At 41.6% G+C, this 72,089-nt stretch overlaps 5 protein-coding genes, 1 long non-coding RNA gene and 1 pseudogene across 12 annotated transcripts; 4 read left to right on the top strand and 3 right to left on the bottom strand.

Moving 5' to 3' along the window:
- Positions 1–18,744: 18,744 nt before the first annotated feature.
- LOC123990346 lies at positions 18,745–23,531 on the bottom strand (annotated as a pseudogene).
- Positions 23,532–28,508: 4,977 nt separating this feature from the next.
- Positions 28,509–44,084, bottom strand: LOC123990725. Of its 7 annotated transcripts, none has more exons than XR_006830700.1 (12): positions 43,703–44,083; positions 43,081–43,258; positions 42,823–42,982; positions 41,233–42,045; positions 34,222–34,283; positions 33,986–34,125; positions 33,827–33,886; positions 33,110–33,165; positions 32,877–32,976; positions 30,949–31,038; positions 30,119–30,242; positions 28,509–28,563 (listed from the first exon to the last, which is right to left on the bottom strand). It is a non-coding gene; the product is annotated as an uncharacterized LOC123990725 (long non-coding RNA). The 7 variants fall into 7 exon arrangements; XR_006830699.1 differs by lacking the exon at positions 28,509–28,563 and adding an exon at positions 28,571–29,107 and having other exon boundaries at positions 43,703–44,082; XR_006830701.1 differs by lacking the exon at positions 28,509–28,563 and having other exon boundaries at positions 28,571–30,242; positions 43,632–44,083.
- Positions 44,085–49,528: 5,444 nt separating this feature from the next.
- On the top strand, positions 49,529–51,424 carry LOC123991609 (gap junction Cx32.2 protein-like). Its single transcript, XM_046293235.1, has 2 exons — positions 49,529–49,649; positions 50,233–51,424. The coding sequence occupies exon 2, from the start codon at positions 50,256–50,258 to the stop codon at positions 51,132–51,134; it is 879 nt and encodes a 292-aa protein (XP_046149191.1). The 5' UTR covers positions 49,529–49,649; positions 50,233–50,255; the 3' UTR covers positions 51,135–51,424.
- A 1,256-nt stretch (positions 51,425–52,680) lies between these two features.
- Positions 52,681–56,248, top strand: LOC123991608 (gap junction Cx32.2 protein-like). Its single transcript, XM_046293234.1, has 2 exons — positions 52,681–52,778; positions 54,182–56,248. The coding sequence occupies exon 2, from the start codon at positions 54,196–54,198 to the stop codon at positions 54,982–54,984; it is 789 nt and encodes a 262-aa protein (XP_046149190.1). The 5' UTR covers positions 52,681–52,778; positions 54,182–54,195; the 3' UTR covers positions 54,985–56,248.
- Positions 56,249–57,029: 781 nt separating this feature from the next.
- Positions 57,030–58,664, bottom strand: LOC123991607 (gap junction Cx32.2 protein-like). Its single transcript, XM_046293233.1, has 2 exons — positions 58,509–58,664; positions 57,030–58,037 (listed from the first exon to the last, which is right to left on the bottom strand). The coding sequence occupies exon 2, from the start codon at positions 58,022–58,024 to the stop codon at positions 57,269–57,271; it is 756 nt and encodes a 251-aa protein (XP_046149189.1). The 5' UTR covers positions 58,025–58,037; positions 58,509–58,664; the 3' UTR covers positions 57,030–57,268.
- Positions 58,665–59,280: 616 nt separating this feature from the next.
- On the top strand, positions 59,281–60,677 carry LOC123991606 (gap junction Cx32.2 protein-like). The gene is made up of 2 exons (XM_046293232.1): positions 59,281–59,354; positions 59,574–60,677. The coding sequence occupies exon 2, from the start codon at positions 59,594–59,596 to the stop codon at positions 60,437–60,439; it is 846 nt and encodes a 281-aa protein (XP_046149188.1). The 5' UTR covers positions 59,281–59,354; positions 59,574–59,593; the 3' UTR covers positions 60,440–60,677.
- Positions 60,678–61,335: 658 nt separating this feature from the next.
- On the top strand, positions 61,336–66,972 carry LOC123990724 (gap junction alpha-1 protein). The gene is made up of 2 exons (XM_046291535.1): positions 61,336–61,490; positions 63,939–66,972. The coding sequence occupies exon 2, from the start codon at positions 63,955–63,957 to the stop codon at positions 65,104–65,106; it is 1,152 nt and encodes a 383-aa protein (XP_046147491.1). The 5' UTR covers positions 61,336–61,490; positions 63,939–63,954; the 3' UTR covers positions 65,107–66,972.
- The last annotated feature ends 5,117 nt before the right edge of the window (positions 66,973–72,089 follow it).

Genomic DNA, 72,089 nt, shown 5'->3' with positions numbered 1-72,089 from the left:
TGGAACTACCTGGACTGGTCTGAGAAACACTGGCACAACCAGTGCAGACACATCTGGAAAAACATCTACCCACACTAAGAATGTAAACCAGAAAATGACACAGATGAAGGGATGATATTAAGGGTTATGAATGTTTTAATCTAATCCACATGACTTGGAGAAATAAGTACTGAGGCTTTGAGACAGTGGTGTTGTGGAGCATGCTGAGTGGTTGTATGACGTCTATCATGTGCTTTACTTGCTGGCGCTACAAAATTAACTGGAGAGCTTGACTCTAACCATAATTAACTGTCTTGTTTCTCAACCCAAGATACTGAACCACACAGAGGACAATCATTATTTTCAATGCATAATGTATTGTAATCAAGCTCCTATCTTGCCTAAATTAAAACAATGACAACTTCTAATTTGTTTTTGTAAGAACAGATTCATCCTTAAAATCAACACCCTTTATAGGTCTTTCTAACTGTCTAACGGTCTACTCAATAACAGTATTTTGAAGGGAAAGAAGTGACATTCAACTTGAACTATTCAGTCAGACAGAGCTAAGGCCAGTCCCAGACTGTTCTGCTAGCTCCTCCACCCACTCACTCCACACTGCAATTTACTCTGTATGTTTACCACAGGAGGCTGGTGAAGGGAGGATGGCTCATAGTAATGACTGGAATTAAGTGAATTGAATCAAGGAAACCATGTGTTTGATGTGTCGAAACCATTCACTTTATTTCATTACAGCCATTACTATGAGCCTGTCCTCCTGAATTAAGGTGCCACCAGCTGCCTGTGATGTTTACAGTCTCTGAATATCTCTCCTAGCAACCCCAGATGATGTGGCATAGCTGCAGGTGCACAATAATATATTGCCATTCCTGATGGAGGTGACCTCATCTGAAGGTCAGTTTCATTAGTGATTCCTGCTTTGTCATGTTATCAAAACACATTATGTCATAATTTCATTCATGGCAAGAACATACTGGATTGATATATAGAGGTGTGATTGGGAAGGTGGATGCAATAGTTTGCACCCAAGGACTTTAAATCTATACTGTAAACTCTTTAGCTTAAGATACTCAGTCCCTGTTGACACATACGAGATGACAGTCGGCCTGGAAGACTGAGCCAAAAGAAGATGAGATCAAAAATAAGACTTTCAAGGTGAACTCTTTGTTTGGACATGAACGTTTAAGTGTGGCAAGCAGCCGAACAGCAGAGGGATTCTGCAACCTCAGTTCTGAGCTTCTTTATAGAGAATATGTGTGGCTGTGACCTTGTAGAAAACGTATTACACTGTTTCATGAAAAATCATTTCTATTCCATTTCAATGGTTGAAACCAAGGTCAAAATAGTAATTAAGGGTATCCATTTGATTATAATATAATCCTGTGAAAACAGTGGAAAGTGAAAGAACATAGGGTGATATTGTACCTGGGAGGGGCTAAAACCGGACATCCTGAAGTGGCATATCAGGCTTCAGCAGCATCTCTACATAGTGTGTTATACATAAGTAGACTGGATAGATGCCAGACTGAGCAATCTCCATGTGGAGGTGAACCTAAAAGGCAAATGAAATCAAAAATGTACAGAGCAGAGAACTTTAACTACAAAAGCCCAGCTCTGTTGGTTAATAGGTAAACCTGTGAAAATTCAGACAGACACCTGCTTTGTCTGATTTTCACTCCTCATTTTCCTCAAAACAACAGAATTGTCAGAGCCTGAATGCTTTCGAGGAATGCAGTATGTGTGTATGTTCACTGGGAACACAGTCAATTTGCTACTACTACTTAATTACTTGTCCCTGTTTTCTGAGGTATTGACAGGATCAATCGCATCAAATTTACAGAGGATTTATTCCACCGCTGTTTAGAAATTCTCCTTCATTGGCAACATGGTGTGCATACTCCCATCTGTCTGCATACACCTGATTTGCATGCACTGCTGCTCGGATGGCAGAGCTATGAAGAACTATAATCATTTGTGCAAACTCGTCCACGGTAGCATTACCATTTTCAAGACATATTCTTGCCCCTGAAACTCTATTAACTTCAGAGTATTCACCAGCATCTGCAGAGAGAGATTGCCGTTTCCACATTTTATGGGGACAATGGTAATGACTATGCCACCATAATCTCATCATATTCACCATTTCCATCAAGAAAACATGAGGCATTAAGAATCCCTAGTCTGCAAAGATACAAACGATAACATAACTCAAAACGTGTATGATTGTTGCATAAATTGGGGCGAGAATATTTAGTATTAAAATGCAACTCATCTTACCAATGCACAGCCATACAAACGACAGTATTTCATAATAATCCAATTGCAGCAGGATTCAGTCGAAGGTCCCACCAACTGAAAGAAATGTTTATCTCCTTACATACTTTTCACATCCTCTTTCTTGATTACTCCTTAAGCTGCATGCAAATGGAAGGCAGAGAGAGACCGAGGAGAGACAGCAGAGACAACTAAGTCCTATTCGTCAGACGGGAGGCCTCTTGCTATTCAGTCCCTTCCTGGGAGAGCGAGGGGTGGGCAGCTGGACTCATCGATCCGTGGAGCCTAGCGGGCAAGAGGAAGGCCGATGTGAGCAGGGTTATAAGTTTTTTATTCAACTAGGCAAGTCAGTTAAGAACAAATTCTTATTTACAATGATGACCTACCAAAAGGCAAAAGGCCTCCTGCGGGGACGGGGGCTGGGAATAAAAATGTAAAATTAAATAAAAATTTAGGACAAAACACATCCACGACAAGGGCGACACCACAACACTACATAAAGAGAGACCTAAGACAACATAGCATGGCAGCAATACATGACAGTGCAGCATGGTAGCAACACAACATGACAACAACATGGTAGCAACACAACATGGCAGTAGCACAACATGGTAGCAGCACAAAACATTGTACAAACATTATTGGGCAACAGCACAAAGGGCAAAAAGGTAGAGACGACAATACATCACGCGAAGCAGCCACAACTGTCTGTAAGAGTGTCCATGATTGAGTCTTTGAATGAGAGATGGAGATAAAAATGTCCAGTTTGAGTGTTTATTGCAGCTCGTTCCAGTCGCTAGCTGCAGCGAACTAACTGAAAAGAGGAGCGACCCAGGGATGTGTGCACTTTGGGGACCTTTAACAGAATGTGACTGGCAGAACCGGTGTTGGATGTGGAGGATGAAGGCTGCAGTAGATATCTCAGATAGGGGGGAGTGAGGCCTAAGAGGGTTTTATAAATAAGCATCAACCAGTGGGTATAGCGACGGGTATACAGATTTACAGTTTACAGAGGAGCATAGAGTGCAGTGATGTGTCCTATAAGGAGCATTGGTAGCAAATCTGATGGCCGAATGGTAAAGAACATCTAGCCACTCGAGAGGTTTAAGCATGTCCCTGTTTAGGTCACCTAGCAGGACAAATTCAGACTTAGTGTAAGAGGCCAGGAGAGAGTTTAGGGCAGGTACAGTACAGGCCGGTGCAGATGGAGGACGATGACACCCAGCAACAGTCAAAAAAGAGCTATTTGAAAGTTTAATGCGTAAAACCAGCAAATCAAATTGTTTGGGGACAGACTTGGTGAAGACAACCGAGCACGGAAGGTTTTCCTTGGTAAAGATTGCTATACCCACCACATTTGAAAGATCTGTTTTGAAGAAAAAGGTTTTAACCAGAAAGGTTAACATCAGGGTTCAAAACACTCTTCCTCAACCACATCTCAGTAATGACCAATACATCTGGATTGGAGCTGTGAACCCACACTTTCAACTGATCCATTTTAGGTAATAAACTTCTAGTATTAATGTGCAGAAATCAGGCCTATAAGAGAGCAGAAATCAGTGAAGCAGATATCAGAGAACAAGTCAAAATTGGGGTTAGCAACACTAGATGGGCCAGGGTGCACATGCACATTTCCAGATACCATCAGCAGTAATACAATCAGGGCACGGCAGAGGACAAGGAGAGCTCTGCTGTGTTGATTTATGACATTTGAATGTGAATTAAATGGCAACAAGCAGAAAATGCCAGGGGATGTTCTCTGAACAGCAGGGGGGGGGCTTCAAAGGTCTCTGGATTTAGGTGGGGTAGGCTGTGAGAATCTCCTGACATTTTTGGGCTCAAAGGATTTGACACCTCTCACTTCAGACCTCAGTGCTAATTGAAGTTGTATCTGTTCTGTCGTAGCAAGCTTGGTAGCCTTAACTTAGCATTCAGTCCTTATAAAGTAAAATATATCATTGTAATGCATTTTTCTTCTTGGCTCTCAAAATAGCTTCAGACTAAACATTACTCACTCAGTTCCAGGTAGGATGGTGTTTCAGGTTTATGTTGTTTGTTTGCCAGAGTATATGCTGTATAGCTTGGAAATAGGAATCTTTGGTAGTAGGAATCTTTCCAGGTAATTTTGTCGAAAATCAGATTGTAGGTTTGGAGTTTTGATTTGGAGTGAAGGTTATGTTGTGGAGGGTAGTATCCTGCATATGTCTTTGCCTAAAAATCCAAGTTTATCTAACTCTAAATCTATCTTTTTGAAAAAACATGCAGAAAATTGTGTCTCTCTCTTTCCATTTCTCCAGCCATGAGTCAAACCAGTCGTGGCAGGGTTAGGCTCCCTGCAGAGTGTCTGGTGGGGTTTGTCAAGGAGAAGCTCTAACGAAGTGCAACATCTGGCCCTGTCTGACTGCCCCCCCTCTCTAATGTTAGGGAGAGGTCCACTACAACAACCACAGCATCTTACCTAGTGCACCACAGGTCAGTCTCAGTAGGCAGCAGGAGAGAGGGGTTACAGATTGAGGGGGCTGAGGCTGGACCCATTGGGCCTTCTCAATGTGATTGACAGGCACGTACTGCAGGGGAGTGGAAGCGGCCAGTCATGATGCTAAACAGAGAAGTATGAATCAGAATTTAAAACAGAGCATAACCATGAGAGGTTCTTACCAGGGAATAAAGAGAGGAGTCTCGGCAGAACTACAGGTGTCACTCTGTTAAGGAAAAGGTCAGTTTCTAAAAGCCTGAGTGTTCATGATGAGTCCTTGAAAAAAGACATATCTCTTCTACCTCTGAGGGAGAATAATAGAGTTATCACTTTACTGACCCTGGAATTGTCTGTGGAGGCTAAGTCAGTCCCTTTGTGATTCGTGCGGGTGTCAAACATAGATAGCTGATAAGGATACAAAGCTCCGATGTGAGTTTAGCTCTCTGTTGAGAGAGGAGCTCTTGGCAAAGCTTCACCAAAAGACAAAGGTCCTGCTCAAACTCATTGCTCAATAACTTCAGATATCTCCCATACCTTCAAACAAACACAAACTGACACAAATTCAACAGGGCTCTACTGATCTTATGATGGCCGATGTCACAAAGACTTCACAAAGTACGTTAGAAAATATTCCGGATTCTAGATCACACTTGACTCATTTATTCAACAAATGATGAGGTGTGCAATCAGAACAATTAGGGAAAATGGAAGGATATAATTAGCACAAATGAGCCTTGTTTTAATGCTCTTCTGTTCATTAGCATATTGCCAAAGACAGTATGACATATCTTAAAGGAGTTCATAGAAAGTTGACCTATTGTTCTAGAATGTCTCTGTAATACCGCTGATCACCGTATAATTCTGTGATCATTTTAGTTATGTTTATTGGTCGCTGAGTACTCTCTCTGAGAAAATGGCTGGTGCTTACTAGGGGGATTGAAACAAAGCTGCAAGGTTCAGTTAGACTTTGAGGATGCAGACGGCGTACCTGAGAGAGGCCTGAATCCCCAGCTGGTCCACAGATGACAGGCTGCCAGCCTTTACGCCGCTCTCCGATGCTATAAAACAGGCAATAAAGGGACGGGAAATTACCAGGGGTTTACACAATCGTGCTCCCTAGCCATGAATAAACATTTAAATTCAATGACTGCGGCAAAGCAAAGAGAACGTGGCTTTGCCAAAGCTCGCTCATCTGGCGAAATGACACGAACCCTAATCACACCTCTATGTGATACACTGCAGAAACGATCAGACGAGCGATCTGTATTCATCATAGAAACCAATGCATGCTTTAATTGAGAAAATGACCTTGATGAGAGTGAAGTAAACCCAGACTGACTGCTGCAGTTCTGTGGAAACTACTCTCCCCTCCGTATTAATGTCAGCGAACCCCACTTCCTGATTGCAATTACATTCTAATGGAGATGAATGACTTCTCTCTCCTGTCTGCCATTGTTGCCTCTTGATAGATGAGCCTGTGAGAAATGCATGGGAGAGATGTGGAGGAGCTCACAGGGTTAAGGCTCCAGAAAATGGCTCTGCTCCGCACAATGGCAGCCCCTGAACTTGAGCAAATCTCTGAGCCTATTGTTGATGTCAATCACAAGCCATGACAAGAGAGGGAAAGAGAGTCAAACCACACTGGCTATGACAGCTGCTCCCCTGATGGACCATTTTGTGAGAGGAATAACTTGACAGAGGAAAGGAGAAAACAGGGCATGGGAGCGTGTGTGACTGAGGGGGAGATGGAGAGTTTTTTTCCCTTTCTCTATGATTCACCGTCCATTGTGAGCTACAGCCCAAGAGTACAGCTCCGTTCTGATGAGCATATCTCACACAGAGACTCCAGTGTTCGTTTGGCCTGAGTTAAGCAAGCGAAGCGGGGAAGGAATACATTCTGAACATATATGGTATTGATCCAGACAGTCAGGACTAAAACACCTACAGGTCTCAATTAAACACGGACTGACCTCTACACCTACAGTATGTTACCAAGTCAACCATGTATTATTTCTCATTGACTAACAGAATTGTACAGGAACACATAAAGGAACACACATAAGGGAAGGGGTCTCACAGGTTATAAAGGTATACTATTAGCCTCTAGGTTTCAGGGAACCATAAAACTAAGCTCCACAAAAACATGAAAACAAAGATTTAAAAATCAACACCAATGCCTTAGAAATGCCAGACCATCATTGACTGGACTGAAGTTACTGAAGCAAGCTCCCATCAATAAATAATGGGCAACATTGAGGTCTCGGTGGACCCTGGAAACATTAGTGTGCGTTGATAGCATTATGAGGCCAGTTCGGATGAAAGAGCACCAAAGCACTGAGGATCCGTTGAGCTTCAAGGGAAAGTTAAATACTGTAACTAGTGATGAGATGGAGAGAATGCGCTTACAATTTTCCCGAGTGAGGCCTCCACTGAACAGTAAATAACCTGCCTTTGGATTTCTGGACAAAGTGCCAGATGTCATGATGGAGCACTTTGTACAAGATAAATAATAGATGCAAAATGATTATAACACTGGGGGAAATAACAATATTTGAGTTGCATTTAAAAGGTTTGGTTCTTTTTAAGTGGTGGATGCTGATTTGTCCTGTCATTAGATGTCCACACAGATGAGCGTCTCATCACTAATTAAAACACAGTTAATTATAGATAACAAAGCTGTGAAAGTCACGGGGATGGGAGCGTTTGTTCTATTATTTGCTCTTTACTTGTAATTAATAAAAGTGTCGCCACTGGAATAACTTCAAGACAAAATTCATACAAATTTAAGATGTGATGAATTTTTAAGCAGTTTATGAATAATGAACAACAAGTCTGCATGAAGGACTGGGAGGTCTACTGACATTTCAGTAAGGCACTTTGGGTGGGAGACTGGGAGTGGCTGTCAGGGTAATATCTCCATTGTCATTCCTTTACAAGATAAAAGGGCCCGGCGCAGGACACACACCTTTCCATATCAATTAAATGTAAAGGTCAGAGGGAGATCGTTTTCTGACATGGTATGGAAGCATGTCGACGTCATAGGGCTGCAGCATGTTCCTGCCAGGCCTGTCTTTCCTCTATGTTCCACAGACACGCCCCATGGCAGACAGTCTCTCTCTCTCTCGCCCAGTAGGCCCAGGTAGACCCTGAGGGGCTGGGAGGGAGACAGTAAGCTCCTCAGCTCACCCTATCCTTTGTATTGTGCAGGGGGGAAGAAATGCTCTGACAGCAAAGCAGAGAGGTGCAACACAGCCTTCTCCAGTAGATCAGCCAGGACTGGTGAGGAGACAGTAAACACACAGTAAATCAGCCAGGACTGGTGAGGAGACAGGAAACACACAGTGGATCAGCCAGGACTGGGGCGGAGACAGGAAACACACAGTAAATCCGCCAGGACTGGGGCGGAGACAGGAAACAAACAGTAAATCAGCCAGGACTGGGGCGGAGACAGGAAACACACAGTGGATCAGCCAGGACTGAGGTGGAGACAGGAAACACACAGTGGATCAGCCAGGACTGAGGTGGAGACAGGAAACACACAGTGGATCAGCCAGGACTGAGGTGGAGACAGGAAACACACAGTGGATCAGCCAGGACTGGGGCAGAGACAGGAAACACACAGTAAATCCACCAGGACTGGGGCGGAGACAGGAAACACACAGTGGATCAGCCAGGACTGAGGTGGAGACAGGAAACACACAGTGGATCAGCCAGGACTGGGGCAGAGACAGTAAACACACAGTAAATCAGCCAGGACTGGTGAGGAGACAGGAAACACACAGTGGATCAGCCAGGACTGGGGCGGAGACAGGAAACACACAGTAAATCAGCCAGGACTGGGGCGGAGACAGGAAACACACAGTAAATCCGCCAGGACTGGGGCGGAGACAGGAAACAAACAGTAAATCAGCCAGGACTGGGGCGGAGACAGGAAACACACAGTGGATCAGCCAGGACTGAGGTGGAGACAGGAAACACACAGTGGATCAGCCAGGACTGAGGTGGAGACAGGAAACACACAGTGGATCAGCCAGGACTGAGGTGGAGACAGGAAACACACAGTGGATCAGCCAGGACTGGGGCAGAGACAGGAAACACACGGTAAATCCACCAGGACTGGGGCGGAGACAGGAAACACACAGTGGATCAGCCAGGACTGAGGTGGAGACAGGAAACACACAGTGGATCAGCCAGGACTGGGGCGGAGACAGGAAACACACAGTGGATCAGCCAGGACTGAGGTGGAGACAGGAAACACACAGTGGATCAGCCAGGACTGGGGCGGAGACAGGAAACACACAATAAATCCCCCAGGACTGAGGTGGAGAAAGGAAACACACAGTGGATCAGCCAGGACTGGGGCAGAGACAGGAAACACACAGTAAATCCACCAGGACTGGGGCGGAGACAGGAAACACACAGTGGATCAGCCAGGACTGAGGTGGAGACAGGAAACACACAGTGGGTTTTAGGAACATCACAGAGGCCTTGGAAAAGCCATTTATCTTCAATGCTACATCAGGCAAGTACAAATTGTGCTGCCTTTATTATACACACAGCAGGGAAAATAGTAAGGTAATCAAGCATCTTGTTTATCTATTATATAAAGAAAGGAAGCTCTGTGTAGACATTTTTTCTTATTTCTAAGATACATCAAAAGCCTTCGTCCTGGGTGCTTATTTGTCTCTGAATGAAATAAGCAATCAGGAAGTCTCTTACTCTGTACACCGCAATCCCTTCACAACCAATAACTCAGAATGGAACTCTTTGAAGTGACATTCAGAGGAAGCAATTGAACACACAATCACATGAATAGCAACCAATCAATGACATAAACACCCTCAGAGAGTGCAACAGTACAGTACATGTTACAGTAAATTAAAATCTTATGCGGGTAAATTAGTCATCTTTACCGTTATTTACTGTTACCCAGGCAAAGTGATCATCTATACACTTGCAGTTATAGGCAGAGAGATATTGGTTCTTCATTATCTAGTAGTCTAGCAGCACACCCAATATGGGCCTATCATTTCATCCACTGACAAATGTATCATCCATTTATTCAGGGGAATGTAATGGACTATCAAATGTTAACAAACTCTGGTCCCTGTGTGTAGTTTGAATATAAAACAGATGAGTTATAACCCAACAGCGCTATAATTCTCAAATACAGTGTGGATTGTAGCATATTGGAATGGCAAGAACATTGAAATATGGATTCCCAGGTTTTATTGATAAACTATTCAAAATAAAAAAAATTCTCGCTCTGACCATGTGACCTGATCAGTAATAACCTGAAAAGTAATCTTTAAGTAATCTTTAAAAATGTTTTTATATACATAACATCATAATATATCACCCCCATTTGCTGAGACAATGTTGGACTTGGTGGTCATGACTACAGTATTGTCTCCTGCAGGTATCCATCCAGCTCCCATCCTTCTCTTTGTCCTTGGTGGAGGCCAGGAAGGCACTTATCTCAGAGTCTACAGACAAAACCAAAAGACATCACTCACTCACTGACTACCAAATGCAATCATTCATATCCTACTTTACTTTCAGGAGAGCCTATAGCCTCTATTATGCAATCAGAGCCATCTTTTATTTCAGAAACCCTGACCTTTTAAACAACATTGACATTGTGTCTGAATCTAAAGTACCACCTCACCTCACAGACATTTGTTTAGAATTTCAATTAGCCTCTCTAGCCTTAATCTCTAATGTCAACTAATGCTTGATGTTCCCATTCAGGCATTACATTTCTAAATGTCTTTTTTTTCAAGGCCTCTACTGATTTAAGGGGGTATTGTTTGTATTGAGTGCTTTGAATAGCCCACGTTTATATATTTACACGACAGGCAAAGCAGAACTGTAATGAAAGGAAAGGTTTTAAAGCATTAATTAACCAGGGGAGGATCCTTGGCACCAGGTGGAGATCTTGTGGCTGAATGAACAGCATTGTTCAAGAGACCCTGTCCTTGCCCCCAACTCCACAGCTAATGACAGACATGCTCACCCAAACCCTTCATATGAGAACTTCAAAAAACAAAATCTTGATTCACCTATCGGAAAATTATTGCTGCATAACTAATACCCTTACCATAGTCAGGCAGAAATACACTACATAACCAAAAGTATATGGACACCTGCTTGTCAAACATCTCATTCCAAAATCATGGGAATTAATAAGGAGTTGGTCCCCCTTTGCTGCTATAACAGCCTCCACTCTTCTGGGAAGGCTTTCAAGTAGATGTTGGAACATTGTTGAGCGGACTTGCTTCCATTCAGCCACAAGAGCATTAGTGAGGTCGTGCACTGATGTTAGGCGATTAGGCCTGGCTCGCAGTCAGCCGACACTTGACATTGCACATGGTGATATTAGGCTTGTGTGCAGCTGCACGTCCATAGAATCCCATTTCATAAAGGTCCTGACGAACAGTTATAGTGAGTGTTGCAACTGAGGACAAACACTTTTTACCATTCTGTGAGCTTGTGTGATCTACTTCATGGCTTGTCAGGACCCGGTTACGAACCCGGGTCTCCGGAGTGAGAAACAGTCACTTAACCAACTGAGCCACGAATAGTCGGCAGAACCCAGAAGATGAGGCAGACACAGCAGTACTTGAGACGGTGTATTTAATGAAGTAAAAAGTGAAGTTCTTCAGGAAAACATGTAACTCCACAACCTCAAAAGGAATTCCACAAGAACAAAGGTAATCCTCCAAGACAAAAAGGTAAATCCACAAGGTGGAAGGTATAGCACAAAAAGCCTCAAAACAAGAACAAAAAACAGAATTCCACAAGAGAGTCCACCGGGATCAACAAGGGTACTAGGGCTGGGTGCTAACATACAAACACAGAGCAAAGAACTGAGGAAAACAAAGGGTTTAAATACAATCAGGGGAAACGAGGCACAGGTGCAAATAATAATGGGGATCAAGGGAAAACAAAAGGTCAAAAGGCACAATGGGGGCATCTAGTGACCAAAAACCGGAACAACCCTGGCCAAATCCTGACAGAACCCCCCCCCCTAGGAACGGCTCCTGACGTTCCTACCAGCTCTCTCAGGGTGGAGGGCCCTGAACTGACGAATGAGGTCAGGGTCCAGTATGTCTTTGGCAGGAACCCAGGAGCGCTCCTCGGGACCGTAGCCTTCCCAGTCCACCAGATACTGCCAGGACCGCTGCACCCGGTGGGAATCCAGTATCCGATGGACGGTATAAGCCGGCTGGCCTCCAATGACACGAGGCGGAGGGGGAGGTCTGTCTGCCGGGACAAGGGGAGAAAAAACAACAGGTTTTAATAAGGAAATGTGAAACGTGGGATTAATCTTAAGGGATCTGGGTAAGTGTAGGCGATAAGAAACTGGGTTAACTCTCCTGGCAACCTTAAAGGGACCGATGTATTTTTGGGACAGCTTGCGAGACTCCACCCATAGTGGTAAGTCTCTTGTGGAGAGCCAGACTCTCTGGCCGGGGCGCAGGGTAGGCCCGGGACGGCGACGTCTGTTGGCTTGTTGTTGGTACCTCTGTGAGGAACGCATAAGATTAAGATGGGTCTTCCTCCACATAAACCGACAGCGTCTGACGAACTTCAAGGCTGAAGGCACTCTTACTTCTGCCTCCTGGTCCGGGAACAATGGAGGGGCATAGCCAAACTGATACTCGTGCGGGGACATACCAGTGGTGGAGGAGCACAAGGTGTTGTGCGCGTATTCGGCCCAAACAATGAAGGACGACCATGTGGACGGGTTGTTACGAGTCATACATCGGAGCGTGGTTTCCAGCTCTTGATTCATCCTCTCTGTTTGGCCGTTGGACTCCGGATGGTACCCTGAAGATAGACTGGCAGAAGCCCCCATGAGTTGGCAGAAGGCCTTCCAAAACCTAGAGACGAACTGGGGACCTCTGTCAGAAACCATATCTTGAGGAATGCCGAAGACTCGGAACACATGATTAATTACCAACTCAGCCGTTTCCTTGGCAGAAGGTAACTTAGTCAGAGGGACGAACCTGGCCGCCTTTGAAAACCTGTCGATTATGACTAGAATAGTAGTATTGCCATGGGATGGAGGAAGGCCAGTAATAAAGTCCAACGAGATATGGGACCAGGGTCTGTGGGGAACAGGTAAAGGGTGAAGGAGTCCTTGCGGGCGGAGGTGAGAAGATTTGCCCTGGCAGCACACGGGGCAGGCATTGACGAAAGTGGCAACGTCTTCTCTTATGGTAGGCCACCAGAACTTACGCTGGATGAACTCCAAGGTGCGACCTACGCCCGGGTGACAGGTGAGGCGAGAGGAGTGCCCCCACAGAAGGACCTGAGTCCTCACTGCCTTGGGGACAAACAACCGATTGGCAGGACCTCCTTTCGGGTCCGGTTCGATAGCTTGAGCTCGTCTCACGGTATCCTGAACTTGCCACGAGATCGGAGCCACGATTTTAGCAGCAGGAAGGACAGGCATGTCCGTGTCATCTCGAATGGCAGGAGCGTAGACTCGGGACAGGGCATCCGGTTTGAGATTCTTCGACCCGGGCCGATAGGTGAGGATAAACTGGAATCGATTGAAGAAAAGAGACCATCTAGCTTGTCTAGAGTTCAACCGCTTCGCCTGCTGGATATACTCCAGATTTTTGTGGTCCGTAAGCACTTGAAACGGGTGAGAAGCCCCCTCGAGCCAGTGTCTCCATTCCTTCAATGCCATCTTAACCGCTAGGAGTTCACGATCCCCCACATCGTAGTTCCTCTCAGCCGGGGTAAGCCGGTGTGAGAAGAAAGCGCACGGATGAAGCTTCTTGTCTTCACCCCTCTGAGACAGGACAGCTCCAACGCCAACCTCTGAGGCGTCTACCTCCACCACAAACGGTTCATCCGTAGTCGGTAGTATCAGGATGGGAGCAGAGAGGACGCGCTGCTTGAGTCCTTGGAAGGCCGTCTCAGCTTCTCTTCCCCACAAAAACCTTGCATTGCCACCCTTGGTTAAAGCTGAGAGAGGGGCTGCCACCAAGCTGAAGTTCTTGATGAACTTGCGGTAAAAGTTAGTGAAGCCCAGGAAACGCTGAACTTCCTTAACGGATTTGGGGGTGGGCCAATCCGCTACCGCCCCTACCTTCCTGGGGTCCATTTGGACTCGACCGGGTTCCACTACAAATCCCAGGAATTGTACTCGGGATGAATGGAATTCACATTTTTCCGGCTTAACGTACAGATGGCTGTCTAGGAGGCGTTTGAGTACTTGTCTGACATGCTTTGTGTGTTCTTGAAGAGAGCTCGAAAAGACGAGGATGTCATCCAAGTAAACGAACACAAATATGTTAAGCACATCGTTTATGAGCGCTTGGAACACCGCTGGGGCGTTGGTCAGGCCGAAGGGCATCACCAAGTATTCATAGTGACCAGTAGGCGTGTTGAAAGCGGTCTTCCACTCGTCACCAGGTCTGATCCGCACAAGATAGTATGCGTTCCGCAGGTCAACCTTAGTGAAAACAACTGCTTCTTGGAGCAGCTCGAATGCTGTGGCCTTAAGGGGTAGCGGGTAACGGTTACGGACGGTTATGGCATTGAGTCCCCGGTAGTCGATGCAAGAACGTAATCCACCGTCTTTCTTGGCCACAAAGAAAAACCCTGCTCCCGCCGGGGAGGTGGATGGACGCATGAGGCCTGCTTCCAGAGCGTCCTTGATGTAGGTATCCATAGCAGCTCGTTCGGGTGCAGCAGGCTCTGTGTTTCTGTCAGGACCCGGTTACGAACCCAGGTCTCCGGAGTGAGAAACAGTCACTTAACCAACTGAGCCACGAATAGTCGGCAGAACCCAGAAGATGAGGCAGACACAGCAGTATTTGAGACGGTGTATTTAATGAAGTAAAAAGTGAAGTTCTTCAGGAAAACATGTAACTCCACAACCTCAAAAGGAATTCCACAAGAACAAAGGTAATCCTCCAAGACAAAAAGGTAAATCCAGAAGGTGGAAGGTATAGCACAAAAAGCCTCAAAAGATACTCAAAAACAAACAAACAAGAACAAAAAACAGAATTCCACCAGAGTCCACCGGGATCAACAAGAGTTCACAGAGTACTAGGGCTGGGTGCTAACATACAAACACAGAGCAAAGAACTGAGGAAAACAAAGGGTTTAAATACAATCAGGGGAAACGAGGCACAGGTGCAAATAATAATGGGGATCAAGGGAAAACAAAGGGTCAAAAGGCACAATGGGGGCATCTATTGAGCCAAAATCCGGAACAACCCTGTCCAAATCCTGACATGGCTGAGTCGTTGTTGCTCCTAGACATTTCCCCTTCACAATAACAGCACTTACAGTTGACCGGGGCAGCTCTAGCAGGGCATAAGTTTGACGAACTGACTTGTAGGAAAGGTGGCATCCTATGACGGTGCCACGTTGAAAGTCACTGAGCTCTTCAGTAAGGCCGTTCTACTCCCAATGTTTGTCTATGAAGATCGCATAGCTGTGTGCTCGATTTTATACACCTGCAACTAGTTTCAGGACTTCCTCTTCTTTATGTTAAGCCAAGGGATGCGAGTAGAAGATCACTGACCTTCTGGAGGGCCCTAGGGGGAAGTCTCCTCTCCGATAGTCCTCATCCCCACCAGGATGTGGTTCCTCTCAACAAACAGACCATCAATTATGAAGATGGGGCAGGGGATACAAAAATGGGAGGAGAAATTAGGTGATCTCCAATTCATAAACAAAACTGCCGTGCATGCAGGCACATTTATTACGTGACCAGACAATTCACAGCATTTCAATTCATGACCAGTCACAATATCCATTATGGAGGCATTCAAAAGACACTTTTGGAAATGGTCTTTTGTTTACGCTTTATTTCATTTTACTGTGACAAGGCAAATGATCCATTTCTCATTTTGTCGTGATTAGACTACCGGTGGAACCACATCCTGTCATAACATTATGAGGCACAGGAAAACAAACAGCTTTTCAAATACACTTCACCAGACAATGTATCGGTGATGTTGTCCTTCTGACATTGCAACAACATGTCGTACATGTTGTACTGTGACTTCAGATGCAGGAGGGAGTCTAGGTTGCAGCATCACACACTTAGTAATCTGAAAGTACATGAAAATACATAGATAAACAAATGTCACTTCTCAAGGACATACAATTACAGATCGTACAGGCGTATAAAATTAGTTAACCATTTGATTTAGAGTGCTTGCTCTGAAAACGCATTGGGTCGAGCTGCCTACTGCCTTCAGACCTGTAATGGACAGTATGTTGTATTTTTTCCCAGGTCTTATAAAAGTTATTATTCGTTTCCGCTCGCCTGCCTTATTGCCTTGTATATCAGCGGACTCCACAGAGGGCCAAGCCAGAGTGCTTTGCATAATAGGGAGAAAGAATCTCTAACTGAATTGTGGAAATAGATTTCAGCATTAACGCAGCAGTTGAGAGTAATACATCATGAAAGCGGATGCAGGCGGGATGTGATGGGGACATAACAACGGTGACATAAAACAGGCAGGTGGAAGTGAGCAGTAAAACAGGACAACCCTGCATGTCATTGTTAAGTGACAGATATTTCCCTCCCTAATGGCTAATAATGATGGGATTTACTACCGAGCAGTCTGTTCATATCAGCCTTGTCTCTTTGCTGTGACAGTAACACAAGACCATTTTATAGGGTTTGGGCAGCAACACAACATACTGAAGCTGTAATCAACCTACATTTGCACAGCTGGGACCAAAGCAATCTTGGGACACCTGGAAGCAATTCAAGATAGCATTGTTTCAACACAGACACCAAACTGCAGGAATGCAAGTTATTGTAAACAGGAAAAAATACCAGTCCTAGAACAGAAAGAATTCAACTATTCTAATCATTAACTATAAGTGAAAGATTCCGTAGAAGCCAGTCAGGAGCCAGTAAACATTACACATGTTCGTCCTGCATTCAGGGAGTGAGAAGCTCCATATTTGTCCATACCATTAGAAGGTTCTGATTAGGAGTGCAGCATGAGGGCAATTTATTATCATTACTTTAAACGTGCTGCTGAAATGAACACTGAATAAAACCGCTCAAGAAAATTACACAGCCGCATGGTTTTGTCAACAGGAAGCATTCCTCCTCCAAAACAACAGCCTCTTAATTGATCTATTTAGCATATATGGTGGAGCTGAGCAGGTCTCTCCAAAGAGAGTGTAGCTCAGGCTCTTTCATCTGCAGTCTCCGCCACCGCGCCATCCTCCGCGAGACACCAACACTGACTTGCGCTCCCTTTGACTGAGGCGGCCATCGCTAAGGATTCCCTTTGACTTTGACATGAAGATGAAAATGTGATCTGGTTAAGCAAGGAGAGGTGTGAGTTGTTGCAGTGATGGAGCATCCTGTCAAAGCAAAATTATTCATTTCTGTGATGCTGTGAACTGTCATCACGCCCCCAGTGTCATGGGCACCTCCAGTCATTGAATTTGATGTCCACTGGAAGACAGAATGGCTTTGTGAGTTCTGAAGGCTGTCCATTTTCCACCTCATCCTTCACTGTTTACCATTCAGATCAAAATCTAACCTTTATGGTTTCAACTAGTTTCAGCCGGAATGAACTGTCTCTAGATTCTACAGTTCTTTTGAAGATGTAGCTATTGTGTTCACTTCGGGACATCAGTGCAGAGAAACCCTAACAAACTGTGAACTAACACCCATGGTGGGGTCTTATCTGTTGTAAATGCATTAGTGTTATATTAATGAGTCTTCTCTGTGTCTAAAAGAGGGACTCAGTACAGCAATACTTAACTCAACAAAGAATGCTTTTCAAAGAAAAATATAATAGACACGACTCAATCCTGAGAATAGCTCTTTTCATATAGCGGAATTATTATATCAGGCAGTCCATGTGGTTTAAACATAGCATTAAGCAAAGAGTCAATCTCATATTGATCAATGGGTGAAGGATGTATGAATGCGACACAACAGGCTAATCAGATGGTAAACCACACAATGTATGCACTGCTGTGCCTTTGTGCTCCTGCTCTCCATTCATTCTGAAAGGAAGATCGGAGAACAGAATTCATCTTAACTCAGGCCAAACGTGTGAGATTGCTCATAGATGAACAGTGAACGAATTTTCACATTGAATTCACGGCAATCAGCCTATCAATCAAATCCTGTGGCAAAGAGGAACAAAACAGAGTGAAAAGGATGGAAAGATTGTGATGATGTGAAAGGTAGATAATGAATTCTTACCTAAATACTGATAACGTGCAGTAGTTATTGATTTGGCTGTCTGTAGAAGCACACGTCCTTTTTGCACACAGTGTAAGTATGCCCTCCTATGGTAGAACCTGGGACTGCAACCACACCTTATCTTTCATATTGACTGCATAATCTCAACTAAACATTCTTCTCTTTCACATTTTAAAATATTTTAAACAACCCATGTTATTTATCGGGAGCATCTCCCTTAGGTTGTACTCAGCCTTATTGGGCAGAGGCTGCTGTCCCAAGAGCTCCCACACAGCATGGGGGGAGGACAGCAGGTTGACCATGGACAGGAACGACTGGGGAGCAGGAGGGGTCAGGGCAAATCATTCAGACATAATTTTAGTGTTCTGAAAAGCGAAGGTCATGATTACATTAGTTTGGTTTTATGACAAGGTCTGGGTGCAGCAATTGTTTTTGTTTCTTTCCTACATTCTATCAAATCAAATGTATTTATATAGCCCTTCTTCCATCAGCTGATATGTCAAAGTGCTGTACAGAAACACAGCCTAAAACCCCAAACAGCAAGCAATGCAGGTGTAGAAGCACGTTGGCTAGGAAAAACTCCCTAGAAAGGCCAAAACCTAGGATGAAACCTAGAGAGGAACCAGGCTATGAGGGGTGGCCAAGATGTTCAAATGTTCATAAATGACCAGCATGTTCAAATAATAGTAATCACAGTGAACAAGTCAGGGTTCCATAGCCGTAGGCAGAACAGTTGAAACTGGAGCAGCAGCACGGCCAGGTGGCCTGGGGACAACAAGGAGTCATCATGCCAGGTAGTCCTGAGGCATGGTCCTAGGGCTCAGGTCCTCCGAGAGAGAAAGAAAGAAAGAAAGAGAGAGAGAGAGAGAGAAAGAGAGAATTAGAGAGAGCATACTTAAATTCACAAAGGACACCGGATAAGACAGGAGAAATACTCCAGATATAACAGACTGACCCTAGCCCCCCAACACAAACTACTGCAGCATAGATACTGGAGGCTGAGACAGGAGGGGTCAGGAGACACTGTGGCCCCATCTGATGATACCCCCTGGACAGGGCCAAACAGGCAGGATATAACCCCACCCACTTTGACACAGCACAGCCCCCACACCACTAGAGGGATATCTTCAACCACCAACTTACCACCCCGAGACAAGGCCGAGTATAGCCCACAAAGTTCTCCGCTACGGCACAACCCAAGGGCGGGGCGCCAACCCAGAAAGGAAGACCACGTCAGTGACTCAACCCACTCAAGTGACGCACCCCTCCTAGGGACGGCATGGAAGAGCACCAGTAAGCCAGTGACTCAGCCTCTGTAATAGGGTTAGAGGCAGAGAATCCCAGTGGAGAGAGGGGAACCGGCCAGGCAGAGACAGCAAGGGTGGTTCGTTGCTCCAGTGCCTTTCCGTTCACCTTCACACTCCTGGGCCAGACTACACTCAATTATAGGACCTACTGAAGAGATGAGTCTTCAATAAAGACTTAAAGGTTGAGACCGAGTCTACGACTCTCACATGGGTAGGCAGACCATTCCATAAAAATGGAGCTCTATAGGAGAAAGCCCTGCCTCCAGCTGTTTGCTTAGAAATTCAATTAGGAGGCCTGCGCCTTGTGACCGTAGCGTACGTGTAGGTATGTACGGCAGGACCAAATCGGAAAGATAGGTAGGAGCAAGCCCATGTAATGCTTTGTAGGTTAGCAGTAAAACCTTGAAATCAGCCCTTGCCTTAACAGGAAGCCAGTGTAGAGAGGCTAGCACTGGATTAATATGATACATTTTTTGGTTCTAGTCAGGATTCTAGCAGCCGTATTTAGCACTAACTGAACTTTATTTAGTGCTTTGTCCAGGTAGCCAGAAAGTAGAGCATTGCAGTAGTCTAACCTAGAAGTGACAAAAGCATGGCTGAATTTTTCTGCATCATTTTTGGACAGAAAATGTCAGATTTGTGTTGTTACGTAAATGGAAAAAAGCTGTCCTTGAAACAGTCTTGATATGTTCGTCAAAAGAGAGATCAGCGTAGAGAGTAACGCTGAGGTCCTTCACAGTTTTATTTGAGACGACTGTACAACCATCAAGATTAATTGTCAGATTCAACAGAAGATCTCTTTGTTTCTTGGGACCTAGAACAAGCATCTCTGTTTTGTCCGAGTTTAAAAATAGAAAGTTTGCAGCAATTCATTTCCTTATGTCTGAAACACATTCTATCAATTCAAACGGCTTAAAAATGACTTTGAGTGGGGGAATAAGGAATTCGGACTATAGAAATGTACTCAATCAGTCTCTAGAGATTTATTCTGCATGCAAATAACCTACTTCTTCTCAACAAAAGGATGATAATTACATTCACATCTGCTACAGACAGTGTGTATTGCTGAAGGGGTATCAGAGGACTGACATATTGATAGATCACACTCAAATCGATGCACAGAACACCAACTGTTAGACTTCAGTGCAGTTTTTGACATTATCGATCATAGTCTGCTGCTGGAAAAACATATGTGTTATGGCTTTACCCCCCTGCTATAATGTGGATAAAGAGTTACTTGTCTAACAGAACACAAAGGGTGTCCTTTAATGGAAGTCTCTCAAATATAATCCAGTTAGAATCAGAAATTCCCCAGGGTAGCTGTTTAGGCCCCTTGCTTACACGTCAGCAACTACCGTGACTGAAATGATTGCAACACTCAACAAAGAGCTGCAGTTAGTTTCAGAGTGGGTGGCAAGGAATAAGTTAGCCCTAAATATTTCTAAAACTAAAAACATTGTATTTGGAACAAAACACTCACTAAACCCTAAACCTCAACTAAATATTGTAATAAATCATGTGGAAATTGAGCAAGTTGAGATGACTAAACTGTTGGAGTAAACCTAGATTGTAAACTGTCATTGTCAAAACATATTGATGCAGTAATAGCTAAGATGGGGAGAAGTCTGTCTATAATAAAGCGATGCTCTGCCTTCTTAACAACACTATCAACAAGACAGGTCCTACAGGCCCTAGGAAAATTTGGCCTGTAAGGACTTAGGAAAATTGCAATTGGCTCAGAGAAGGGCAGCACGGCTGGCCCTTGGATGTACACAGAGAGCTAATATTAATAATATACATGTCAATCTCTACTATACATACACATGGATTTAGTACTGTAGATATGTGGTAGTGGTGGAGTAGGAGCCTGAGGGCACACAGTATATTGTGACATCTGTGAATGTATTGTAATGTTTTTAAAGTTGTATAAACTGCCTTAGTTTTGATGGAACCCAGGAAGAGTAGCTGCTACTTTGGCAGCAGCTAATGGGGATCCATAATAAAAACAAATACAAACTGTGAATACATGAGTAGATTACTTCCTGTAGATTAGTGAATACAAAAGACTGGATTTAAATAAAACATGAGAAAACAAGAGCTAGGATATTTATCTGGCAGACACCGTTATTTAATTTAGGGAATAAATCATACCAAAACAGATTGTCATTCTTGCAGGTCTGGTGTCTGTCGTTTTTATCTATGGCTGGGCTGGTTCCTATCTTGTCTGAATATGGTATAGACCAGGGCTAGGCAATCATTTTATCTCGAGGGCCACATCGGGATTTCACGATTTCACGGACGGATTTGTTAGCCCAAATATATTTGCGGTCCAGAAAAAGGACAGTTATTTGAAAACGTATACTGCAGGTCCATTAGAATTTCTATATACTTTTTGTATCTAGTTTTACACGTTCAAGAGTGGCCTGAGGTGTTTTTTTATCCCCAAATAATAATTTCCCAAACCAGATTGAATTGGCAGTATGTTGCCCATTCTTGGTATAGACCTACCATTCACACACAGCCTTTAACCATCCACCATGCAGAGCTAACACAACAAGGGCAATACTCATAACGCCATCTTCAATCAGAGCACTGCTCACTGACATCTGCCAACTCAGATCAGCCATTCATGCAGTTTTGAGCACTCTATTGGTCTCTGTAGTAAGTCCTCTCTGACCTCATAAGGAAGGCTGACTGTGTATGTCAAGGCTGAGTTGTCCTGCTGATTGTCCTCAGGAGGTATCATAAGGAAACCATGAGTGTGGAAGCACACAGAACTGTAAAAAACTAAGAAGATATTTTACCTTCACACAGCTGCTGTCAATGAAGTCCATGCGGGTGGACTTGGGGTGAACGACCCTCACTTCCTCTCTCCCACACTCCAGAACCGACCACAGCTCCACCACTAAGGCCTGCACGAAACCTGCCAGAACATACTGAGCTGTAATTCATGTGTAATGTGCAATAATTGTATTTTCAAACTGCTATCAGTACTGTCATGTAGTAGCTAGTACCTGAGCTGTGTAATGCCACCACACCAGGGGTTGTTGCTGCTACCTGTGTCACCATCACACCGTAGCCAAACTTGTCACATGGTCTTGCCTGGAGGAAAGTGTGATAACAGATTAAAAGTAGGCCATGATTGTTATTAGCCAAAAGCAATTTACAATCTTGCATAATCAAAAGTATGTGTGTGTGATTCCTCATTCTTTGTGTGCAGTATATTTGTTTATTATTAAAATGGGAACACATTAGTTAGGCCAGAGGCATTATTCTATACTCTGGGATATTGAAATGGCACTCAAGTGTATAAATATATTTATGTTAATTGACTTTATGTAAATCTCTAGCTCAAACAATTGATAGAATATGAAGATAAAAGTAAAACAATATTCCAAGTACATTTTCACCACTATTGTGGATTAATCAAAGTAATGGGAATTTACAAAAAAAATAGGACTACAAGCTGAAATGGAAGATTTAAAACATTTAGAAAGGGAAAAAAACTGATTGATTTAATGTGTAAATATCCTTAATTAATTACAAAACAAGAGTGTGATTTAAAAATAGATTAGTTTAATTAGAATACGGAGAAAAATGTATGCAAAACAAGGGGGGTAATTAAAAGCGCATGTAAACAATTCTAGTCATTCTGCCCAGGTTTTCAGTATAAGATGCATACACTGGGCAGTAAGGGTACTTAATGAGAGACTAATACATCTCATTCAGTGTAATAGTACCAGCATATGATATACATACAGTACATAGCTGGGCGTCATAAATACTAAGTACGGAAGTAGACTTAATTTTGCCTATTCATCCCTACCATGGTGTTGATTCTCAATGCACATCACCAGTAAGCAGTAAGAGTTGACTATAACATGGTAATAATACCTGTAGTTTCTTGGTGAAACTGGAGTATGCTGGAGGAGCAGCAGGCCTTTCAGAGTGGCAGAAAAGTTCAGAAGGTTCAGGTTCAGGAAAGTCTCCTCTCAAACCACTCTGTGTGGATTGACAGCAGAAGGAAAGTATAACGGGAAACCTCATTATTTCCCCATCTTATTTATCCTACTTAACAACATGCCAGAAGGGTGACTGAAAATAAAACCACAACATCATTATCATAGATCCACAAGCACCCTTTGCCTCCAGAGGGAGACACTAGCAAAACGAACATATTCTGCAGCTCCTGAGAGGATGTAGAAAGGATGGCTCTGGGAACCGGGGTGGGATCTCTTTCTGACAGGGAGCTCATCTATGATAGGGGGAAAAGAACTTCAGAGTGAGCCTTTGTAATTCTCCCCTGAACCCGTACACCGAACAGCAATAATGAGGAGTTCAGCAGTGATATTAGGGGCTCTGAATCTCATTCCTCCAGCCTTTCTACCTTCCTCCATAGGAGCACAGGGCTCACAGGGATGAGTTATTAGCAGAGTGGAGTAAGTTCTCCTCCATTGCCTACCTGACACACTACATCCCTCACATAATAATGGACTTGGACAATATCCCACTGGGCACAAACAGGTTCAATCAATGTTGTTTTAAAGTCATTTGTAAACGTATTGTGATTTGGAATCTACATGGAAAATACATTTTTTTAAAGTAATTAACTGTCGTTTTGAGGGTGAAATTTCAACCACAGGATCATGTCATCATGGTAACCAAATTTTAACAGACAAACGTTGTATAAAATATTTTGAATTCGTACCTTGAAAATGTCAGATCTTAAATGTTATATCCACTATCAGAAGAATAAAAAAATAGCCTTGGCAGCACCTCCTACTGGAGAATCTATTTGGTCTCCCATCCAGGGTTTTAACCAAGCCCTGTTTAGCTTTTATAATTGCCACTGACTATTACCAATGTGCTATTATGAAAATGACATTGAGAGAGCTCTTAATAACTAAATATATTCACTGTTGCTATCAAACTCATTCCAAAGGGTAGGTTTAACAGAGCAGATCAAACGTAACCATACTTTATCACTCATGTATCATCAATTATACTAAAGTCATCAACAGCTACTGTTTCAATTCAACACAGGGTTCAACAAAGAATAGACAATACAATAGACCTAGGGTTTCAAGCTCTGGTTGAATTAAAATGTGATATTTAGTCATATTGAAGTGTATTCCGTTGTCAATGCAACCAAATATCACCATTTGAAGGAGATATCTTCTACTTGGATAGTTCCATCTGGCTTTAATTATTAATAATGTATATGTTGGAATCACGCCTCCATCTCAACCAGTGGCACAGATTGAAGATACATCTCCTTCAAATGCTGATATTTGGTTGCGTTGACAACCAAGCACAAATCAATATTCCTTTGTAATCCAGTAAACAGCCTACAGATAAGGCCATTTTACAAACTAATGTAACATTCAATTCAACCTTAACATGAGGTAAACATCCATGACCACATTGTGAGGTTACCGTAAATATACACTTCTTATGTAATCATACAAAGCGTGCATGTTGAAGATAGAATACATAGGTCGTCGCAGGTCTGTGGAGATCTTCACAATTGCTGTAATAATCTGTGCAGAATCACAAACGGCATTGATCACTTGCACCATGTACTTTTAATGTAAGTTCAACTGCAATCCAGGTCATTTGGTTCTGCTATTAGATGAACAACAGTGATAACACATTCATCTGTTGTATAAATAAACAAAATATCTTTGTATTCCCATTTGAACCTTGCTGTCCTTCTAAATGGCTGAAATCACAGTGATAACGCTTTTAGGTGACTTTTAGGTAACTAATCCAAACATCTGACATTGTTGTTACATTGGAATTTGGTTGTGCTTTAGATGTTTGAAAGCATAGTGATAACACATTACGAATTCAACTAACTTCTTCCTCATTTTGAGTGGGAGAAATGTAATATAGGTTTTCATCTCATTGATGTTACACCCTGATCTGTTTCACCTGTCTTTGTGCTCATCTCCACCCCCCTCCAGGTGTCGCCCATCTGCCCCATCCCCTGTGTATTTATACCGGTGTTCTCTGCTTGTCTGTTGCCAGTTTGTCTTGTCAAGCCTACCAGCGGTTTTCCCGTACTCCTGTTTTCTAGTTTTCCTGGTTTTGACCATTCTTCATATGTGCCGTTCTGTACCTTGTGACACTGCCCTGGATTACTGACCTCTACCTGCCCTGACCCTGAGCCTGCCTGTTGTTCTGTACCTTGTGACACTGCCCTGGATTACTGACCTCTACCTGCCCTGACCCTGAGCCTGCCTGTTGTTCTGTACCTTTTGGACTCTGCCCTGGATTACTGACCTCTACCTGCCCTGACCCTGAGCCTGCCTGTTGTTCTGTACCTTTTGGACTCTGCTCTGGATTACTGACCTCTACCTGCCCTGACCCTGAGCCTGCCTGTTGTTCTGTACCTTTTGGACTCTGCCATGGATTACTGACCTCTACCTGCCCTGACCCTGAGCCTGCCTGTTGTTCTGTACCTTTTGGACTCTGCTCTGGATTACTGACCTCTACCTGCCCTGACCCTGAGCCTGCCTGTTGTTCTGTACCTTTTGGACTCTGCTCTGGATTACTGACCTCTATCTGCCCTTGACCTGTCTTTTGCCTGCCCCGTTTTTGAAATAAACTTTTGTTACTTCGAACTCTCTGCATCTGGGTCTTATCCTGAGGTCTAATAATTGACCAACATCTCAACCAAATATTACCCAATTATCCACGTTGAAATGACGTGGTGTACCTAGTGGGATGCTTATGTTCAAACATGGATGATGTTTGGTTTGTGAAGATAAACTGTTGTTCTGGGAATTGCAAGGGCAGTTGAGAAGCTCTAATTGAGAAGTGAGACCATGGATGATTGGGGCTTGGGATCAACAAAACACAGCCTATCCATCATAAAGTTAGTTTTTTGGTAAACTCTCAAAAAATGATTCCGAATATTTTAGAAGGGCGACTCAGGTAAAAGGAAATGGATTGCTCTGATGTTTTTCTACACCCAATGAAATAGTTAATGTTTCATTCACATGTTTGAGAGAAGACTAGTAAGGTGGAGTTTGATATTTGAACTTAGGATAAGGATTACGTTGAATTCATATCAGTTCTCTGCTGCCAATGACTGGAACAAACTGCAAAAATCACTGAAGCTGGAAACTCATATCTCCCTCACTAGCTTTAAGCACCAGCTGTCAGAGCAGCTCACAGATCACTGCACCTGTACATAGCCCATCAGTAAATAGCCCATCCAACTACCTCATCCCCATACTGTATTTATTTATTTATCTTGTTCCTTTGCACCCCAGTATCTCTACTTGCACATTCATCTTCTGCACATCTATCACTCCAGTGTTTAATTGGTATATTGTAATTACTTTGCCACCATGGCCTATTTATTGCCTTACCTCCCAATTCTTATCTCACTTGCACACACTGTATATAGACTTTTTCTACTGTAGTATTGAATGTATGTTTGTTTATTCCATGTGTAACTCTGTGTTGTTGTATGTGTCGAACTGCTTTGCTTTATCTTGACCAGGTCGCAGTTGTAAATGAGAACTTGTTCTCAACTAGCCTCCCTGGTTAAATAAAGGTGGAATAAAAAATTATTGCTAATAAATGTACCCTAAAATATTCCTTTCCAACATTTCTTGCTAATGTAACCTTTTATTGGTCGATAACTTGATATAGTAGTATACAGTGGTGTAAAGTACTTAAGTAAAAATACTTTAAAGTAATACTTAAGTAGTTTTTTAGGGTATCTGTACTTCAATATTTATATTTTTGGCAACTTTTACTTTTACTCGACTACATTCCGAAAGAAAATAATGTACTTTCTACTCCATACATTTTCCCTGACACCCAAAAGTACTCATTACATTTTGAATGCTTAGCAGCACAGGAAAATGGTCTAATTCACACACTTAAAGATACAATTCCTGGTCATCCCTACTGCATCTGATCTGAAGGACTCACTAAACACAAATGTTTTGTTGGAGTGTTCCCCTGGCTATCTGTAAATTTAAAAGACAAGAAAATTGTGCCATTTGGTTTTCTTAATATAAGGAATTTGAAATTATTTATACTTCTACTTTTGATACTTAATTATATTTGAGCAATTACATATACAGTGGGGCAAAAAAGTATTTAGTCAGCCACCAATTGTGGCTCTCACTTAAAAAGATGAGAGAGGTCTGTAATTTTCATCATAGGTACACTTCAACTACGACAGACAAAATTATTTTTAAAAAATCCAGAAAATCACATTGTAGGATTTTTTATGAATTTATTTGCAAATTATGGTGGAAAATAAGTATTTGGTCACTACAAACAAGCAAGATTTCTGTCTCTCACAGACCTGTGACTTCCTCTTTAAGAGGCTCCTCTGTTACATGTATTAATGGCACCTGTTTGAACTTGTTATCAGTATAAAAGACACCTGTCCACAACCTCAAACAGTCACACTCCAAACTCCACTATGGCCAAGACCAAAGAGCTGTCAAAGGACACCAGAAACAAAATTGTAGACCTGCACCAGGCTGGGAAGACTGAATCTGCAATAGGTAAGCAGCTTGGTTTGAAGAAATCAACTATGGGAGCAATTATTAGGAAATGGAAGACATACAAGACCACTGATAATCTCCCTCGATCTGGGGCTCCATGCAAGATCTCACCCCGTGGGGTCAAAATGATCACAAGAACGGTGAGCAAAAATCCCAGAACCACACGGGGGGACCTAGTGAATGACCTGCAGAGAGCTGGGACCAAAGTAACAAAGCCTACCATCAGAAACACACTACATGTTCAGGCCCGTCTGAAGTTTGCTAGAGAGCATTTGGATGATCCAGAAGAAGATTGGGAGAATGTCATATGGTCAGATGAAACCAAAATATAACTTTTTGGTAAAAACTCAACTCGTCGTGTTTGGAGTTGTATCCAAAGAACACCATATCTACTGTGAAACATGGGGATGGAAACATCATGCTTTGGGGCTGATTTTCTGCAAAGGGACCAGGACAACTGATCCGTGTAAAGGAAAGAATGAATGAGGCCATGTATCGTGAGATTTTGAGTGAAAACCTCCTTCCATCAGCAAGGGCATTGAAGATGAAACGTGTCTGGGTCTTTCAGCATGACAATGATCCCAAACACACTGCCCGGGCGATGAAGGAGTGGCTTCGTAAGAAGCATTTCAAGGTCCTGGAGTGGCCTAGCCAGTCTCCAGATCTCAACACCATAGAAAATCTTTGGAGGGAGTTGAAAGTCTGTGTTGCCCAGCAACAGCCCCAAAACATCACTGCTCTAGAGGAGATCTGAATGGAGGAATGGGACAAAATACCAGTCAGTCAGATACAATACATGCTGATTTCTGAGAACAGTCCCATAATTTTGGTGCTGTACCACTTCGACAAGCTGGCAAACTAGCTACCGTATGGCCATTCAAACAAGCTTGCACTAGCCTGCTAGCTGGAGCAAATTTGCTCAGCTGATCGAACATGGTTTTCCAAGTAGCCAGTATATCATAGCTTCCGAGAGCGGAGGGATTTTCACAGATTTTCAGAACATTTGTAAATGTTTTGGTGATTTTCTGAACTGGATCCTGATTGGATCCCAAAATTCTAAGGCACTGCATCAGTGCTAGAGGAGTCACTACAGGCCCGGGTCCGATCCCGGGCTGTATCACACTTGCCTAGTTAAATTAAGGTTAAATAAACAAGGAACTAGTGTTAAATGGATGAGCAAAATCTTTATTTTTAGAGAGGAGTTCCATATCCTACAAGACAGATCGGTTAAGGGACGAGCATTGCGTAGGAGTGACATCATCTGCCTGTTATGGTAGGATGGAGTATGGCCTGCCTGGTGACATCAACAGGTTGTAAATTACACAATAGACCAATAAGAAAGAGTTCCAAACCTCTCTGCCAATAAATCAAATCAAATTGTATTTGTTGACATACACGTGTTTAGCAGATGTTATTGTGGGTGTAGCAAAATGCTTGTGCTTCTAGCTCCGACAGTGCAGTAATATCTAACAGTTTCACAACATATACACAAAATACATGGAAATCTAAATAAGGAATGAATTAAGAATATATATACATATATATCAGAGCAGCATTGGAATAAGATACAGTGGCAGAGTATAGAATACAGTATATTCATATGAGATGGGTGATGCAATATTTACAAACAACTCAAATGACTAAGATACCTAGAATACCTTAGAATAGTATAGAGTACAGTTTACACATACAGTAATGCAAGATACAGATATATTATTAAAGTGGCTAGTGTGTCCATTCCCTTAAAGTGGCCAGTGATTCCTAATCTGTCTATAGGCAGCAGCCTCTGATGTGCTGGAGATGTCTGTTTAACAGTCAGTGGTGTAGTCTAGAATACAATACAGTATATACATATGAAATGGGAGATGCAATATGTCAACACAATTTAAAAGTGACTAAGATACCGTAGAATAGTGTGGAGTGCGGTTTATACATATGAGATGAGTAATGTTAGATACGGAACATTATTAAAGTGGCTAGTGATCCATTTCAATAACAGCTAGATTTCAGTTTTCTACTCCTCACTCACTCCCAGACAGTCCTATCAAAACACTTGCTTGAGAAATTGCTCTTGCTAAGAATCACAGTAAGGTACTTAATTGTTACCCAGAAATGATTTTGTATTGAGATATAAAAAAACCCAGCTGCAGTTGACCTTAAACAAGCCAATTTCCTATTTGTGCTCGGTAAGTACACGAGAAAGAACTTCTACATACTTTCTTAGTATACTTAGTATGCTGAAAATGTAATATTCATAATAATAAATAAGCACCTTGTGTACTGAATCAAATCAGTTTTAACTTACCCTTCACTCTCGGCAGAAACTAGATTTCTTTCATATAAGAAAAGCGACAATCCTCATTCCGTGGTGGCAATTCTTGTGAGAGTGTCTGCTATATGAGTGCAGTTTCTGGAGAGTTTAATCTGGCCTGTGACACACAAAACGAATTGAAATGGCTTTGGGCACATTGCGGAATGAATACAAAATGACACAGACAACTCATACAGTGCATATGTAACTCTTGACATACCCTCAACAGATTAGACACACATCCACAGGGGTCAGTTCAGGTGCAGTGTAGAATTGCAGCATAAATTCTACAGCGTAAATTCCTAAGTAAAAGTTATCATTATCTGAACATAGATAACAAACGATATGGCTGTTTTTTTAGCTGTAAACTAGTTAGTGACAAAGCACAAACAAAGGATATCTTGTGAGACAGGGAAGGTACATTATTATTGATCTTTTGACTGGAATATAGGTAGTGTAGTGTTGGTCAAGAAAGTGAAGGGGAAATAAAAGAGGTGTTGCTGTCACCAACTGAGATCATGTTTAATGGCTCAATACAAGGTTATGGCACGCCAGTGAATCTCAGTGATTTTGTTACGTCTCCTCTCAGTGAGTATCACAGTGTTCTCTAGAGTCGAGACGAAAGGTCTGTCAGAATTAAAGTGGGTGTACTCTAGAACACTATATCGAGATAAAGGGCTGTCATAAAAACTAAGACACATACTACAGTATCCGTTACACCTTCTTTCATAGTTAATTAATAATCTTAATCGGAAGCTGGGCAGCATGTGTAAATGACGGCCTTGTAGTGAGTCAAGGGATGGGAGAGGCAACGTGAACCACACCTGCATGCAACGAGTCACCGTGCAGAGGTTTGGGGTGTTGGTACATGATGCTAATCAGAATGACAACCAGGTCTGTCAGACTGACTGGATCTGTAAGACAGGAAAATTATAAATTGATCAGACAGTTAGGGTGGCAACATAGAATAATGGATTGCAGCTGCTGTACCTCAAGGATGGGGTCTACGTAACTTCTGTGAAATAACTGTCAAACTATCTAAAACGATAAGACTTTTTTTTAAAAAACATTTTATTTCTGCTCATTCCTTTGCTTTTCCCCACTTTGATGGGAAAGAGCTTTCTCCCATTCTCCCTTCCTAGCACACATAATGAGTGAACAAAATAAGTGTATTCCAGCTTTTTGTCAGTGAAGAGTACTTTTAGCAATGCCTGAACAGAAACAAGGTCATAATTCAACAGTGGGAACATAATATATAAAACGCTGTCTAGACCCAATTAACATCTGACCAGGTAAAACTGATGTATAACAAATAGCATACTGATGTAATTTCATACAATTTCTTCACAAACCTATCTTTTAGCGTATGCTAAAACAATTAAAACACACAACGGGCAGTTCTGACACTACAAAGGTTTTGTATAATTTCAGCCAGTAATTTTGAAAGTAGCACTCACGAGCCAAAACTGGTGCTCAGAATTGTGTACAGTTGTGTACATCAATTATTTTGTATATATCTTTCGTCCTGCAAAAAAAAAAATGTGTTCGATGTTACAATTTGTACAATATGTTACAAATGTTTAAGGGACAAAAAGCCTTTGTACAATCACTGACAATGGGTTCAGTTTATCTGTGCTCATCCAAAGCAAGGTCAAGAACGCAACCTCACTCTACGCCAGATAACACGAGGCACGTTCCGGAGAAATACTCCCTCCTCTCTGACGATAACACAGCTATCTGGGCTCAGGAGACAGGCAGGGAGGGAATAACACCTATGTTTAAAGGAGAACTATACAGCATAGTGATGCATTAAGCGTCTCTTTTTCACTCGGCCTTCCATATCATACATGAGGCTGTGGACATTTGTACTGTATTCAGGAGAAACAATGTATGGAGAAAAATAGTGTCTCAATGGATTTAGCATGAGAGAGAATAGAGAAGCTAGTCTGAATTAGAATACAGGCGTAGGATAGGTAATATGTTCCGTCCTAACCAAATGACAAAACATCTAATGGATTCTTAAATACTTTCTGCATTTTCATAACCCAGAGTCTCCTTTACTTAATTACCCCGTAGAATGATATAGCCTACCACAAGTTAATTAGCAAAATTAGAGTAAGCTCTAGTCCACACATAAGCCATTCGTTTTATCGTGGACTAAATGATGTATACATATTGCATGGTCATAGACAATCTGGGCTTTTCAAGACTTTTCATGAGCCCTGTACTACCTGAGCTTGACCAGTCAGTGATTCCCTCCATCCACACCAACACTATGCAGCTCCTCCCCAGACTTTACAGTATACACAGTGGTCATCTCTATCAGTGCATGTGAGCACTCCACGACTCTGGCGATAGATAGTAGCAGAGCCATTGGGCCTGGAGAGGAGGAGGACAGACCAAGACCACAGAGGAAAACAAACCAGCCTGATAACTCCTGATACGGTCCGCCTAAACAAGACTTGACCTATTCAGCATCTAAACACCCTCCACCACAGAGTGGGATAAGGAGGTGTGTGAACTAGGTCAATAGGGAGAGATGGAGGCAAGCTGTGAGGGGTAGCTTCTGGCGCCTGCATCGAGTTCTCAAGGGATATAGAACAGGTTAAATAAATAGACATTTTCACCTCCAACAACTAGATATGAAATTGGCCTACATGTCAATTGTTGGTGTTGTGCTACAGTAAATCTTGGTTTTAATGTAATTGAAATAGAATAGAGAAATACTCGTGTAGATTAAAGTTGAACTCACTGATGTGCTGGTTCTCGATAGAGTGGATGACCTCACCCGTCTCGTCTATGAATGGGTCACAGGACTCAATAGATACACTGCTGAAGAGCTGCTACAAAATCTGGGATAGAACAGCACTCATTACAATAATCCAAGGGATGTTTTAAACACTGAAAAAAAGACAACTGAAGACCAGGAAATTACTTTGTTTAAAGTTAAAATGAATTAAGTTAATATATTTTCCAGAACTCTACCTCAGAATATAACTATGAATAGCAAGTGTAATGTCTTCATCTGTAATGGCGTTCGTCTGTTGAAAGAAGAGAGTCGGACCGAAATGCAGCGTGTTGGTTACTCATGACTTTAATGAAAGAATCACGGTACATGAAATAACTGAAAGACGAAAACAACAAACGGAACGAAACTAATTACAGCCTATCTGGTGAATACTACACAAAGACAGGAACAATCACCCACGAAATACAAAGCGAAACTAAGGCTGCCTAAATACGGTTCCCAATCCAAGACAACGAGAATCACCTGACTCTGATTAGGAATCGCCTCAGGCAGCCAAGCCTATACCACACCCCTAATCAGCCGCGATCCCAAATAATACAAACCCCAATACGAAAACAACATATAAACCCATGTCACACCCTGGCCTACCCAAACATATAACAAAAACACAAAATACAATGACCAAGGCGTGACATCATCATCCATCAATGTCATACTGTAAGGCAAGCATTACATATATGGCAAGGTTTTAATAGCTATAAAGGCAAGGCATTTAATATTAATCAAACTGGGAACTCATTTCTAATCACGAAGGAGGAGAATCAGAGACAGACCCTTGAGATTCCTGGAGTGGTCAATCATCAGCTCATCATCAATCTCACCACCACCCTCATTTCCAGTCCACTCTCACTGCCACAGAACAGAACCATTAAGATTAGTCATCACTCACTCACCAGAGACTTGTACTTCATCTCCAGAACCCTGTAGACCACGGTCCTGCTGTAGTAACCATGCTGGAAGAGACAGGACTGACATCATCTTCACTCAGCACTGACAATTGGTTAGTTGGTTTCTTGTAGTGTTAATAGAAGCTAGGTTAATATTGTGCTCACCATCCACCTATTAAACCAGGTGGCTTTGATATCCAGTAAGGCAATGAGGTGCAAGGCTTTCTCTGACCCTTGTGCCTCTAACCCGTGTTCAGGGTGTAAGGACAGGAGGGAGAAAGTACTCTATTATGTCCTCCATGTACCTAGTGAGACAAAGAGGATATCAAATTACATTTTAGACTAAACTGTTACTTTGCAAGTGCTGATTACTGAATATACTGTAAAATAGAACATCTCACTTTTGTGGGTGGCGAATCCAAAAGATTGTCACTTCCTTCTGAAAATCATTCATTAGTTTCATCTGGTGGAAAAATAAATGTGAATAAAAACTATATCATATTCATAAGGGTATAACTGCCATGCTAGTATCACATTACAGAGTGCATTCGTGTTTTAGAAGACGAGTAATGTCCGGTCTGTTTACATCAATCCCAACCGATTGTGACGACCCTCCCACTCTGTCTGCCGTATTCTCTCTGTTATTTCCTTATTAGGATGCTGGTGGGCGGAGTTGGGAGGGTCGTCAGCTACATGGGAAACACCTGGGCCCGGTGTCTCCCAGGATAAATACACCACTTCCCCATTCATGGAGGAGACTCTCTCCATGCAGACACCTTTATAGATTTGGTTGTTTTTCTTAGTGGTTTTTTGGTTGTTTTCTTTGGAACCTTTCAACACCCTGCATTATCACATTCATGCAAAACACTCACTTACACTACTGACTACTGATTACAGACACCATGGTATATTATACTTAGTTACTTATTAAATAAATCTATATTTTATTTCTCCTTATCTCCACGTTGTCTCCCTTTTGTTACGGGCTTTGAGCCGGTTCGTGACACCGATCCAGTCAGGAGGCTCAGTTTATTTATTTTTTTACCTTTATTTAACTAGGCAAGTGAGTTAAGTGTTTACGCCTCAAGCACAGATCCAATGCCTTAGACCGCTCGGGAGCCCCAGTTTAAGGTACATGAAGTCAGACTCCAGACTTTTAGCTATTTGTCAGAAGGCAAAATATACATTATTGTCATGCCTTGGTCATTGTATTTTGTGGGTGTTTGTTCCTATCTTTGTGTAGTAGTCACCAGATAGGCTGTAATAGGTTTCACGTTCCGTTCTGTTGTTTTTGTATTTAGATTCAGTTATTTCATGTACCGCAATTCCTTCATTAAAGTCATGAATAACCTACACGCTGCATTTCGGTCTGACTCTCTTCATTCAACAGACGAACGCCGTTACAATTATTCACATCATTATCCACATCAGACTTTGAATAGAAAAAGAAACAAGACATTTCAGAAACATATAGGAGAAAACTAATGAATTACCTAAACTGTTGTAGATCTCTCTTATTACATTCAGTGGAGAAGAGAATGTTTTTGATCAAAAAGCCCCGGACCTTATCCTGAATAGAGGATCAACAAAACTATGACTCATGCAGGTGTGAATTTTTGCAATTTCACTGTGACAAATGTTCATCAGACCAATAAAAAACTAAAGATTTTTACAAAACAGAACACAAAATCCCTAGGGGGTGAATTCCCATATTAGAGTATCTTATTCTATTTAGCCCATTACATTCTAAGCCCTGTCTAAACTGGGGTAAGGGGTTTCACTAAGGTTTATGGAATTGTTTTAAGAAGGTCATACGTAAGATAATTTTGCTATTTGATTTAGAATTTTAAGACCCCTTGAAGTATCAAAAAATATATTTTAAAAGTATTTCATGAACATTTTATTTGGCCTTACTGCTATTTGCCCATACAAACGCATTGAATAACAGATTCACTACATGGAATAACAGTCCCAAAAATTAAATAAAAAGGGAAGTTTGTTCTGAAGTGTCTGTCCTATATCTGAGAGATATAAGAAAGATCAGGAAACATTGTTTACATGTATTTAAACCCTTATTTTTGGCACTTAACAGTCTCCATACATACTTCCATCCATTTTTTCAAATGGTACCAGGGGACCTTCAGACAAGTCTTGTGAAGCCTGTGGGCATCCTAGAGCAAAACAACCGACATGTATTTGTTCGTGAGAGTCTCACATTTCCATATTATTGTGTAAACCAAACTGTTCGGATGCTACAGATGATTTTGTGAGAAGACTGATTTTCGGGATGTCTCATTGTCTGACAAACACCGTCCTAGCTCTGTAACCTTTCACCGCAGATGCAGAAGTGTGACATCAGCAAATGCGGTAAATCCAATGCAAAAAACAGATATCTTTAGCTTAAATAGACAGATTTTTATGGTAATTGTTTTTATTCGATTTCCGCAGTGTCATGTTTGTCATTTATTGTCATGTCTTGTCCCTGTGCTCCCCATGCTATTCGTTTCCCTCTGCTGGTCTTGTTTGGTTCTTTCCCTCCTTCTATCCCTCTCTCTCCCCTCCCTCTCTCACTCTCTCGCTCTCTCTTCTCTCTGTCGTTCCGTTTTGTTCCTAAATCATCATTTAGTCTTCCCACACCTGTTCCCGATCCTTTCCCCTGATTAGAGTCCCTATTTATTCCTTTGTGATCCGTTCCTGTCCCGTCGGTTCCTTGTATTGTATTCACCATGCTGTGATTGCGTTTCGCCCTGTCCTGTCGTGTTTTTGCCGTGATTGTGTATCACCCTGTCCTGTCGTGTTTTGTGCCTTCATCAGAAGCATGTCTCAGTCGACTCGGCCTGCGCCTACCCGAAGACCTGCAGTCTGTGGCCTTCTCCAGTTGTTTTCCCTCTACAAATCTAGAGGATTTCTGTTATTCCGTTTTGGACTTTAATAAACTCTGTTTCTGTTAAGTCGCGTTTGGGTCCTCTTTCACCTGCATGACAGAAGGAACCGACCAAGGAATGGACCCAGCGACTTCAGACGCTCGTTACACTGCCGTCGAGATCCAAGGAGCCATGCTCGGCAGACATGAGCAGGAATTGTCTGCTGCTCGCCAGGCTAAAACCTGGCTGCTCAGGTTTCCACCTCTCTGGACAGTTCCAGAGTCTCGTCTTGCCACCTTTACTTCCTGGCCTGCCGAGCCTCCAGAACCTAAATAACCCACCTTGGACTGACTGCATTTCTCACGCAGTTGAGATTGTGTTCTCTCTCCAACCCATACTCTAGAATATGACTCATTTCTCCTTACTGGCCGGGCTCGAGAATTACAGCTATCTGGGAGGCAAGGCTGTTTGCTCTAACGATTTCCAGAACTTTAAAGAGGAGATGATTCGGGTTTTTGACCGTTCAGTTTTTGGTGGGGAGGCTTCTAGGGCCCTGGCTTCCTTATGCCAAGGTGAACGGTCCATAACGGATTATTCCAAGTTTCGCACTCTTTGCCTCTAGTGAGTGGAACATTTTTTTCTGGAGGGACTCCACACTCTCCCGAGGTTCCTTCAGATGTGGACTCTTTGATTGCTCTCGCCATCCGCATAGAACGACAGATCTTCGCACCGGGCTCGTGGAAGAGAGCTCGCATCATGTTTCCCTGCTCCGCAAACCATCTCCCCCTCTGGCTTTGAGACTGAGCCCATGCAGCTGGGAGGGATTCATCTCGAATAAGGAGAGGGAACGGAGGATCACCAACCGCCTGTGCCTCTATTGTGGAGTTGCTGGACATTTTGTTAATTCATGTCAGTAAAAGCAGACTCATCTGCAGGGCTACAGGTGAGCGCAACTTCTCAAGTCTCTCCATCAAAGTCCTGTACACTTTGTCGCACCTACGCTGGACCGGTTCATGCACTGTGTAGTGCCTTGATAGACTCTGGGGCTGGGGGTTGTTTCATGGACACACATGGGTTCGGAAACATGACATTCCTTTCAGAGAGTTGGATAGGCCTGCGCCCATGTTCGCAATTAATTTGAACACTGCCTTTGACCTCTGGTAATAAGACTATTTCTTTTTTGATTTTCCGTTCAATTTACACCTGTTGTTTTGGGTCATCCCTGGCTGGTATGTCATGAATCCTTCTATTGATTGGTCTGGTAATCTTTTTCTTTAGTGAGGTGTTTGATGTCTGCCATCCCTCCCGTTTCTTCTGTCCCTACTTCTCAGGAGGGGCCTGGCGATTTGACAGGAGTGCCGGAGGAGTTCAGCAAGGTCTTGCAGCTGGTCCCGGGCCAGCTCCCTTCCTCCTCACCGGTCTTGATGATTGTGGTGTTGATCTCCTTCCGGGGACCACTCCTCCTCGAAACACTTTCTCTGTCGGCTCCCGAACGTAGGGCTCTCGACTGTGTCTTCACTTTTTTGCCATGGTGCCTTCTTCCTCTCCGGCCGGGGCGGGGTTCTTTTTGTTGAGAGGGGGACGGTGCTCTGTTATGAGTTGGCGGTTGAGAGTCGTTGTCCGCTTCCCCTTATGTCATCAGCCTTCGAATTCTGCAAGCCAGGTGCTTTACTAAACTGGACCTTCGTAAGCTTACCATCTCGTGCGCATCAGAGAGGGGGACGAGTGGAAACAACGTTTAATACCCGTTAGGGCATTTTGAGTGGGTTCTGCCGTTCGGTCTCGCCAATGCGCCAGCTGTTTTTCAGGCATTAGTTAATGATGTTCTGAGAGACATGCTGAACATTTTTGTTTTTGTCTATCTTGACGATATCCTGATTTTTTTCTCCGTCACTCGAGATTCATGTTCAGCACGTTCAACTACAGCGCCTTTTAAAATAAAGGCTGAGAAGTGCTTTTTCATACGGTTCCGTTATTTCCGCTGAATTCAGATATTCTGGTCCAAGCTGTCAGTGATATAAACGTGTCGAGTTGCAGCCAGGTTTCAATTTCTATCGGATTCGTTTTCGGGTTGGATCTCACAGCTCTTACTTCTGTCAAGACGTGTTTTAAGTGGTCAAGGGAGCTTTTGATCTTCTAAAAGAACGTTTACGTGGTTACTGACGTCACTAGACAATTCATTGTGAGGTTGAAGAATGGGAGCCATTCTATCCCAGCGCTTCCAGTCTGACGATAAGGTTCATCCTTGCGCTTATTTTTCTCAATCTGAGCGCAACTATGATGGGGTAACTCTGCTCCCATCCGTTAGCCCTATGGCGACAGTGGTTGGAGGGGCCTTCCTTCGTTTGGACAGACCATTTGGTACATCCGTTCTGCAAACGACTTAATGCCCGTCAAGCTCGTATTTCATTTCTTAATGGTGCAAGAACTAAGCCTGATGCCTTATCCCGTCTGTTTAGTTCTTCTGTGGCTTTACTGATCCCGAGGGGATTATTCCTTACGGGCGTGTTGTCTTAAAGTCTGGGAATTGAAAGACAGGTTAAGGTACGCACACTGCGAGTAACCTCCTTTTCGTTCCTGTTTCCACTTCTGGCTGTTCTTCAGTGGGCTCACTCTGCCAAGTTAGGGGCCATCCCGGTGTTCGAGGCATCTTGCCATTCAAGGAGCGTGATTTCATAATAACTTCCATCCCCATTCCTTCTCGACCATGGTCTCACATTGCCTTAGACTTCTGCCTTTGTCTGCGGGGACCTAATGTTGGACCTAAGGCGGCACATTTCATTCCCCTCGCTAAACAAGGAGAGCAACAAACATTATTGAGAATGTATTCAGAATTCATGGCCTCCAGTGGTTCCGTTTCAGACAGAGGCCCGCAATTGTCACAGTTTTGGAGGGAGTTCTGTCGTTTGATTGGTGCGTCCGTCAGTCTCTCTTCCGGGTTTCATCCCCAGTCTAACGGTCAAGCAGAGAGGGCCAATCAGACGATTGGTCGCATACTACGCATTTCTTTCAGAAACCCTGCGTCTTGGGCAGAACAGCTTGGGCAGAATACGCTCACAATACCGGGTTATCTCCGTTTCAGAGTCACCAGCCTCTATCCCAGCTTGCCGAGTCAGCGTGCATTAACGTTGTGAGCGCACCTGGAGAAACTTTGCCGTTAAGGGCACAGACGGTGATAGTAAACGATTAAGAGTCCAAGGTATTGTTGCGGCCAGAGAGTTTTTCCACTCGCAACCTTCCTCTTACGACAGCTTCTCGTAAGTTGACTCCGCGGTTCATTGGTCCGTTGGAGGTCGTCAATCCTGTCGCAGTGCGACTGCTTTTCCGCGACATCTTCGTCGCGTCCATCCTGTCTTCCATGTCTCCTGTGTTAAGCCCTTTCTTCGCACCCCCGTTCGTCTTCCCTCCCCCCCTCCCGTCCTTGTCGAGAACCTTTTACAAGGTACATAAGATTATGGACATGCGTTCTCGGGGACGGTCAAATACCTAGTGGATTGGGAGGGTTACGGTCCTGAGGAGAGGAGTTGGGTTCCGTCTCGGGACGTGCTGGACCGTTCGCTCATCGATGATTTCCTCCGTTGCCGCCAGGAAGTGCGCCAGGAGGCGCTCGGTGAGTGGGGGTACTGTCATGTTTGTCATTTATTGTCATGTCTTGTCCCTGTGCTCCCCATGCTATTCGTTTCCCTCTGCTGGTCTTGTTTGGTTCTTTCCCTCCTTCTATCCCTCTCTCTCCCCTCCCTCTCTCACTCTCTCGCTCTCTCTTCTCTCTGTCGTTCCGTTCCTGCTCCCAGCTGTTCCTATTCCCCTAATCATCATTTAGTCTTCCCACACCTGTTCCCGATCCTTTCCCCTGATTAGAGTCCCATTTATTCCTTTGTGATCCGTTCCTGTCCCGTCGGTTCCTTGTATTGTATTCACCATGCTGTGATTGCGTTTCGCCCTGTCCTGTCGTGTTTTTGCCGTGATTGTGTATCACCCTGTCCTGTCGTGTTTTGTGCCTTCATCAGACGCTGCGTGTGAGCAGGTGTCTCAGTCGACTACGGCCTGCGCCTACCCGAAGCGACCTGCAGTCTGTGGCCGCTTCTCCAGTTGTTTTCCCCTCTACAAATCTAGAGGATTTCTGTTATTCCGTTTTGGACTTTAATAAACTCTGTTTCTGTTAAGTCACGTTTGGGTCCTCTTTCACCTGCATGACACGCAGGGTGCGGAAATCGACTCTAAGGGGTTTTAAAGACCTAGTATAAAGACAGAGATTTTAAATGTCTACTCTAAGAATGCCTACAAGCGTTGTTGTCAATGTTTAATAGCGTATGAAGATGGCCTACTTTACTTTGAGTTAATCTATCAGACATCTTCAGTTGCCAAACTAAGCTGTCCAGCTCTTTACCTTTTAACATTTTGTTGTATTAGCAAAACCAGGATGACTGCATTCCTTTGAGTAGTACATTAATATGACTTTCTAAGTTACATAAGAAAGGCATTTTGCTGAGGACATGTTATCTCCAATCATAAGTGCCAACTTTTGTGTGAGCATTTTCAGTGACTTACACTGAGGTCAGGGTCTGGGTCAGCCAGTGCAGCTGAGAGGTTCCTATGCAGGCTGCTCCAACTCCCACAGCTCAGCACATCCGAGGTCTATGCACCACACAGACCCTGCATGGCCTCCCAGTGCACTTGCACACCACATCACTGTCACTCTCAGAGACCACACAACATTGGATGCAATTAATAACACTTTTACCAATCTAGTAATAATCTAGCAAATTATACAGAATATAAATCATATTGAAATCATTTTAACTCTTTAGGTCTACTAGGGTCCAACCTTTCAGCAAGTACTTGCAGCTGCTATTGTTTGATAAATACATAACCCTAAGGAAACATTTGCAACTGTAGTTAATGTGTAATTACTGTACATTCACTTTTTTGTGCTCGTGAGTTATAATTAGACAGCATAAATTACACTGATTGCAAACTCAACACAGAGGCAACACAAACAACTTAAGCCTATAATGTAATGATTTACAAGTATATTAGTATTACTTATCCAGATCAACAAAATATGTTTATACGGTATAATGATACTGGTCCGGTAGTGTATAAAAAGCCATTCAATGGATCGTTGGGTGGATCCTCACTTTGCAAGAGTGACTTTTAGGCAAATTCTTTAACATGGTACTACCTGATTGAAGGAAGAATGACTGTCGGAGCAGTTGTCTGTGTAATGGCTGTTTAACTGAGGATGTTGGCTCTCCCTGTGCATCTCCTTCCTTCTCAGTTGGTCCTCTTCAAACGTATTCATCAATGGTTCAACAACTACCATCATCGTGTTCTTCAGTGTTTCTAATTATTTGCTTGTATCTATAAATGACAAAGTAGAGGTTAGAAATTTATTTAAGTGTCATTCCACAATGACATAATAATTTACATCACATATTACAGATTTTCTTTTACCATAATGTGGACCACTCAGGTAGAGCAACAAACATAGTCGGACATGGTACAGTGGTTCCTTTCGCGTCATGTACATGACATTTTCTACATTATTGGTAACAGTTATTATACATTAGGTCATCTATACACATGCATTAATATACACAGAAACAAAGTATAGTAGATAAAAGGACATTTAGGCACTTATCACGAAACTTATCCGATGGAGGATAAGATCGCATGCTTTGGCGCAGGAATTGACATTATTGTTACCTGATGAAATTTTACACAAAGTAAATGAGACAGGTAAATACAATGAAAAATCTAGTCTTCACTAAGGGAAAGGGGGATACCTTGTTAGTTGTACAACTGAATGCATGCAACTGAAATGTGTCTTCTGCATTTAACCCAACCCTCTGAATCAGAGGAGTGCAGAGGGCTGCCATAATCCACTTCCACGTCTTTGGTGCCATGAATAGTGGGTTAACTGCCTTGCTCAGGGGCAGAACGACAGATTTTTACCTTGCCGCTATTGCTTCAAGATTGTATTCATTGTGAAGCACACAAGCACATAGGCTTTAGACTCCCTGTAAGCAATGGCATATTCTGTGAAGTAAGTGACGAGCCATGTTGGGAATACAGTAAAGGATAAGTCACTTGTGACAAGTCTTCACTGATAATGCTTTATAGAGACACCATACATACTCTCCAGATTCTCTAGTCCTCCTTGTAACAGCATGAACCAAGGTGTCCTGACCGGACCCAACAGCATGTCCCTCTCCTGTTACATCTCTCTGTCACCTCCTCGATAACGGCTCTCAGAGAGCTTTCCACATACTGCCGCAGGTACTTAACAAATTCACAACTGAAAAAGACGGATATTCAACAAGCGTTAGATAATAATGGATATAATTTACTACAGATTTGATTGTAGCAAATGAGAAGGTATTAAATTCTGCTTACTTATGGAAGTTCTTGTCCATCTCCTCCAGATTAAGCAATAATTCCTCTGCACGTTAAATTGGTAGATGCACCTGAGATTCTGTCTTGATGCTTTTTAGCAGTTGCCTCAACAGACTGAAGTTCAGACTCCTCCTCAGCTGAGATCTGAGACATGGTCCTAATGTGGATTCACTCTTCTCTGCAGAAATATCCACAGAATGGAGATTATCCAGTGGCAACTCAGTTTGCTCGCTAGCTACAGTGCTACTTTAATGTAACAACTCAAATCAAATCAAATCGTATTTCTCACATGCGCCGAAAGAACAGGTAGACCTTACAGTGAAATGCTTACTTACAAGCCCTTAACCAACAGTGCAGTTTGAAGAAGAAAACAAATAAAAATATAACAAATATAGCTAGACAAACGATGCCATTGTATTAAAACGTGGACATGCTTTATCTTGCCATGTAACGTTACTGCAGCTAGTTGACGTTATGTTTGTTTGACATGGTAGCTAACGTTAGCTTGCTAACAACGAAGGTAAGGAGATAAAGTCATTTGCATAACAGACCTTGGTTAAACATTTTCGCAAAGCCATTGCAAATGTATCACATTGTAATAAACAGTTTACGACGTCCATACCGTACTGCTCATTTCGCCAATATAGTTGTGCAGTTAGCCACAATTTCCAACCTCCTGCAGAAACATGGAAACATGTTACAGTACCTTGGAAAAGGGGTGCAAACAAACACCATATTTTTGTGTTTGTTAACACTGACAATTATGATATCCAATAAATTCCAGCTACTCCTGTTATTTTAAACCAAAGTGTTCATGCACTATCCTCTTTCCTGTGCCTTTAAATCCCTGTCCGTTAGATGTCACGTGGTCCCCCATGTTTACACTCTCTTCCGGGAAAGGAACGTCTGTCAAAAGCCACATCAAAAATAGAACAGTATGAAGACAGGCAAAAAAAGGGTCAGTCTTAAAGTGCATCTCACACAAGACCACAGGCTATTGTTCCCATAAACTGCAGGTACACAGATCAGTGCTGATTAAAATGGGGTGACGGATAGACATTTAGTAGTCCATAGTCCATTTTAAACTTTAGGCCAACCATGACCCTTGTTTGTGTTATCTTTTCTAGTTTGGACTTGTGCAGTCAATGCCAGAATGGATTTGTGTTTTTCGGTCATGTATGCTCACAATCTCATGCTGAAAGGTCTCCTTCATACAGAAAACTGAACTCCAGTCACTAAACTCATGACAACAAAGTTATGCCTAGCTAATACAGGCATCAAACAGATGATGAGTGAATGAGTGTGTAATATTTGTATCTTAAAAATCTCTACTTATTCAGTGAATGTAATACTAAATAATCAAATCAAATTTGATTTGTCACATACACATGGTTAGCAGATGTTAATGCGAGTGTAGCGAAATGCTCAAGGAGTGTCGCTCCCAAATTATGTTGATGACGTCTTTGAAATGCACAGATATGTGAGGTGATGGAGATCTTTTTTGCAGTGATTTGAGATGTTTATTTGAGGAACTGTGGTCTTTGAGGTGTTTAACTGGCGTTCCTATGTAAAGCCAGTTGTTTTGACAACTTACAGAGTACTTGAGAATACATTTTGAAATGAGTTATTTTTTATTTACTGATGGTGCTGGGATTCTAATTATTGGTGATGTGATTGCAGAAATAAATTGTGTGCTTGTGAATGACATTCCATCTGGTTTATGCTTGGTGAATATGCATATGTTATGCATAGCACAATACAAAATGTAGCTCAATAAAGATAATCCTTACTAAATAATTATTTGTTGATGTACTTCATGAGGATTTCATTTTTTAACAAAAATCTGTTTTTAATCAACAAAGACAAGATAGTTTAGTAAATCATTGACACTTAGAAGGACCAACACTGTTGACATGTTCTTTTGGAAAAATTAGGTCAGACATTGTTATTGTGAAGATTACAAACATGTGAAGCAAATTCTGCTGTAAAAAACAAACAAACAATTAATGGAACAATTAGAAAGTAACTATTGACAAAGAAATGACAACATGTCTAATCATTAGACACATAAAATGCATGTTGTGTATGAAAATCAATACTTGATCTATAGACAATTAAATCTTGTTGCGGGTTGGCAGTGTCTCTGACTTTTAAATAATTTGTCAAACTTCTAGAATTTCTTGAATATTGACATACCCTGCCTCTATGTTTGGTATAGCTGTACACTAGGTATCATAGGAACCTACATGATCACTTTAAGGTTTCATCTTGGGCCACAGCACTACCACAGGTCATTGAATGGTGTCATGCCTAAGAGGTGGGATATGTAGTCTTTGTTGTGGTTTTGATGGTGCCTCGTCCATAAGAGGGGAAGGTTGAGAAGGCTGTCATCTTCACCCTGACATCACCATCCTGAGAGACTGAGCTCGAACATTTCTTCAGGCTTGTCCCTTGGTAAGTTGAAAAAGCAAACAATTCACTTATGATAATTACATGATCAAATACCAGATTTGTGAAAATTGCATTCATGACATTAGAAAGTGAGATGTAATGGTTAATTGCCTCTGGGTAGTTGTTGGTATTAGACAGTCATAATGCATAGACAGTGAGGTTAATCAAATGAGCTTTACATTAGAGATATACCACCTGCTTTGTAAGGATGGATGGGATTGCTGACGTTGACAGAAAGTAATGGCAGATAATTATAACATTATGTGACCATACCAGTTTACCAATAGACTACGCATACAGCTTTGATGAAAAGTAGACTACTATCTGCAGTGGGAGGTTTTTCCTAAAGAAAACTTTGATAGGCAAAGATTTAATTTTGAGTATGTATTCAATAAATGTTCCTGAATGAAATAGTGGCACAGCAAACTGAATGTAATGAAAAGGTAGGAAAACAATCTTCATGTCTTCATGTGCCTTCTGAATAAAACAATCAATGTTTAGGGATTGAACAAGGTCAGGTCCTTGGTTCCCACCAGATTGGAAAGGTCTGTTATTGGAATGGCTATTGATATCTGGGCCTCATGGGCCTTCACGTATCAATGTACTCACTGGTCCAAATGAACAGATAAAGAGGGTCTTTGACTGAGCGCTCATTGGTACATTTCAATTAGTACATATTAATAATGCTGTTATGAGATCTATTCATTCTCTAAAACCTTGCTTAAAAAATGCAATATCTTATACAGTTCTTGTCATAAGTGATAATCCCCCAGGTGATAAATATATACCGTTGAAGTGGGAAGTTTACATACACTTAGGTTGGAGTCATTAAAACTAGTTTTTCAACCACTCCACAAATTTCTTGTTAACAAACTATAGTTTTGGCATGTCGGTTAGCACTTCTACTTTGTGTATGACTGTTACGTTCCCCAGTTTATGTGTTGTAGTTTGTGTATTTGCATGTGTTTATTTCAGGAAATGGCTTCCTGAAATCCCTCAAGCAGCTGATTGGTCGACTCCATGGCTAATTGGAGAGCTGACCCCGCCCCCTCGTCAAGACGCCACTGTCTCCAATTACCCATTCATTCTGAAGATATATAAATGCCAGTGTTCTGTTCAGGAGGGAGAGTTTTGCAGGGAGGTCATTGCAGGGAGGTCATTGCAGGGAGGTCATTGCAGGGAAGTCATTGCAGGGAAGTCATTGCAGGGAAGTCATTGCAGGGAGATCATTACAGGGAGATCATTGCAGGGAGATCATTGCAGGGAGATCATTGCAGGGAGATCATTGCAGGGAGATCATTGCAGGGAGGTCATTGCAGAGATTTTGCTAGAGATTTTGCTGGGAGTTCATTGCTGAGAGTTGGTATGTTTTGTGAGTTTGTTGCTCAGATAGAGCTTATTTGATATCCTTTGTTTCTTAGTTTGTTTGTGAAATTGTTTAATATTCTGTTTCATTTGTTCCCAGGGGGGAAGGGGAAGGCACCTAGGGAGTGCTTAGGCAAGAGGCCCGCGGGCATACATATACCTGTAGCATATTCGCTGTCTAGGCACACTAGGTAAGACCTGGGCGGACCACCCCCTGTATTTTGTTTAGGGCACCAGGTGGTGCTAAATTAGGTAAGTAGTGGGTAGGCAGGTAAGATAGGAGAGGGGGGGGCTTTGAGATTTACTTTCTTTGCTTTGGTTCCGTCCAGCCCCTTTTCCCCATATTACCGTGTGAAGGAATAAAGTCCTTGTAAACGGTACCACATTCTGCCTGTTGTCATTCTTACTTGCACCTAGAGTCCATACCTTTTTCACTTCACGGAGAGTTTAGTTGTAGCAGGGTGTTGCGTTCCCTCTTCATAGAGGTGTGCGTAACAATGACACAAGTAATTTTTCCAACAATTGTTTACAGATTATTTCACTTATAATTCACTGTATCACAATTCCAGTGGGTCAGAAGTTTATATACACTAAGTTGACTGTGCCTTTAAACAGCTTGGAAAAGTCCAGAAAAGGATGTCATGGCTTTAGAAGCTTCTGATAGGCTAATTGACATCATTTGAGTCAATTGGAGGTGTATCTGTGGATGTATTTCAAGGCCTCTCTTCAAACTCAGTGCCTCTTTGCTTGACATCATGGGAAAATCAAATGAAATCTGCCAAGACCTCAGAAAAAAACGTGTAGATCACAAATTTGGATCATCCTTAGGAGCAATTTCCAAATGCCTGAAGGTACCACGTTCATCTGTATAAACTATATTACACAAGTATAAACACACTGGGACCACGCAGCCGTCATACCGCTCAGGAAGGAGACGCGTTCTGTCTCCTAGAGATGACCGTACTTTGGTGCGAAAAGTGGAAATCAATCATGTTGTGGGGGTGCTTTGCTGCAGGAGGGTCTGGTGCACTTCACAAAATAGATGGCATCATGTGGCAGGAAAATGATGTGGATATTTTTTTAGTTTTTATTTCACCTTTATTTAACCAGGTAGGCAAGTTGAGAACAAGTTCTCATTTACAATTGCGACCTGGCCAAGATAAAGAAAAGCAGTTCGACACACAACACAGTTACACATGGAGTAAAACAAAACATACAATAGAAACAAGTCTATATACAATGTGAGCAAATGAGGTGAGAAGGGAGGTAAAAGCAAAAAAAGACCATGGTGGCAAAGTAAATACAATACAGCAAATAAAACACTGGAATGGTAGATTTGCAGTGGAAGAATGTGCAAAGTAGAAATAAAAATAATGGGGTGCAAAGGAGCAAAATAGTAGGGAAAGAGGGGGCTAAATTACAAATTGGCTATGTACAGGTGCAGTAATCTGTGAGCTGCTCTTACAGCTGGTGCTTAAAGCTAGTTAGGGAAATAAGTGTTTCCAGTTTCAGAGATTTTAGTAGTTCGTTCCAGTCATTGATCCTAACTGACCTAAAACAGGGAATTTTTCCTTGGATTTAATGTCAGACATTGTGAAAAACTGAGTTTAAATGTATTTGGCTAAGGTGTATGTAAACTTCCGACTTCAACTGTATATATATATATTTTTTACAGTAAACTGTCCAACTGGACAATCAATGGGAGAATGGGACTTGCTGGGCCAGCTGCTGGACAAAGTGCGAGAAGAATTAACAAATACAGTATGAGAAGGCCATTAACTTCCTGAAGAAGGGCTACACAGTCCCCAAGTACAGCGACGTCAATGTGATGATTAACCTGCATGGCCTTCTGTTATATTGTGCACATATTGGTGAAGATCCGGTTAGAGCTGGAGTTCTTTGTGGGTCAATACCACCTGTATGGATTCACTCTCCAGGCTCGCTTTGCCTGCAGCCGCTTCCCCTGGCCTCACTAGGTGAACTGCTTTCTGTCTAGACCCACAGAGAAGAGACTGTCTTCATCCAGTGTGACCCTGGTCACCCCTGTCCTGGAGAGACAGGCCTTTGAGAACAAGGACCAGATGATCCAGAACTGTAAAAAATCTGGAGTTGGAGCTGCATGGGAGGAAGCTGGGCAGTGGGGTGACGAAAAGTGTGGCTTCTGAGGACAACATTGCTAATATGGAGGAAGTCTATTTCTCATCAATTTTAACTGCATTTAAAAAAATGTTTTCATCTTATAGAAGATTTCTTTGAGCTTGTCCCACAGATAAATAATATAAATGTGTGTATTCCTTTGGGATTTGTATTATTGGTTGTGCCATTGCTTGTATGAGTTGATGTAATGTAATTCATATATCACCATAATCTTGATTTAATAAATTACTCTTTTATAAGAATCTGTTCTGGCTGTTATCATTGTGTTTGGTTTGATTCCTCTGTTGTTATTATAAATTAGTCTCAGAATGTCTGCCTCCATGATGCCTATTTCATGTTATTAATTTAATGCAATATAAAATCATTTATGTAGATGTGTTCCTGTTTAATCTGTTGTTGGTATCTATCTGTCAATCATTACGCGGAACCTTCCAGTCAATCCCAAGGGTTAACTTTTAAAATCCCATTTCCCTATGATGACTGTGACTGTGAAACTGCAGATGGGTTACGCAATTCTTACCACCAGCCCTAAAATCTCAAGGTTCAACTTATGTTAACATCAGTTGGCCACACAGTCTCCATAGGGTCAGGACAAGGTAAGAGGCAACATTTTCTTTTCAAATTTAACGAAAAATGAACAGAACAGCAGTTCAATTTGTAATAATGTTTGATATAAGGATTCCACTGTAGATATTTGTCTTTGAAGTTTACTGAATAACAGGCATTATCATCAAATGTTTAAATATAAATGATTCCAAAGTTATACCAACATTTTATCTCAGAATGATTACGTTTACATTTAATACTATACATTTACTATCAAATAGACTGTCAATCGGTGGTTTCTCTACATTTGACAAACTGCTTACATTTGATGTATTTTTGGTTTTAATAGTTTTTGGATACACACTGAATTAGAAGACAATGTTTGGTAACAATAATTTTCTTATTAAAGGTAAATTATAGCGATCGAAGGGATATCAGTTTTAGGCACTTGGCTTGAGGCTATTGTGTGCATTTCCCAATGGTCCGATTAATGATTAAGGCTGAAAACTGGGTGAAAAACATTGAAAACCTGACTCATTGATAAGACGGCCCTTGTGTACTGAGCCCCTCGTGCCCATTCTGCCCTCATATTCATTGACAGTAACTTGTTTCATGTCTTCTTCTTTACTCTAGATAGCCATTGAACATCAGCAAACATGGGGGACTGGAGTTTTCTTTCCAAGTTACTGGATAAGGTGCAGTCTCACTCAACAGTCGTCGGAAAGATATGGATGAGTGTCCTGTTCCTGTTCAGAATCATGGTCTTGGGTGCCGGAGCAGAGAACGTGTGGGGCGATGAACAGTCTGGTTTCATATGCAATACGCAACAACCTGGTTGTGAGAATGTGTGCTACGACCATATCTTCCCCATCTCACACATCCGCTTCTGGGTCATGCAGATCATCTTTGTCTCCACCCCAACTCTTCTATATCTGGGCCATGCCATGCATGTCATCAGCCAGGAGAACAAACTGAGAGCCATACTGCAGAGCCAAGTTGACAATGGCACATTGAAGAAGCCCAAATACAGCAACGAAGCAGGGAAGATCAAAATTAAGGGGAATTTGCTAGGTAGTTACATGACCCAGCTGTTCTTTAAGATCATTATAGAGATCACTTTCATCGTGGGTCAGTACTACCTGTATGGGTTTGTCATGGTCCCCATGATCCCCTGCTCAAGATCTCCCTGCCCCTTCACTGTCGAATGCTACATGTCCCGTCCTACAGAGAAGACCATCTTCATCATCTTCATGCTGGTGGTGGCCTGTGTGTCTCTGGCTCTGAATGTGATTGAGGTGTTCTATCTGCTTTGTACAAGATTAAGATGCGGTGGCTCCAAAGGCCGCAGGTGTCACACTACCTCAACAGCGAACCCAGCCACCCTCCCGGCTCCTGGGTGGTCTGGTCACGTAGATACTGAAATGGACGCCCTGAGACAGAACAAGATGAATCTGGAGTTTGAGAGTGGCCAGAGTTTAGGGGGTAGTCTGGATAGAGCTAAGGAAGAGAAACATTTGCTGGGTGACAACCACTAAAACACTTGAAAGTTAAGTTTCCTTGAATGTATCTTAATCTTTTGTATTGTTGAAAATCTGAATGAATACACTACCTTTTTTGTCTTTGTCTTTTTATTTGTTTTAGGCACAGTGCACTAGTAGTGTGTATTACGTTTCTAAAATTGTCCTTAAGTTATGGCAACTACCAGCTGGGGTCTTGAATTGAGTTGTAAACTCACACTTGAATGCCTACAGTTGAGATATTTTCTGTCATGTGATACAATAAATGTGTCAAGATATATAACTGTATTAAAAAAATAAAATCCAAAGTTAGTAGTGTTTTATTTGTATCAATGGTGCCTGAATGAAAATGAGAGACTGAAAACCCATCAATAAAATCACTGAAACATAACAAAATAACACACATTAGGAAATAGTTGATTATCTTAGTCCACCATTTATGGAAATATGTCTATCAAATTAACATCACTGAACATAAGACATCTGGTCTCCAAATGCTAAAATAAAGGGGCTTGTAAATAAACTCTCTTTTTTTTACCAGGACTCAAACTACCAATCAAGACAAATGTTCTAGAAGTGAGAGTATGAAAATATGTCTATAGCGTCATTTGAAAATAAGGATCGCCCCATCCTCCAACCCCTCACCATAAAGAGGCATAGAAGAGTGGTATGTCTCCCAACCCCTTATACCATAAAGAGGCATAGAAGAGTGGTATGTCTCTCAACCCCTCACAATAAAGAGGCATAGAAGAGTGGTATGTCTCCCAACCCCTCACAATAAAGAGGCATAGAAGAGTGGTATGTCTCCCAACCCCTCACAATAAAGAGTAATAGAAGAGTGGTATGTCTCCCAACCCCTCACAATAAAGAGGCATAGAAGAGTGGTATGTCTCCCAACCCCTCACAATAAAGGGGCATAGAAGAGTGGTATGTATCCCAACCCCTCACAATAAAGAGGCATAGAAGAGTGGTATGTCTCCCAAACCCTCACAATAAAGAGGCATAGAAGAGTGGTATGTCTCCCAACCCCTCACAATAAAGAGGCATAGAAGAGTGGTATCTCTCCCAACCCCTCACAATAAAGGGGCATAGAAGAGTGGTATGTCTCCCAACCCCTCACAATAAAGGGGCATAGAAGAGTGCTATGTCTCCCAACCCCTCACAATAAAGGGGCTTACAGGTATAATATAACAGAAATATCCTTATTGTTTTGCCAGAACTGGATTTCCTACAGTACCAACCCAGGCACATATTCTGAAAGCGTATATTGTATTAAAAAATATATATTTCAGATTTCAAGACCTCATATTACCTTCTACCTACCTGGACCACCCACATTTTCAATTAGAAATCCTTAGCACAGAACATGGCTTAGACTACAATGCTCTTTCATGGTTATTACTGATTCAATTGGAAATACTGATACATAATTAACTTTATCATTGTGTTGCCAATTATTAACCTTCACAATCACCCCAGGTACAGCCAAATTCTAAACAGCAGACTTCTCATTTCAAGATGTCATGCACAACGTGCCACCTTGCACAACAGGCTAATTGTGCAACTTCAAGGTAGACGGTTGTAGGCTACTACGCAGAATTTTATAATTTGTCTCTACAGCTGGTGGCTGTTGTGTTCTGGCCAGAAACGGTCTCTTTAAAGGTAAAGCATTTTTTTAACTGATCTTTCTACTTCTTTTTATGTTGCCTATAATTATGAATAATTGTATTGTTTTCATCTAACATGAATAGACATGAGAATGAAAATCTAATATAATCAAAAAATGATTTATTGATAAGCTTCAACCATTCTAAGATGGGCAGCCTAAGTGAAACATAACCTACAAATTATTATCTGAAACAAGTGTAATAGTTTTTATTTAGATATTGATTTTGTGGTATTTGGGACATTTTACTTTGATAGCCTCGTGCCGTCTGTGTCAATTACTTGAAGCAAGTAAATCATTGATGCAGACTAAACACACAGACCACCTATACTGGTATACTGACCACATAAGAGCCCCGTGAGGCTTACAGCATGGAAAAAATATCACATTTACTCACTTTCTCAATCTTTTTGGGCATATCATAAAAATAAATTAATAGAATTTGTAACAAAATGTTATCACATCGAAATAGAATACATACTGTAGGTATAAATAAGTGATATACACTGAGTGTAAAAAACATTAGGAACACCTCTTTCCATGACATAGACTGACCAGGTGAATCCAGGTGGAAGCTATGATCCCTTATTGACGTCACTTGTTAAATGCACTTCAATCAGTGTAGATGAAGGGGAGGTGACAGGTTAAAGAAGGGTTTTTAAGCCTTGAGACAATTGAGACATGGATTGTGTATGTGTGCCGTTCAGAGAGTTAATGGAAAAACAAAAGATGTAAGTGCCTTTGAATGGGGCATAGTAGTAGGTGCCAGGCTCGCCAGTTTGAGTGTGTCAAGAACTGCAGCGCTGCTGGGTTTTTCACATTCAAAAGTTTCCCGTGTGTATTAAGAATGGTCCACCACCCAAAGGACATCCAGCCAACTTGACACAACTGTGGGAAGCATTGGTGTCAACATGGGTCGACACCTTGTAGAGTCCATGCCCCAACGAATTGAGGCTGTTCTAGGGGCAAAAGGGGGTGCAACTCAATATTAGGAAGGTGTTCCTAATGTTTGCACACTCAGTGTATTTTGCTCCCGAAATACTGAATTTCAATGTTAGATGCTAAAGATGACACATTAGATTTTGACTAAGAAGAAACATAATCTGGTTATTCACAGACAGCATGGGATATCTCTCCTGTTATGCGATATGTTTTATAGCTCACTTGGCTCTAGGAAATTACTATCTTACTATCCCATACACAGCTTTTGTTCTTATCTTCACAACACAGACTGTTCTCTGTTGAGCTACCTACTGTGTGTGATTCTGCTTTAGTCATTTGATATTTCATCATTTAATTTTATTATAGATTTTTCAACTTGTACTCAATTTGTACATTTGTTTTCCCAAACATCAGCATCACATTTGTCATTCCTATGTTCGTATTTCTTTCCAACCAGAACAATCCGCAAACATGGGAGAGTGGGGATTCCTGTCAATACTGCTGGACAAGGTGCAGTCACACTCCACGGTTGTGGGTAAAGTTTGGATGACCGTCCTGTTTATCTTTAGGATCATGGTCCTGGGTGCCGGGGCAGAGAAGGTGTGGAGCGATGAGCAGTCTAATATGAAATGCAATACCAAACAGCCCGGCTGTAAGACCGTGTGCTACGACCACGCCTTCCCCATCTCCCACATCCGCTTCTGGGTCCTTCAGATCATCTTCGTCTCCACCCCAACTTTGGTGTATCTGGGACATGTCATGCACGTCATCCACAAGGAGAACAAACTGAGGCAACGGCTAAGTCAGGCAGGCAAGGAGATGGGGAAAATGCCTAAGTATTCTGATGAGAAGGGTCATGTCAAAATCAAAGGTGACTTGTTGGCCAGTTACATGGTCAATATCTTCTTCAGGATTTTGCTGGAGATAGCATTTATAGTGGGTCAGTATTACTTGTATGGGTTTGTGCTGGACCCCAAGATTGAATGCAGCAGAGCTCCCTGTCCGTTCACTGTAGAATGCTTCATGTCACGACCAACAGAGAAGACCATCTTCATCATCTTCATGCTGGTGGTGGTGTGCGCATCTCTGCTGTTGAATGTGGTGGAGATATTCTATCTGATCTGCTCCAAGTGTGGTTCTGGCTCAAGAAGACGAGCCAAAGCAGTTCCAGCCATCGCAATCCACAGCTGTCTGGATGGAGGCAGTATGATGCAGAACGAGAAGATGAGTCTTCATGCAACTGGTCACAGCACAGCCTGAAGTCACTGATCACCAATCAACTATTGTAAACACTATTGACATTTCTGTTGATATACAGAGGAAGAATGCCACTAAAACTGTCAGCCCTACAATAATGCAGGGTCTTAAAGGCCCAGTAAAGTAAAAAATGTGAATTACCTGTGTTTTATATGTATTTTCACACTATGAGGTTTGACTAATGCAGTGAACTTGTGAGAATAATGATATGCCCTTTCAGTGTAAGAGCTGTTTGAAATGGCTGCCTGAAATTGGAGTTCAGATGGAGTTTTGACAGTGACATCACCATGTGGTAATTAGTTAAATAGACCAATAAGAAAGAGAGTTCCAAACGTCGCTAACAGCTAATTTTCAGTTTTTCCCTCCCTACTCAGACCACACCTAGACAGTCCTAGCAAAATTATTGCTTGAGAAATTGCTCTTTGCTAAGAAGTTATTTTTGTTTCTTTTTGACCATTTACATTGAAAACAATCACAGTAAGGTACCTCATTGAAATTATTGAGATAAATAAATAATTAGATAAAAACAAATGCATTGGACCTTTAAGATTATTTTTAGGCTTGGCTTGATTCCGTAAATTAATTTATTTTAATTTGACCTTTATTTAACTAGGCCAGTCAGTTAAGAACACATTCTTGTTTTCAATGACGGCCTAGGAACAGTTGATGACAAGTAAGGGTTAATACAATACAGTAGGTGGAGCAGGACTGATGCATTGAGCTTTGCATCATTGTCTTTTATTTGTTCATGATGTGCACTAGGAGCAGCCTAATTTTCAGCAGTGTTGCTGTCACTCCTCAGTGAGCTAGTCACCGCAGGGTCTTTCTCTAATGAGGTGTGAACCTTGATGTAATTTGTATTTATTTTACCTTTATTTAACTAGGCAAGTCAGTTAAGAACAAATTCTTATTTTCAATGATGGCCTAGGAACAGTGGGTTAACTGCCTGTTAACTGCCTGCAGAACGATAGATTTGTACCTTGTCAGCTCTGGGGCTTGAACTTGCAACCTTCCGGTTACTAGTCCAACGCTCTAATCACTAGGCTACCCTGCCGATTCAGCATACATTGTTTTGGTTATTGAACCCACACTGTCCTAAAGTGACACAAAAAATGGTTTCAGAAAATATTTGTAATTTCATCATGTGAATATGTCAATTTGATTTTGTAATTTATTGATGGTTTTATAAAATTAAAAAAATGTGAGCGTTGACTTGAGTGTATTTTATGTTATAAGATGAGGAAAGATGATAAATAATATAAACATGGGACTGGTGAGATGTTTTTTTCTCTATATGTACATCATATATAAAAAAGTAAATTGTGCAGCAAAACAGGACTTTATGTGTACTGTATATTATATCAGTGATGTGATTGACTCAGACCGAAACATAAAACATATACACAGCATAGTCTTCATGAGTCAAGAGGTCAAACAAACTTGTCATGGTAATTGACCATAACAAATATGTGTACAATGAGGCTGTCCACTTGGCATACACTGGTTGAATCAACATTGTTTCCACGTCATTTCAATTGAATTACGTTGAATTGATGTCTGTGCCCAGTGGCTGTAGTCTACACACTGTATTTATATCCACAGGAATGTACTATAATATTGAGTCAATTATGGTTGAATTGTAGGAGATGCAATTATAAGTACTTCATCAGTTAGATTTCGATGAGGTGGCATTTTCAAAAGTTAATCACCTATGTACCAATCAGTGAAAGTTTGCTTTTACCACATCGTGAAAAAATGTGTTAGTATACAGCTGCATATGTGAAGAGAAATTATGTAACATTATAAAACTCAGTGAACTCAAATTTGATGCTTGATATATGACTGCATGGATCCAGACAAGCTAATTTGTGTATGCAACAAATAGACTTTGATTTGATTTGTTGTATTTGTTGAAAAGGCACGTCCTTATCAAATGCACAGCACTATTTCATGATTCATATCCCAAACAAAAAATGCACAAAAAGAACCAATTCGGTTGTCAGTAGTGCCTATGCATCTAGTCTCCTCTAGTATTTGTCAGACTTCAGAGATATTATAGTCACAACTCAGCAATGTCTTAGAATTTGTTAGAACATCCCAGTTTTTACTGCACATTAAACATATAGGCAGTACATTCAAGAAATTTTACACAACAGAGTCAGAGAGCAGCAGTAAAAACAACAACATTTTGTATTGGGGATTTCTTGTTATAATTGTGAGGTCAATGGCTCTCGTCACACTGTACATGAGAAAACAAATTAAGATAGACAGTGATTCAACTGAATATTCAGAAGAATGACTCTTTATCAAACTGCTTGTGTTTATCATGGAGTGCATACCTCTCAGCTGCAGGAGGTTGTCTGTTACACCCCTGCCTAACCTTTGATCCAATCAGGTGTAACATCTCCACCACATTGAGCAGCAGAGACACACAGGCCATCACCAGCATGAAGATGATAAAGATAGTCTTCTCAGTGGGCCGTGATATGAAGCACTCTACATGGTCTCCCTTACATGGGTATCCACTGCATTTAATCTTACTGGGCAACACAAAGCCATACAGGTAATACTGGCCCACTATGAATCCAACTTCAAATAGAATCTTAAAAAACACATTGGACATGTAACTGACAAGCAAGGTCCCCTTTATGTGAACTTTGCCATTGTCATCAGTGTATTTGGGCACTTTCACGATTCCATTCTTTCCTTTTGATTGTTGTCTTCTCAGTTTGTTCTCCTTGTGGATGACGTGCATGACGTGTGCCAGGTAAACCAGAGTTGGGACGGAGACGAAGATGATCTGAAGGACCCAGAAGCGGATGTGGGAGATGGGGAAGGCCCGGTCGTAGCACAGATTCTTACAACCTGGTGACAGTGTGTTGCAGACCAGACGTGATTGCTCATCCCCCCATACTTTTTCTATCCCTGCCACCAGAACCAGCAGTCTGAACACAAACAGGACTGTCAGCCAAACCTTCCCAACAATTGTAGAGTGGGATTGTACTTTGTCCAACAGGGAAGCAAGAAAGGACCAGTCCCCCATTTTTCAGGTATGGCTAGATGTTCAAAGATAGATAGGATAATAGGAGATAAAACACGATGAGTGTTGTTAGTACTGTATCTACTACATATGAATCTTAGTTTGATCACTCTGTTGTTGCTGAGAATTTTTCTGCACCGAAGGATATGCAGATAAGCTTTGTGATGTACATAAATCCACTGACACACGGTGCAGTAACTAACCACGCTAACACACGGTTATATTAACAGAGCTTTTCATGTAGCCTACTTTTGGACAGCTAATAGCCTAACCACTGATCAAGCAACACTATGGACTAAACGTTAAAATCCCTTTGCTGCAGGATTGTTTTGCTGTGAAAACATAGGTCAAATTAAGATCATACATCTGTATACTCTATGAAGATACAGTAGCCAGCCAATGTTCCATGTAACACGTTTTGATGCAGCGTAAACTAAATTACATGGTAGTTTGCTGAAATGTTGAGTATATAAAGCAGCTTTCTTACCTCAGAGGTGAGCACAATCTCCCCACACCAGTTCTTCTCTACTGTGGGGAATTCTCTCTTAATGAATTGAACTCTCCCCTCTTATAGTTTGACATCAGTTTGAATCATCCGGTCAACCCCATCCAGCCCCATACTCTCTGACAACTTGCACGTCGTTCATTCCTTCAAACTCATGACTGCCCCCCCCCCAATATGTCATCATTGGTCAGTCACCACCTAATGCCTCATCCTTGTGAAGCAATCAATTGACTGTAAAAGGTCATGGTGGATTCAGGGATGTTATCAAACACGATCCATGGCATTTGGTCCCTACCTAGAGGGGTAGGCTACTATTAATCTCTATGTTTGTGTTGATGTCTCCTTTGAGACTTTCCAAAGATGCTTTACTTTAACAGATGAGTTTGCTCATGGAGAATCTCAGCTGTGTACAATCATTTAAAGTACTGACACAAAAATCCAGTAAGAAACAAACTTTCTGTAGAAAATATGTCAGAGAAGGTTGAATGACTCTGCAAAATGTGTTTGTGATAGTTCACATTTTTAGATTGGGAGTTCAAGCACATCTTTTGTGCTGACAATAACGTGAGGAGGGGGTGGGATGTCAAAAGGTCAACCCACTTTAGAGGAAGAGAGAGATTATGAAATTGTTGCATGGAAGTCTGATTGGTGTATAAGTGTTACTACAAGCACTTTGTATAACTGTGAGTCATGCTGACCAAACCCATCAGGTTTATAAGAATGGGCTACTCTTTGAGTATTTCAATATCCTAATCCCATGTTCACGAACGCTATTCCTTGCCTCTGGTTTATTGATGAAAAAGATTTCTGATCTTTGCAACATAACAAGTGAGTAAATGTGTTTATTTTTGTACAAACTGAAGATAATATCTCATGGATATGTAGAAATAACTAGTATTTCATTTTGAAATAGTGCTGTGAAGCCAATTTACTTTCCCAGTCTTTTCACAGCTCACTACTATCAAAGGCAATTAATTATCTCAGTGTGTTGTCATTTTTTCTCTAAAATGGTATTCATGAATGAAATCTGACCTATGTTTTCAACAGAGATAATATAATCAGTGACAATGGGGGACTGGTCATATCTTTCCAAGTTACTGGACAAGGTGCAGTCCCACTCAACGGCCATCGGAAAGACATGGATGAGTGTCCTGTTTATCTTCAGGATCCTGGTTCTGGGTGCAGCAGCAGATAGCGTGTGGGGAGATGAACAGTCTGATTTCTACTGCAACAACAAAGAACCTGGGTGTGAGAACGTGTGCTACGACTGGGCCTTCCCCATCTCACACATCCGTTTCTGGGTCATGCAGATCATCTTTGTCTCCACCCCAACTCTTCTATATCTGGGCCATGCCATGCATGTCATCCAACAGGAGGATAAAATGAGGGAGGCACTGCAGAGCCAGGTTGATAATGGCATGTTGAAGAGGCCCAAATACACAGATGACCGGGGAAAAATCAAAATCAAGGGAATTCTGCTACGTAGCTACATGACCCAGTTGTTCTTTAAGATAGTGTTAGAGCTCGCTTTTATTGTGGGACAGTACTACTTATATGGGTTTGTCATGAAACCCATTTTCCTCTGTCAACAACAACCCTGTTCCAGACTGGGTGCTGAGTGCTTCATGTCCCGTCCCACAGAGAAGACCATCTTCATCATCTTCATGCTGGTGGTGGGCTGTGTTTCTCTGCTTTTGAATGTGATCGAGGTGTTTTATTTGATTTGCACCAGAGTAAAATGTGGAAACAAGAAACAATACCCACTGCATATCATCTCAACTGAGAACCCAACCACACTTTACTGTCCTGCATCAGAATGGAAAGGTAACCTGGATGGACATGAAGATTGCTCACCCCTTCACAACATCCAAAGAGAAGCTGAACTAATGGAGGAAAATAAAAACACTCCTTAGGTTTGCAATAGATTTCATGTGATGATATTCTGACATGTGAATTGATGTAATCATATCCAATTAGTTGGCTACACTTCCAGTAAATTAGGGAAACAAAACATTCTAGAGTGTATTGCGTTTTGTTTGTCAAATAGACTACCTTGTTACTGAATGTTGTAAATATCACAGTTTGTTTCTATGCTGACACTGTGATGACTAATGTTTTGTAGGATATGCATATCTTTGTTCAAAATAAAAGTACTGGAAAAAGAAACGTGAAAAATAACTCACGGCCGCACATTCCCAGGTATTACGCTAGATGGCAGCATAATCTTGGTGATTGAAATCACATTTTACCAGCACCAGTGGTCCGACTTTGTTCTGCAGAATAGGCTGTAGTCTTATCTAAATGTCTAGCTCTATGCTTATAAACACATGCAACACAAGTGACCTTTCATGTCAAAGCTTCATATTATCAGTGCAACATTAAATCGTTAAGCGTATTGATGAGTTATTCTCATCATGATTAATGCTTGACACTTGCGGTCTGTCATTACAACTAACAAGAAAAGGTGACTGTCACACATGTTAAGCAACCATCTGTGGGCTTTGATCTACATTACAATGGATATTATCTTAAACAATTAAAACATACTCCTCAACTAGGCTACTGGTTTACGGATTGGCGCACAGGACCTATCAACGGACCGCTCTAACCTATCATATGGTGTAGACTTGGTCTCGGTGAAGCTTTGAATTCACAGTGATCTGAAAAAGTTGCGGTTAATCTTGTTATTTAAAGAAAAAGTACTTTTTTTTAAAGTACAGAAACCGAGCGTAAGGAGGTCTAAGCTTTGACGTAGGGGTCAGGTGACTCCAAACTTTTCTCTCCATCGTTTTTTTTCTCCCCCCAGCCTGTATGTGGACTGTTATAAGGCAAGCAAAGTTTGACAAGTCAGTCTAAGTTTCTCCCTGGTCCCAAACTTGGATTTCAAGAAAGTGGTGACTGTTTTCAAGAAGTGACAGGGAAAGTCCCTAGGGGCTGTCTTCTTCCTTCTGAGTAACTTTCCAGGTAAGCGTTGCGTTAAATTCCAGTGCCAATATTGATCTGAAGAAGTATCTGGATTCACTGCATCTGGATTCTGAGCAAATTAGTTTCCGTTTTTGCCGAGAACCTAATTTGCTCAGAATCCAGATGCACTATGCCAATATAGACGCATTGTATTAATATAGGCTATCTATCCGCTATAGTATGATCCATAATATATACTTTTAAAAAATGTGTTTAACAAGGAGAAGTGTAAATGATCCTCCAGGAAAGATTGAGACATTGATTCATCTGTTACTTTTGATGTTTTCATTTTATAATTTGGTGTGACCATTGCTTATGAGATACACGAGTAACCTGGGTCCAATTACTCTAAAAGCAGCATGTGATGTCAAGCTTATAGAGAATTGCAACTGAACTGCTTATAAGCTGTAGACTGGAGATAGATTTGTTTTCTAAACTTAATCCTAACCAAGCATATTGACATGCTTATTTATACTATTTTAAAATTAAATATTGTCGAATTTTGCTACTCAGATTTGTGAAGTTCTTCCTTGCATCTGGGAAGCGCAGTTTAAAATACGCTTCTCATGTAAGGAAACATTGAGGTTGAACTGATGTACTTATTACAATCTCATACATTGTGATATTCGCTCAACGTTTAATTTAATTGATGTAATAACATCATTACAAGATCAGAGATCTTAAGCTTTAGTGGGTTTCTTACACAAGATCAGAATTGTCCCTGTGGACGTTTTTCTTCTTCCTCAAATCATGAAGTGATTCTGTTATATTAAATAGGTCTATAAATTACCCAGTGAAATTGATTAAACAATTTTTCTTGAATTACAAATTATTTATTTGAAAAGGCTTTTATCATGGTACCATCAATGTTGAGTAAGAAGCAGTCCTTAGATTGATGTGTTATTTTTCACTTTACTGCAGTGCTTTGAGAAATGGGTCCACCAGTGAGAATCATTTTGAGGTTTGGCGGGAGTTTAGAAGTTTTCCTTTATGCTAAACATCAAAATTGAATGACAATTACATATTGAATGACAATTTTGATGTTCCTCAAGGTTGGGGTTAGGCATTAAGGGCTCATGCATGTGAAACCTGCATGTGAAAGGTTGTTTGTGAAAGTTGCAGACTCTAGTACAGTATGTCTACAGTATATGAAGTACATTATTGGCTAATTGAAGACACATGCTTTTGGTACACCCTCCTAACAGATGGCTTCTACTTATCCATGTTTGTTCATTGTGCAGTCATTCTCGGGACTTTATTTGCGTACTGACATCGTTCAGAACCTTTATTCAAATGGTATTCGTGTTTACAAACTTGAATCTCATATGACATGCAGTGTGAGTTTAGTATCTGTGAGAGTTGGGTCTCTGTAGCGGAGCTACAGTAGGCAGGTCACTAATAAGCGCACAATGAACGGGCCCTGTGCTGTAGTCTCAGAGCGCAGACGGACTGTCTGAGTGCGCTCCAGACACTCTTGCTATTGGCCCCAGCAGGAGAGCCATTGTTCCCCAATCTGAGGCATGCTCTGAGAGCTATTAGGCCTTAGTAAAGTAAAGTTTGTACCTGGATGTGGAAGTTGGTTCAATTCCATCTCCAGCTTTTAGGAACAATATTTACTTGAACATGATACTTTAAAAAAATTTTTTTTTATATATCCAGGATAGTCAGAATGCAAATATATCTTGCATTCTGAAGATCTTACAGTTATATTCTCAGCTGACTAGTAAATTGATGTATTTTGTGAAGAACAGTAACTTTGTCTGAAACTGTGTGTGACATTTATTTGAGACTTGGGGGTATTTTCATAACAATCCTTCAATTACACTGTACAACACAAGTTAACATTGAGAAATGCTCACACACACCCTACTTGACATCTTTTTAACATCTTTTTAACAACCCTAATAAACATTAAACAATGTAGAAATAAGGCATGCGGACCAAATTAACAAACAATGGTTTGATGAGAAACAGGTCATGTTTTTATAGCCTGCCGATGAAGGGGAAACAAATGTTTGTGCTTGTGTTTCAAAAACCTGGGCTCTATCATCTCCCATTGCACTATTCACTTACTCAGTTTTTTAAAGAAGTACCATCAACACTTGTAGGACCACACAAAGTGACTTTGCTCTCATCACTTCCAATAGGAAGACAATAGCAATCAAATTCACTTTCTGGATTGAAGATTCATAAAGCATAACATAAGGGATTGACATGTTGTGGTCAATAAGACATTATTGGTCTAGTCCATACAGGAAGTGGATTTCACTCCAGAGCCATGAAAGAGCTATCACAAGACTTGTGGTCATCCCACTTTTTCATAGAACGTTGAGATGTGTTTGATTATAATCAAAAATGTTACTTGAGAAAGTGATATATAAGCATGTTTACTGTATATAGGAATGTTTATTTATATATTGCATTAAATTATTTTCTGTCTAATTGCAGCTAAAGCTCCTTCATCATGGGTGACTGGAGTGCTTTGGGGAGGCTCCTGGACAAGGTACAGGCTTACTCCACGGCTGGAGGGAAGGTGTGGCTCTCTGTCCTCTTCATCTTCAGGATCCTGGTGTTGGGAACGGCTGTGGAGTCTGCCTGGGGGGACGAGCAGTCCGCCTTCAAGTGCAACACCCAGCAACCTGGTTGTGAGAATGTGTGTTATGACAAATCTTTTCCTATATCACATGTACGGTTCTGGGTGCTACAGATTATCTTTGTCTCGACGCCGACTCTTCTCTACCTTGCCCATGTGTTCTACCTGTTGCGAATAGAGCAGAAGATTAACCGCAAAGAGGAAGGGCTGAAAACCATCCAGAACGACGGAGGCGACGTGGACATACCTCTAAAGAAGATTGAGTTAAAAAAGCTCAAGCATGGGCTGGAGGAGCATGGGAAGGTTAAGATGAAGGGAGCCCTCTTGAGAACCTACATATTCAGCATTTTTTTCAAGTCCATTTTTGAGGTGGGCTTCCTGGTCATACAGTGGTACATTTACGGCTTCAGTTTGGCTGCTGTCTACACCTGTGAGAGGTCCCCCTGCCCCCACAGAGTAGACTGTTTCCTCTCCAGACCCACTGAGAAAACCGTCTTCATCATCTTCATGCTGGTGGTCTCTCTGGTCTCCCTGCTTCTGAACGTCATTGAGCTCTTCTACGTGATGTTCAAGAGGATCAAGGACCGCGTGAAGGGGAAACAACCTCCCATCCACTACCCTGGCACTGGGACGTTAAGCCCCACTCCCAAGGATCTGTCCACCACTAAGTATGCCTACTATAATGGCTGTTCCTCTCCCACTGCCCCCCTGTCACCCATGTCACCCCCGGGGTACAAGCTGGCCACTGGGGAGAGAACCAACTCCGTTCGCAACTACAATAAGCAAGCCAATGAGCAAAACTGGGCCAACTACAGCACAGAGCAGAACCGCCTGGGCCAGAATGGCAGCACCATCTCCAACTCCCATGCACAGGCCTTTGACTTCCCTGACGACACCCAGGAGAGTAAGAAACTGACCCCAGGGCACGAGCTGCAGCCGTTGGCCTTGATGGACCCCAGGCCCTGCAGTCGGGCCAGTAGTCGCATGAGCAGTCGGCCGAGGCCAGATGATCTAGATGTCTAGCCCCCCCCCATTGGTGTCAGAGAACAGAGAACAGGAAGCATTCTCAAAGTGCTGAAGTGGGCTGGGCATAGCCCATTCACTGTCCTCACCAGAGAATCTAGTCAATAAAGAGACATTCAAATACTTACACTGTTGGAGGTACTATACATTTATTGATGACTTTCAAACTAGTGGAGCTAACAAGCTTTAAAAAGAAAACAACTCGTTGGTGAAGAACATGTGACCGTGTTCCGATAACTGTGCCCAACAGTCCCTCATTTCACTTTAAAAGAATATGCCTTGGTGATGTGTTTGGTTTAGTTATCATGTTTTTACCTGTAGGTTTCATTACGCAGGATGGCATTTATTGTCATGAATCTTGCCCTGGAGGCAGCTCTGCTGAGTGGTCACTAGCTGGTACAGCCACAAAGTCATACAATTTAATCTGAACTTCTTACCTTACCTTACCTGCTAACCCTAATGTCTAACCCTAACCTTAAATTAAGACCAAAAAGCACTTTTACATTTTTTTTTTTAATGATATAACCAATTTAGACTTTGCAGCTGCAGAAATTGCTCAGTTCTGCCTCCAGTGCAAGATTTATGACAATAAACTTCAACCTGCTTCCACCATATGGCCACACACAATGACATTACATCTAGAAAGATGACTCTTCAATATAATAGCAATGTGTCTTTTTCCAGGCCTTGGAAGTAGTTTGAAAAACACTTGGCTTTTAAGTCTCCGTCACTCTCATTGTCTGTATGACTTCCAAGTATGTCTTGTCAAACTGGGTTGTGAGAAGGATGCTCTAATTCATGAATAAATATGTATTTATTAGTATGCAGGACATCCACCACTAGAAAAATATTGACTACTATCCAAGGTCATGTCCATACACCCAACTGCATATTTATTGATAATAATCCAAATTACAGCAGTACAATTTGTTCAACAAATAAGAGGTTGATTTTTATTATTGTGGACTGTCATTTCCTGATAAACTTTGAATTTATGTGGTGTCAGTTGATTTATTTTATGTTTTTTTTTTTTTTTGAGTTTGTTGTCAGATGGTGGACTCAAGCAATGTGTCTCGGAAGCATCTTTGAACGAAAGGCTTTATATTTTTCTCATTTTAAAGTGTGTTTGTTTTTTAATGTTGTTTCCTGTTGGATGGTAGAGGAGGGCAATAGAATGATTTTTTTTGTTTTGCCTTTTGAGTGAATGATTTTTTTCCCCAAACTCAATGTAATCATTGCTGCTTGAGAGATAGATATTTAGTACTGTAAATCAAGCTAACTGTGTCACAAATGTGAGTTTTTAGAAGACTGCTTATAGAGCCGGACTAATATTTAGTCAAATATATTAAAAGGTATATGCCAATGTAGCTCCACACCTACCATACACTTGTAAATGGGATTTTCAATTGGAAATGTTCATGTTTTCTTTCCGGGATTTTTCTCCAATTTTGCATTTATAGTATTTCGGTACTCAAACAGAGAGTTTCATGGGTTTTTCAGCTACGATGGTGTTTGCACTGAGATCTTGACTAGGGTTTAATAGGATTCAAAAAGTGCCAAGTGTTTTCGTATATGCATGTTACTAATTTATTTTACAACACCAGGCAGAAATCACTTCAGTACATACATTCAGACAGTGCTTTTGTTTGACCACTGGTTTCAATGATCTTGCAAGGCTAAAACAAAGGGCCTCCATACAGAGTACAAGACGAACTTGGGTGTACATTTGTTTGATAACGTGATCAAATAACGCCATTCCATGGAAATCCACTGTTGTACAGTGTGTAAGTGCATGATAGCAAAAAACCTCATTAATCATATCTGTGAAAAGCTATTTTAACCCAATAAAGATTTTTTCTTTCTTAAGATTGTTTTCTTTACAAGTCTGTTATCTTTTGCACCTCATTTTGCCTTTGTCCGTCTTGATACAGGCTATGTGTCTAGTCCAGCCTCCTCAGTGAAGGACCTACTGTTTAATAGGTATCAAATAGATCAATGTTATGGCTAAAATATACATTTGTCATGTTTTGAGACTACAGTAGCTCACACTTTCCTCTTTTATAGGAAACGAACCCTAAACAATGAATCATTTATGTTAAAGTCAGCTTGGGGATATTGAGAGAAGGACAAGAGTTATTCACTATTATGTACTGAAAATGCCTCGGAGACTTTGAAAATGTCATAATATGAAAAGACTCAGCGCTTTTCTCTTATCCAAGTTTCCTATTTAACCTTTCCACAAAGCTAAATAAAACCACATGTTTGGACCCAATCTGTAGACCACATGTGGCTGAAGCAGAATGGAAAAAAGCGATACTTTGTTCCAATGCTAATTCATCTAGATTTTTAATTTAACGATGAGTTTTTATCAGGACTTTTAAACAAGACGTTACTGTAAGTACAACTGTCAACACAAAAATGGTTAAAACACATACCATTTCTACGAAAAATCTGTATTACATAATGCATTTACATAACAGAAGATATCATAAAAATTAAGAACTGTGCTGAGTATGAAAACTAACACAGCAGTTCACCTAATTAAGATAAAGTTTTCTTAAATATGTTTTAAATGTTGATTCTCTGTGTGAGTGAATCAAAGACATGACCCCTGATACTGTGGAATACTAAATGGTAGAAATTGTTCAAAGTCCATTAGCAAAACTACATCACAGATTTGTCAAAATTTAAAATGATAGTCCTAGTACATTTTAAAGCATTCAGAAGGTGACGGAAAACAAAATGCGATACTACAACTTTTGTCTCTCTAGTGCAGATGCTAACCACATGCATACTTGATAAATGTCAAATAAAGTAACTGTACTTGGTGCAGTGGTTAGGTTAGAGTTTTACTGTGTTTGTGCATGCTTATTTTTAGACAACGAGGATTCAAATGAGTACAGCTTTAATTTCTCCCGAAGACTACTGGAAACCTCAATGTCTAAGTTACATTTCCGCTGTCTGTACAACCACTCAGACCTCAAGGCCAGGGCGGTGCTACCAATGCATGGTAAATCTGGTAAATCTAACTAGATGTACTTTTCATCATGACGTCACCACAGAGTTAACAGAAACAGCTGGTGCTTGGTGTAGACTTCTCATCACAGAATAAGCTTTTAAGTTATTTATTCCTTTTATCATGTCAGTGGGGTGGGAAATCGTTTTATTGGGCATCTTTGACAGATTAGCCATTCCCTGTCCTCTAAAGGAAAGACAGCTTGAAAAACTACAGATAAATGAGTAGCACAACACATCAAAAGTGAATGAAACTATCGACTCTCTCTGCAGAGTTTATTAGCAACTGAACTGTCCTATGGAGTCTATAGCGAGACCATTAGCGTCACTAACTTGGACCTAATTGATGTTTATTTTTTATATGCTCTTCAGTTTCCCACCTCTTGTTAGGGCAAACCTGTGGATTCATAAGACATACTTGACCCTATTTACTTTGTGGTCACCATTACTGGGTCAGCTAACCAGTGGTGACCCGTCATTCAGGGCAGAGCCCCGACTGTTTAGAGCCACACATTTTTAGCTATAATTTTTTAAATAATAATGATTTTTTAAATTCTGGGTTGCCTGTTTTGCATGTTATTTTGGCATTAATAAATGTCACATATCAGTTTTCAAACAATGTAAAAAATCGATGAAAAATCCTATGGGTGGCAGGTAGCCTAGTGGTTAGAGTGTTGGGCCAGTAAGGTTACGATATCAAATCCCTCAGCTGACAGGGTAAATAAACTGTAATTCTGCCCCTAAACAAGGCAGATAACCCACTGTAGCCTGTCATTAGAAATAAGAATTGGTTTCTAACTGACTTGCCTAGTTAAATAAAATAAATGAAGCTGCATATAAACATGGTCTCTTTTTTGCTTTTTTTTGCTTTCTTGAATAAGGCAGCTCCAAATTGCAGATATTTCAGTCTAGCTCAGTGCTTTCTGTGGTGGTGGGGCAGCCAGCGGAAAATACGGAGCGTAGGGGTTGGTAATGTATTTGCGCCATGATTGGTTCAGTGTTCTGTCACTTCTGGGGACACTACGTCACCTCCAAATCTAAGGGTAGAGCTAGGAAATTCAAGCCCCTTGGGTGCTGCCATAGAGTTACAGTAGAAGTGCCAATCCAAGAAGGCTCAAGGTCATTGGCCACAGATACAATTATGTCAAATCACGTTATATCTACAATAGCTTTGATTGGACTGATCATGGTCAACATCATACTTTCAAAATAGCTAGCAGTCATCATCATGAATCAAGTCAACAATCTACTGGCAAATCATTTAAAATCCTTGTCATATGTAGATAAATAATTAATAGAAATTATAGATAAAACATATCGGTGCTCATCGGCCATTGGACATAAACATTACAGAACAAGTTGGAAATTGCAAATTCAACAATGAGTGGTTAGGAAGGAATCAGTGGCTAACTGCAAGCATTGCAAAGCAGGCACTAGTCTGATATTCAGTGGAGTGGCTCAGTGGTCCCAAGTCTGGATTTAAGGGTCTCTTTTCCAAGCTTAAAATGATAAACATTCAATATTGGTCGTGCTGTCAATCCAGCATAATTTCTGCCACGCTCAAAACAACTGAGTTCAAGACAACTGGGAACTCGGAAGTAGCCTATGTCTGCTGAACAATTAATCAAATGGCCACCGGAATATTTACATTGACAACCCCCCCCCCTCCATTTATTTTGTACACTGCTGCTACTCGCTGTTTATTATCTATGCATAGTCACTTCACCCTTACCGACTGGGAAAATACATTTTGAACGGTCATCCAACTAAGTCGGGAACTCGAGCCTCTTTCTAGAGCTCCGACCTGAAGATCACTAATGTCATCATGATTCGATTTAGATTTTTTTCCCGAGATCCCAGTTGTCTTGAAAGCACCATAAATCCAGAGAATGTCAGACTTTGATGACAAAGATTGATGACAATATTTGCCCACGAAGGACCGCCGGGCCACCTTCCTGTTCAAGTGAGCACATCACAACAAGGTGAGTCCAAGAATGTCTTGTATGCTGCTGCATAAATTATGTAATATGCCAGGGAGATATGTATACTGTTGCTAAGAAAGTAATACTAAGTGTATGTTGTGTATTAACCTGTTAGAAGCCCATGTGCCTAACCCTAATAATTTGATCTATTTTCCCCTCTTCATTTCACCTACTGTTCTGACTTGGTGGTGCACATGTAGCCTATAACCTGTTTTAGAGAAATGTAATCGTTGAATATTGAAAGCGCTTTCATTGTCTGCTTATATGTACCCTTTAAATAATCCTACAGTTCTGACTTGATGCACAGGGAGAATACTGTAAGATGTTCTGGCCCATGTTCTGAATTCTGAGGCTGTACAGTGCTGAACAAATAGTTATATTGACTACATCCGTCCGAGCTCGCTCATTAATGTCTTAATCGAAATTACGGATTGTCTCTTATCTGCTTGTCGTCCCTTTATGCCATAGTTTGTACATCTCAATTGTCAGTAGAACCCACATGTTTAAGCAAGTTAGCCATATCAGCTATGTTTTTTTTAAAGGCAGTAAATGAGGTTGAATGAACTGTTTCACTGCCAGACAAGGCTCCGCTGATAGCCAGGTGTAGCAGTAGTAAGGTGTTGGGAGTGCTGTTTGGACTCTGCTGTTGGGACAGCTTTATGTAGGCCCTAACAGTTTATGGGAACCATTTGTCACCGGTTTAGTACAATTAATGTATTGTTTAGTGTTGTGTTGTGTAGTGGCTATGCTGGCATGCTTCCCCCCAAAAATGTTGGGCTTTGCCCCACCAAGATTTACCTGCTAAAATCGCTGCTGCAGTTAACCAACTTTGACAAGCAGTTCTGGCAAAATCACTGCATGGAAATATCCCACCTGTTGCTAGCTGGCAGCGGCCAGGACTATTGGTGAAACAGAACATCATATTTCATCCCTTCAAACAGATAAGACTCAAATAGAGCATGGAGAGTAAGGGTAAACCCAGCCATTCCACATGTGTGTGGGAAAACATGTGGGAGATCTCATATGATTCAGTGGAAACTAAAGTCAGTATGTGTGCTACATGTGAATTGCGTCCCCAGTTGTTCTTTAACGTGCAGCTCCACAGTGAGTGCAGATATCATGCTCAGTCCTGTTTCCTGAGCTATCTACCTGCTCCCAACTGTGTATATAAGCAGAAGTAAAGGAAAACAATTGGATACTTCCAATTTTAAATGGCAAGAGTAGCAGATCTTTTTAAAAAAGAGTAGAAGATTTCAAAAGGTGTCTCAGCTTTCTTTGCGGTTACAATTAGATTCCTACCCAATCCATTTTCTTCCAATGCTGGACAGAGGCCGTCGAACTGTGGTTATATTAAACACGGGAAAGTGCCTCTAAGCATGTCTAATGAACATGAGGACTTGCGCTGAGTCATAGTAGGTTTGTGCTAATGTACTTTTACTGTCAGTTAGACAAGCACAGAGCACCATGCCCAATCTATTAGGGAAGTGCCCTGGAAGTGTCCACCATAACTGAAGCCATAGCAGGATGTCTGTGCTGAAATGTGGGGTGCCAGAGCATGGGAGCATATGACCCCAGGGTTTCCTCCCATGGAAAAGGACACAAAAACACAAGGTAAACAGAAATGTATCTGAACTATGTGTTAATATTGGTAAATTGTTTAATGAACTGACATAATAAGAAAAGTTAAATTATTGTTGAAACGTTTAACCAGATTACCAATCACTGAAAGCTAAAAGCATTCTTGGGGAGTTCTTACCATAATATCAGCCATAAAACATCACTTAAATCAACTTTAAGGCCCAGTGCAGTAAAAAACGTGATTTTTCTGTGTTTTATATATTTATATATCTATATTTCCACACTATGAGGTTGGAATAATACTGTGAAATTGTGAAAATGATAATAATACCCTTTTAGTGTAAGAGCTTTCAAAAAAGAGCGCCTGAAAATTCAGCCTGTTTTGGTGGGATGCTTGGTGACATCACC

The sequence above is a fragment of the Oncorhynchus gorbuscha genome, linkage group LG12 (genome assembly GCF_021184085.1).
Source record: "Oncorhynchus gorbuscha isolate QuinsamMale2020 ecotype Even-year linkage group LG12, OgorEven_v1.0, whole genome shotgun sequence".
Taxonomy (NCBI): Eukaryota; Metazoa; Chordata; class Actinopteri; order Salmoniformes; family Salmonidae; genus Oncorhynchus; species Oncorhynchus gorbuscha.
Note: the sequence above shows the minus strand (reverse complement) of the source record. Positions and strands in the feature narration are given on the sequence as shown.

Excerpts from the sequence above, each read along its gene's own strand:
- LOC123991608 (XM_046293234.1), top strand. The coding sequence starts at position 54,196 with ATGGGAGAGTGGGGATTCCTGTCAATACTGCTGGACAAGGTGCAGTCA.
- LOC123991609 (XM_046293235.1), top strand. The coding sequence starts at position 50,256 with ATGGGGGACTGGAGTTTTCTTTCCAAGTTACTGGATAAGGTGCAGTCT.
- LOC123991606 (XM_046293232.1), top strand. The coding sequence starts at position 59,594 with ATGGGGGACTGGTCATATCTTTCCAAGTTACTGGACAAGGTGCAGTCC.
- LOC123990724 (XM_046291535.1), top strand. The coding sequence starts at position 63,955 with ATGGGTGACTGGAGTGCTTTGGGGAGGCTCCTGGACAAGGTACAGGCT.
- LOC123991607 (XM_046293233.1), bottom strand. The coding sequence starts at position 58,024 with ATGGGGGACTGGTCCTTTCTTGCTTCCCTGTTGGACAAAGTACAATCC.